This window comes from Triturus cristatus, chromosome 8 (genome assembly GCF_964204655.1).
Source record: "Triturus cristatus chromosome 8, aTriCri1.1, whole genome shotgun sequence".
In the NCBI taxonomy this organism is placed as follows: Eukaryota; Metazoa; Chordata; class Amphibia; order Caudata; family Salamandridae; genus Triturus; species Triturus cristatus.
Genome location: NC_140591.1, coordinates 35,844,152 through 35,916,240, shown reverse-complemented (window position 1 = coordinate 35,916,240; position 72,089 = coordinate 35,844,152). Strand labels below are relative to the sequence as shown.

General features: G+C 47.6%; 1 protein-coding gene across 1 annotated transcript; it reads right to left on the bottom strand.

Moving 5' to 3' along the window:
* Positions 1 to 23,668: 23,668 nt before the first annotated feature.
* LOC146799901 (uncharacterized) lies at positions 23,669 to 59,550 on the bottom strand. The gene is made up of 2 exons (XM_085620830.1): positions 59,327 to 59,550; positions 23,669 to 29,977 (listed from the first exon to the last, which is right to left on the bottom strand). Exon 2 carries the CDS (start codon positions 28,771 to 28,773, stop codon positions 27,499 to 27,501), a length of 1,275 nt encoding a protein of 424 aa, XP_085476956.1. The 5' UTR covers positions 28,774 to 29,977; positions 59,327 to 59,550; the 3' UTR covers positions 23,669 to 27,498.
* Between the last annotated feature and the right edge of the window lie 12,539 nt (positions 59,551 to 72,089).

Here is a 72,089-nt window from a genome sequence, read left to right as displayed (position 1 = left end):
CTGAGTCAGCTCATAACCAGGGCCTGGCTGGGGCTGACCCTGCCAGGCTGAATTAATGAACTTCCTCCCCAAGCTGTAGAATGAGAGGCCCAGCCCTGCACGACAAGCAATCCAAGGGCGAAGGCCTCCACTCCAAGAAGAGAAGCTGGGTGGAGCTACAAGTTCATCCATCTGTTAGGAACTGAGCTCCTCAGGGTCCGAGCGACGTAATAGGGGTCCACCTCCCGATATCCCCGGGCTCCAACCAAAAGGTTACAGAGCCCAAAGGCGATCAGGCGAGGGAAAACAGGAAGGGGGGAAGGGACAGCGGGGAATAGAACCTGAAAGACAAATGGCACAAAGGTTATATCGTAGTTACAACGTCTAGCTACTCTCATATAATTCTCACTAGAAAGGTAGTTACCATGTGTAGTGGGAATCCTTCCCCGCGATCACTGAGATACCTCTCTTAGGACCGCAAAAATCTCACTCCAATACCCAGGCGTATTCAATGTCTGACAGCCACCACACTCAGCTTCAGTCACACCCGCAAAGTCATGAGCCTCAGTCTTTCTTCAGACCCGAGGTGAAGTCATCCACTCCCTAAGCGCTCATTCTGCTCCGATGTACTGACTGTTGGCTTCCACGGTTACTATACTGCCGCCTGAGTATACCAAATAGATAGCGCTCCTTCACACCCGTGAGGATCAACACGCTACTAGTCTTGCTTCCCCAAAAGTACCACTGCTGCTCGATGGTTAATCCTCACCACCCATACAGCAGGTGGGTTGCAAGGCTTCCCCTACTCCTTAGTCCCCCTGCTCAGCCGAGCAAGGCTTGGTCGGGATACTCCTCCTCCGAACCCGGAGGGGGTCTGTGTGGGGTGAGTAGCACCCTCGAAAATAGTACAAGTCTGGTGCACCTCCTATGGTGCCCTCCCAAGGGATATCCGCTCCTCGCGGACCTAACGGTTCTGCACTCTCGCTTCCCCTCTGGGTTACGAGCGCGTGAGTACGGGGAAAGGAGCCAGGGACTCGCTTCCTACCTGCTCCTGAACGAATCACGGCAGACGCTGGATGTTGTCCTTCCGCCGTGCGCGGCTTCCGTCTGCTCGGTGCCTTAAACTCCAGGTGCTCTCTGAGGATAATGCGCAGCTCCGCTCGTCTGCGGCGAACACGGAAGTTTCCTCTGGAAAGTAGAATAACGCACACCTTCGGCTGCGGGGGACGTCATTATATGGGCGTCCACTTCCGGGTCCTCGAGGCTGCTGGGAAATGTAGTCTAAACGCTAGGTAGGCGCGTCGGCCTACGAATCCTGACAGAAGGCCCTCCTCCCAAGCGCCTCCTAGCACCCGGCTTCCCCGGATACCGGTTATAGAATCTCCGCACCGCGAGCGGCGCATGCACCGCCTCCGCGGGTTCCCAGGAGTCGTCCTCCGCCGTGTACCCCTTCCACGCGATCAAGAACCATAACTTGCCCCTGCGATACTTCCCGTCAAGGATGCTCTTGACTTCGTACTCCAAACCCTGCTCACTCCAAACAGGCGGCGGGGCTCTCCTCCTGGCCGACACCGCCGGTTTCAGCAGGCTACAATGAAAAACGGGGTGGATCCTGAGAGATCCTGGAAGCCGGAGTCGATAAGCCACCGGATTGACTTGCCTGACCACCTCATAAGGCCCGATGTATCGTGGGTGGAAAACGCTGCGCAGCTTGAACCTGATGTTCCTGGTGGACAGCCATACCCTGTCGCCCACCGCATACTGGGGACCATCAATCCTGTTCTTATCAGCCCACCTCTTGTAGGACCGCTTGGCTGCCTGTAAAGCGCGTTGCACCTTCCGATGCAGCCGTCTGAGGGCGCGGACATGCTCTTTCACCGAAGGATGATCGGTCACTTCTGTTGGTATGGCAACCGGGAGCGTCTTGGCGTGGAACCCGAAATTTGCCATAAACGGGGACATCCCCGTCGAACTGTGTAAGGCGTTGTTATATGACAGCTCCGCCAACCAAAGCCAGGATACCCAAGAGCCCTGTGCTTCCGACACATAGCACCTTAGGAACTGTTTCAGAGTTTGATTCAAGCGCTCTGTCTGCCCGTCGGTCTGTGGGTGAAAGCTGGTTGATGTGGCCGACTCCACTTGCAGCGCCTTACACCAAGTCTTCCAGAAACTGGCTATAAACTGAGGGCCTCGGTCCGACACGATCACCGATGGTAGTCCGTGGAATCGCACCACATGATTCAACAACAGTTGCGCGGTCTGACCCGCCGTGGGGAGGTTTTTGCATGGGACGAAATGGCCCATTTTGGTCAAACTGTCCACCACCACTAGGATAGCCGCACACCCCTGATCCAGGGGGAGACCGGTGACAAAATCCAAACTGATATTCCTCCAGGGCTGTTTGGGGGTGGGCAGTGGGAGCAATTTCCCTTTCTTTCGGCCTCTCTCTCCTTTGACGCGGGCGCATGTTTCGCATTGCCTGACCCACTTGTGTATGTCTTGGGTCATGTCGTCCCACCAAAAATGCCGCCTCATGGCCTCCACAGTTTTCCTGACTCCAGGATGACCTGCCACGGGCGACACGTGACACCATTGGAACGCCTGGTATTGCAGTTTGGGCTTGGGCAGGAACAGCCTGTTTCTATGAAAGGGGAGCCCCTTCGTCAGGGTTCGCTCTGTGTCTCTCTGAGCCCACTTCTTCCAGTCGCCCACAGAACGGCTGATGCGTACCTCCTCCACAAATTGATCTGCCCTCAACACACAGATGACCTTGGATGGGTTAATGATAGCCACCGGCGCTGGAGTGAGATGGTCCTCCTTCATGGCCTGTCGGGACAGTGCGTCTGCCTTCTTGTTCTCTGAGCCTGGCCTAAGAGTGATGAGGAAGTCATATTCCTCAAAAAAGAGAGTCCACCGCATTTGTCTGGGTGTCAAATGCCTGGCCGTCTTCATGAACTGAAGATTTCTGTGGTCGGAATACACCGTCACTGTATGTTGGGCTCCCCACAAGTAGTGTCGCCACTCCTGGAAAGCCTTTTTTATTGACAGCAGCTCCTTCTCTGCAATGGTATAGTTTACTTCTGCCTTGTCTAGCTTCTTTGAAAGAAAGGCTACCGGGTGCAACCTCCCTGTGACCTTATCACGTTGCGATAATATGGCCCCGATGGCCTCATCCGACGCATCCGCTTCCACTATGAATGGAAGGTCCATCTGCGGGTGTCGGAGGATGGGAGCCGAGGTGAATGCTTTCTTGAGGCGTTCGAAAGCCTGGGTGGCTTCAGAGGTCCACACAAACGGCACTCCCTTGCGAAGCAGGCGAGTAATGGGCACGGCGATCTGGGAGAATTCATGTATGAATCTGCGATAATAGTTCGCGAACCCCAGAAAACTCTGAACATCCCGAACTGTCCCGGGAATGGGCCATTCGCGTATCGCCTTCACCTTTCTCTCCGACATATTCAACCCATTCGGACTTAGAATCACTCCTAGGAACTCCACCGTGTCCACCCCAAACTCGCACTTACTGAGCTTACAGTACAGCTTATTCTCTCTTAGTTTCTCCAAGATCAACCCTACGTGTCTGGTGTGTTCTTCGATCGTGGAGGAATAGATCAAAATGTCATCTATGTAGACGACTACAAAGATGTCCATGTACTCTCGCATGACTTCGTTCAAGAAGAACTGGAATGCCGCCGGGGCATTACAGAGCCCGAACGGCATCACCAGATATTCATAGAGCCCAAAACGGGTCTTGAACGCTGTCTTCCACTCATCCCCTTGTCTGACCCTCACCAAGTGATAGGCCCCTCGTAGGTCTAGTCGAGTGTAGATGACTGCCTTACGCACTTGGTCCAACAGAACGCTGATGAGTGGCAACGGGTACCTATTCCTGATGGTGTTCTTGTTCAGACTCCTGTAATCGCAACATGCTCTCAGCTCGCCATTGGCTTTAGCTATAAAAAACAAGGGAGAGGCTGCAGGGGAGCGGGATGGCCGGATAAATCCCAGTGCCAGGTAGTGGTCTAAGTACTCCCTCAGATGTCGTGTTTCAGGCTCGGACAATGCATATACCCTACACGTGGGGATGACGGCTCCCTCCACCAGGTCAATCCGACAATCGTATGTCCTATGTGGAGGAAGACGTTCCGCCTGTCTCTTATTGAACACGTCTTCGTATCCTGCATACACCACCGGCAACTCCACCTCTTTTTCTGCCGCCGTAGCGACACAAAAGGGGTATGTCAAGGCCAGGGCCAGCGCTTGATGTTTCTGTAGACATCTGTCCACACAACCTGGTGAGAGAAACCGGACCGTCCGGGCTTTCCAATCCACCGTCGGGTTGTGGCAACAGAACCACGGCATTCCTAGAATAACCTCATATTGAGGGGCCTCGATGATATTTAATTCTATGGCCTCTATATGCTGATCGGGCCCATCTCTTAGGGACATCTTCAGGCTTTCGGTATGTAGTGTAATGCGACCAGATTTCAACGGCTCTCCATCTACGGCCAGTACTTCCTCCGGGGAGTCCCTGCGGACTACCCCTATCGATAAAGACCGTACCAACCCCTGATCTATGAAGTTGCCAGTGGCCCCCGAGTCCAACATTACCAGTACCTGATGCACCTGCTGCCCGACTTCTAGCCCGGCCTGTAACACTATGTGGGCTTCAGTGCGGGTGGACCGAGTCGTGGTCAACGACGGTATTCTCCACTCCGTATCCCCCGAGGGTCCCCCCAGGCTCTTCTCCAAACCGCTGCTTTCGTTACTTAAGGTAGACGCCGCTGCCCTCTTTCCTCTGTACAACGGATGGGTGGTTTTGGGTTTCGCCGGACATTCGCGCACGAAATGCCCGCGTTTCCCGCAATACATACAAAGGCCTAGGGTGCGGCGGCTTTCCCTTTCGGTTTTGGACAAAGGGGCTCTCACTGCCCCTACCTCCATCGGTTCGCTGTCAGAGGCCACCGGAGCCGTGTCTCTCCGTGCGGATCTGTAAGTGGACCCTATCCCTCTGTGTCTATCTCCCATCCTTTCCGCCATGCGCCCATCCAGTCGCAATACCAGATTCATCATGGCGGTGCACGTGGTAGGCTGGGGGTCAATCTGGGCCACTAGGTCCTTGAGATCCTCGCTCAATCCCTGGTAGAACAAGGACATCCGCTTGTCTTCGGGCAAGGACGTCTCTGCCACCAACCGGTTAAAGGAGGTGAGGTAGGTAACCAGGTCGCTCTTCCCTTGCCTCAAGGAGAGCAATTCTCTGTCGGTACTGAATGTGGTGGTTCGTCTGTCGAACACCGCTTCAAAAGCCGCTCTGAACGCGTCCCAGTCGGACAGAACCATATCATTGTTTCTGACCAACGGGACCGCCCAAGAGGCCGCGTCTCCTACTAGATAGGATATCGCGAACGCTACCCGTGAGTGATTGGTGGGAAAAGAGGAGGGCTTGCACGAGAAATATAGCATAATCTGAGTCAAGAAGATTTGTATCTTTTGGGGATCTCCGGAGTACCGTTCCGGACTGGCTAAAGGAATGGGCGGTGGCACCGTCACCTGAATCTGCGGGCTGCCCCCTAGGGAGGCATCGAAGGGGTTACGCGTCGATCTATCTATCCTGTCCCTCAGGGCTGCCATCTCGGCTCGCGATGCCACTAGTTCCTGCTGGACCAAGGCTAGCGCTTGTACTACTTCATCTAAGGTGGCCATGTCGTACACCTCGGACCAGGAGGAGCACGATTCGTGGGTGCGTTATTCTGTTAGGAACTGAGCTCCTCAGGGTCCGAGCGACGTAATAGGGGTCCACCTCCCGATATCCCCGGGCTCCAACCAAAAGGTTACAGAGCCCAAAGGCGATCAGGCGAGGGAAAACAGGAAGGGGGGAAGGGACAGCGGGGAATAGAACCTGGAAGACAAATGGCACAAAGGTTATATCGTAGTTACAACGTCTAGCTACTCTCATATAATTCTCACTAGAAAGGTAGTTACCATGTGTAGTGGGAATCCTTCCCCGCGATCACTGAGATACCTCTCTCAGGACCGCAAAAATCTCACTCCAATACCCAGGCGTATTCAATGTCTGACAGCCACCACACTCAGCTTCAGTCACACCCGCAAAGTCATGAGCCTCAGTCTTTCTTCAGACCCGAGGTGAAGTCATCCACTCCCTAAGCGCTCATTCTGCTCCGATGTACTGACTGTTGGCTTCCACGGTTACTATACCGCCGCCTGAGTATACCAAATAGATAGCGCTCCTTCACACCCGTGAGGATCAACACGCTACTAGTCTTGCTTCCCCAAAAGTACCACTGCTGCTCGATGGTTAATCCTCACCACCCATACAGCAGGTGGGTTGCAAGGCTTCCCCTACTCCTTAGTCCCCCTGCTCAGCCGAGCAAGGCTTGGTCGGGATACTCCTCCTCCGAACCCGGAGGGGGTCTGTGTGGGGTGAGTAGCACCCTCGAAAATAGTACAAGTCTGGTGCACCTCCTATGGTGCCCTCCCAAGGGATATCCGCTCCTCGCGGACCTAACGGTTCTGCACTCTCGCTTCCCCTCTGGGTTACGAGCGCGTGAGTACGGGGAAAGGAGCCAGGGACTCGCTTCCTACCTGCTCCTGAACGAATCACGGCAGACGCTGGATGTTGTCCTTCCGCCGTGCGCGGCTTCCGTCTGCTCGGTGCCTTAAACTCCAGGTGCTCTCTGAGGATAATGCGCAGCTCCGCTCGTCTGCGGCGAACACGGAAGTTTCCTCTGGAAAGTAGAATAACGCACACCTTCGGCTGCGGGGGACGTCGTTATATGGGCGTCCACTTCCGGGTCCTCGAGGCTGCTGGGAAATGTAGTCTAAACGCTAGGTAGGCGCGTCGGCCTACGAATCCTGACACCATCAGCAGCTGACACTTGGTGCCAGGCACCAAGCGATCTGGAGGGAAGGCAGCGAGGTGGGAAGGGGCCCTCAGAGACGATGTGGCATAAGACCCCTGGACAATGCCATTTTGAACAAACCCAGAGGCCTAGCCCGGAAGGAGGGAGGGAGCACGGGCAGAGAAGTGATGTGTCGCTGTGTGATAGGGCAAACAGAGACTTTCTGCCAGCTCCCTCCCCATTCTTTAAAAAGAGTTTGCACAGGAAGAGTAGCTCTCTCTGGGATGTGGTCTGCTGAGGAAGACAGGTGCTGGAGCCTGGCGCCATCGGCAGCTGGAACGAAGAACCTCCAGACTGGGCCAGGACCCTGCCTGGCACCACAGGTGAAGACCAGGACCAGTGAGCAGAAGAGCCTGAGCCTCTGCGCAGGGAGAAGAGAGGCCCAGGAGGAGAGCCAGGTGAAAGGCTCATGCAGGGAGCCAGTGAAGACAGCTTCCTGCTGAATCCCCCCTCTGTGATACCAGGACGGCGAAGGAAAGTGCTCCCAGTGGCTGGGGAGCACCACCAGGAGCAAGAAGAGGCCAGAATGGAGCCCATTGGGCGCCTGGGGGCTGAGATACGCCCCCCCAGAAGGTAGACGAACTTTGACCTCAGCCAGGACCAACGATGAAGCGTGTGGTGCTCTGCAGCCGGTCCAAGATGAGCCCCCGGGGATAATCTGGGGAGCGCCGTTGCACTCCCAATGTAACTTCCCCAAAAGGGGTGCCAGGAGCCCACCCTGGCCCCTGTCGAAAGAAGCCGGGGAGTACCATCGCGCTCCCCGTGAAGATCTTGGGGGCCCGGGACCCCAACTCCAGGCTCCGGTGGGGTCAGTGAGGAGGAGGGGGGCGTGCTGTCACGCATCCCCCCTAGCGGCCAGAAGAAAAGCCGGGGAGCGCCGTCACGCTCCCCGTGAAGGTGCTCGGGGGTACCAGGAGCCTACCCTGGTCTCCGAAGGAAGAAGCGGAAGCCCGGTAGCGCCTTCGGGCTCCCCGTGAAGAAGTCTGGGGCCCGGGATCCCCAACTCCGGGCCCGGTGGCAGCAGTGTGACGAGGGAGTGCCATCGCACTCCCCTGTGGCGAGTCGGGCTGAAGCCGGGGAGCGCCGTCGCTCATCCCCAGAAGACCTCCTGGAGGGGGCCTGGGACCCTCAACCCTGGGCCCCAGCACTCCCCCGTGAAAGGCTGGGGGAGTGCCGTCGCACTCGCCCGAAGACCCGCCACCAAGGAGCCGCCTCTGGGTCTGCCCATAGGAGCGGGCAGACCAGAAGCGAACGGATGGCTCCCGCTGCCGCACCCGACGGTGGAGGCTGGGCAGGGAGCCCGCCGGAGCTGCCGGGGTTGGGCTCCCTGAGCTGCCATGAACTCCCCAACAGGACCGGAAAGGCGAGGTGCCCGGGTTTGACCGGGCCCCCAAGAGACAAGAGGAGCAGCCGGGGGTGGACTCCCCGAGCTGCCAACACTCACCTGGGCAAGTACGGGGTCCATGTGGAACCGGGCCCCCAATGCTGAGTCCATGCGGCGCAAGGCCGCCATCCCCTGCAGCACGGCTCTCCCTGGCACAGCGGGAGAGCCGCTCATAAAAGATGCAAGGGCATGAAGAGGAGTGCCCCATAACGCTTTGCAGTGCCGAAACCCGCCTGCTTGAAAACCTGCCGGTATTTCGGCTTGTGGTGACCCCAGGAGGACGGAGTCATCGTCCAGTGAGTGCCAAGGTGCAGGGGGAGCTGCAGGAGCAACGCAGTCTCCCCCAGCACGAAGATGAAAAGTTCCCTCTCTAAGTCTCTGGGGAATTCATAGGAATAACCCCCCAAGGGCTCAGCCAGCAGTTATCAACATCATGGAGCTGGAACTTGTGTTCTGCAGCTGGGGTTGTGTTAAGGACTGCACCAAGTGATGAAGGGCGGAGTTGGGGATGTCTGTAGAAGGGCGTGCCCTGGAGGTGAAGAGGTGTAATTGCACCAAAAATGCATTTACTAACGGTATTTCTTTTAGAGGGACTGAAAGTCACATGTGTTATGTGAGGTACCTGTGTAAGGTGACGCCATAAGCAAAGTAGGGTTATGTTGCCAGACATTTCTGCTAGGGTGACTGGCTGTATATGCTTAATCCTGTGATTCAATTGTGATGCCTTTTAGGGGCTTTAATTGCAATGCATTACAACTGTTATAAGCTATGAAAAGTACCTCATTTAAAGGTATGCCCAAACATGTATTCTTGCTACTGCGTTAGGGGAGGGACAACCAAGACTGTTAGCCACAAGATGTAGTGGTGCATACTGTATGGTTAGTATGAAGTGCTCAGTCACGGTTATGTGTCCTCAGGGCATGTGTACCTATTTTTAATGCTTGTTGAGATGATGGGGTGGGTCGCCACTGGGATGGTGCCAGTTGGCAAGGCCCTCGCTCCAGGTTGTATCAACCCACTGCATTAGGGGGCAAGATGATGTGCATACATGGGAGTGGTGGTACTAAACCCCACCCCGTCTGCGGGAGGGGTGGAGATGTTATGCAACGTCACAAAGTAATTCCAACAGCTTATGTATATTTGTAAATTGGTGCATAGTATTAAGTAGTGTGTGTGTGTGTTTAATAAATGTACTCTTACTTTAATAAAGCAAAGTACAGACTGGACAGCCAATTATTGAGTGTTATTTCTGCGCAGCTGTATTGGCGATTACTAGCCCACACCACCTCCCTTGAGTAAGCCTCAGACTGCTCTGCAATGCTACCCTCTGAGAGTCAGGCGTGTAGTGTAGTTCTTATTTCCCTAAATAGGTTCTGTGCTTTTGGATAACATACACTATAGGTTTGGCGTAGGACTGAGTCTGTATGCCCCTATCGCGTATGCTAACCTTGTTTATTTTGTACCAGCTAGCTCACAGGGCCACTAGAAACGTCTTGGAGGCAAGAAGGGAATAGTTTCTGGCAACCACCTAACATGACAACCCTGATCCCTCAGAATCGTGGAAACACTAGATAACGTTTCGCTCAGCTAATCGTGCCTGCTCAGGTTCTCAGAGTTACACAGAAATAACAGACGGGCGTTTCAATAAGGATTTATCGAACAGTCGTTTTTCTCGTGTAAGAGATATGAGCTGTGACAATCGTAAGACAGTATGCGAGATACAAAATGCACAGTGTAACAAGCATAAACAAATAGTATTGCTCTAGCATTGTTCAATACTTATGAATACATTCGTATACATAAAACATATTGATAAAAGTACGAGTACTCATGGAATGCGTCCCTAACTAGATTTACCCAAAGGTACCTAACTTAAGTGTAGGACAAGGTGAGAAGTAGATGCGGTATTCTCATAGGATGGTATGCTATAGTTTGTTATGCCAAGAATTCCTCTAGGTGCTAGTCAGCTCCATACCTGAGAATGAGAAAGTTGTGGAATCTCTTTCCTGGTCTCGAATTCTAACACCCGGCGAAGGAAGTTAGAACACTGCGAGCTGGAGTCTCTGCATGCAGCATGACAGCGTCTCTGGTCAGTGCATAAGGCCGGGAATCACAGGCTCCTCTGGAATAGAGGTCTCCTCTAGTTTGCATGGGCAAAGGGTGGTATATTTATACCGAGAAGGTGCTATGATTGGCATTGACGTTATGTCGGACAGAGGAAGACGTCAGGAATGGACCCTGGGGAATAGCGGTTCATGCATAATAAACAAGTTCTTGGAGAAATCAATAATCCCCGAGTCGAAGGGTCTATTTCTTGGAACTCGTTGTTACGTAGGGGTTTGGCGAATGTAGGTGAAAGACCATGCCTGTATTTGGAGTGCATGACTCATGCCTAAATAAGGACTGGGAAATATATGCCTAAATAAGGGCAACGTGAATTGTGCCTATATAAGGGCATGTTTTAGTGAAGCCTATATTAGGGCACCTATACGGGATACAACAGGCACTGCACTAGGGTGTTTGGTTCCCAATGAAGGACAATTGTGACATGTTATTTGTGCAGGCCTCACAGGTACTGCCTCGTTTTCCAACAGTGGTTATAATGAAATTCGCAAAATCACTGAATCCTGAGAAATGTACAGTTATACACACTATCTATAGGAACTATACACTATACACTACTATAGGAACACTGAACATAAATAGACATAAAACTTTTAGAAAACATTTTGTTGCTGAACGTCAACAGTGGTTATAATGAAATTCGCAAAATCACTGAATCCTGAGAAATGTACAGTTATACACACTATCTATAGGAACTATACACTACTATAGGAACACTGAACATAAATAGACATAAAACTTTTAGAAAACATTTTGTTGCTGAACGTCAAGCACATCTGCTTTTTGCTATACGCAGAAAACAGAGATGCTTCTGAGAAATCTGATTAAATAACGCTCAGAGACTCTAATACACTGCACATTTTTGTTGAAACTCTTATTTCCCAAGACTATGAGCATTGGTTAGAAAATATTACAGATAGTAATTTAACAGAAACGATTCAGTACGGTATTTTAGATTTGGTTGTATTCAGAATGGTAGTTTCAATTTGACTGTATGTGATTTTAATGAAAAGCTTTAAGGCTTCAATATACATATATATGCAGGCCTTGAAAAATCAAACATTTAACCAGACCTGCAGGTCTAGTAGCTTGAATAATCTACTCGACCTAACTGTAATGTAACTGGCCCATAAACTGGTCTGATTAGGTCATCGTAGGCAAACATTTTATTTTGCAGAGCAACCTTTTTCTTCATTATCACGTATGAGAGCACTTTCCAATATGAGCCCAGCATTCCGGCTAAAAAAGAAAAACTATTGTGTTTGATTTAATTAACTAAACATTTGCTCCATGCGTAATAAGAATCTAGCCCACATATAGCACATACGTGACCCTTGACTTACCTCTTAGTTCCCCAATAACATTGCAATCCGGGCAGGGGCAGGAATGTTTTTCAGTTAATCTTTAAAAGCTGACTTTTAATAAATACATTATTTAAAAAAGGGGTAATACACTGTCATTTACAGACAGCACATTTTCCATTGAAATGGCCAAAAACATTCCCATAAGCATGCAGTTTTGCTTATAAAACTACATAGTGTATTAACAATGATCTTTGGAAATTGGGTTTAAGCAAGCATATTTATCATTTGCACATCACCAAGTAAAGTGTTCAGATTTTTTTTTATCCGATGAAACTTTTTTTTCATCACACAGAATCACAAAGCAAGGGATTTCATAACTACTGAAATGTATTTTGGAATGTTTGTACAATTCACTTTTTAAGTTATTTAAATGTGTGTTAGAATGAAACATGACATCCTACAGCCTTTCACCTCGGCGGGTCTTGGGCTCAAAAATTCCACGGACCTGATAATTCTCGCCTCGGTGCCATTCCAATCATGGAATCCCACTCTGCAACTCGGGGCAATAGCTTGCTTAATCTCCACAACGGCCCCCACAACGCTAAGGATGCCTGGCCTCCACCTTGGGGGTGCCCAGGAGTGGACGCCTCACAGGGAAAGCCAGGATGAGTTCCACAGCGGTATTCGTACAAGCGCCTTGAGACCCTTGTGGGTGAGCAGTGCGCTATACAAGTATCAATTTACTGTAAAGCAGGTTAATCAGAGAGTTCACTTTACTAAATCCTCGAACTTTGTAGTTGGAGAAAGAAAAGTAATTGCAGGTGTAAACTGACTATTGACCTCTGTCTCTGAACACAGAATAAACTTGACAAGATAAAAACAAAATTAAAAGGCACCTTTAACACTCCTTAACTTTGTGAGTGAACTGAACACCTGTTTGTCAGCTAGCCAGAAGGGGTGAGTAAGCCCTAAATATAGCTAATCCTGATAAAATCTGACTCGCCATAGCAAGTAGATTTGTCGAGGCCTGATGTGCTTCTAGGTAAAGCCTTATTATTCATACATGCTAACTGTGCAACAACAAATGAAAATGTGTGATATTAATATTCCTTGTGAAAAAGATTGTTTTGAAAGTGTGCCTTGGCAGAAAACTAGATTTGATCGATTATGCGCATTGGCAAATTAAAAAGCGTATTGCTCATCTGAGAGTGAATGACTTTCAAAGACCTGATTTCCTATTGATTTCGGTGCCCTGTTGCATAATGATACCTATTTTTTAAACATTCAACATGGGTTACAGTTATCGACAGAGAAGCAGTGCCAAAAAAAAGTGGCATTACAGTTTTGGAGTAACTATCTGTGAGCACTTGACTTTCGTCAACCTACAAGCAAAGAATCTGTTTACAACCGATAGTTGATGGGTCAACAAAATCACCAAATACTAATCAACTAGCAGTGCCAAAACCTGCTCTTGCCAGAGAGAGGCCACATGACATCTCTTCTTAATTGGATTGTATCGACAGCAAGGATGTGGTCTGTCTGCTCCAGCAAAATCAGAAAATTATGTGCTTTCTCTGCTCCATTCAAATCAAGAATTGTTATCTAATACAGCAGCTCCTGTACTATTTGCTCCACTGTGTTTTCACAAACCATCATCAAAAACTAAACTGTGTTCAGCCTTTGAATTCAGTGGAAAGCTAACGTCCACATCACCAACGGAAATAAACACAGGTGACCGGCTTGCATCCTTATGCACGATGAAAGTAACTGTACCGTTTTTTTTTTTTAAATAGAAAGAGTCTTAAATAAGACTGGTTATACTTTTTAGCCTTCTTTATATTTTTCTTTACTTTTTTGCATCCAGTCGCAATAATCAGAAATATGATATTGCACAATATAGTGAATGTTTTTTTAATGCATCTTTCTTATCAAATGGCGCATGTTGTAAGAGTCTTCCAACGCAGAGACCTCTTTTTTATTTCAGCTTCAAGATGTGCTATTGAACATGCAACAAGTTATGAATTGCTATGTAATCAAATGCACATTTCTGGCATGTGATTTTATTCTGCAAATGTGGAATAAATGTATCCAATAAGCAAAATCAATCAAAAACATATTAAGTGACAATTTAGTGACTATTCAGCTTAGACATTATTCCAGGAATGTCATAAAACGTATGCCTCTTTCTCTCCACAATTCTATTTTTTTAGCTATTTTATTCATTTGCTTTTAGGCTTCTTTCTTTTAGTTTTAGGTCCTTAAACACATACAGGACAGGTTCAATTTTATCTAGTACCCATGTTATTTAGCCTCTATAGTTGGTTTACCTTTGTCCCAGAATCCATTCTAGGTGATGGAGGTCGCCATCTTAGACCAAGGAGGCAGCCATCTTAGACCATGGAGGCAGCCATCTTTAACATTTTTCCTTAAATTATGCAGAATCATCAATATATCTGTCTTTGATGAGATGGCATCAGTTCCTATCTCTCAGCGAACTTTGAAAGTGTAAAGTCATTAGGATACAGACATCAACAAAATCCCTACTGCAACATCAGTCTGAAACAGATGCCATTTCAAGGTCAAATAAGAACCAATACAGACATAGCCAAAATAGTGCAGTCTGAATTGACGTCCTCTCACCTTATGAGTCCATAAGTAAATGTCCGGGATGCACATCTTTATGATCATAATCTATGACAGACATTCCTCAACTTATGTCAGAAATTCCAACTTCTGATAACATTTAGAATATATACTTGACCTCTTAGTTAGAAGTGAACTTCACCACGGTTGCAGATGCAGATCCAGATGAGTACAGCAACAGAGTCCATCTTGACCAAATAAGCCTCCAGCAAGACTCCGAGGCTCTGCGAAGCATTCCATTCTACCTTTACAAACTGGTACAGGGATTGCATGGTCTTGTAGACAGAATCTCCTGGCGCTTGGCCTTGTGCTCGAAATAGCTGAGTAGCTATTCCAAACAAACAACTGTTGTCCAGGTATGCGCACCACTCTTATTATTTATTCATTTGCTAGAACTAATGTAGCGTTTAGACATAGCCCAGTGAGGGTGTAAGTGCTATACATTGGGATGTTATGATTTTTCAGTTTTCACATTATATCGAGATTTCAACCCCCTTGTACACAGCCAATCTGCCGACAACCCGGGGGTCCGGCGGCACGTTTATATATATACCTTTCTGAGTGTCAGTGATGTGTATTACATAGCAGTCCCGGGCCACGGGATGAGGGTGTGTCCATTAGGCCCATTCGGACCATGTGCCATCAGCTATCACCAAACATAGGGCAAAAAAAAAAAACCCCAAGCACAGCAGCCCACTAGAGGTCACATGAGTCCCGATCACTCTGGGCAGGCGAACATAGCACCCTGCGACATATGTCCCCACTCGTCTCTTCTCCACCACGGCCAAGCCGCAATGAGCACCTGCTAGTCGGATGCCATACCAGTCAGCACTGCGCTCTCCGGTACCTGACTTTCCCCTTCAGCGGAGCTAGTCTGCGCCGACAGATATGCTCTAAACGGATCCCATATGTCTTTAGCCCTGCTCTTCAATGGTTGCGTTTCGGCATAGATCGCGTTCTGGTCCTGGGAGTACAGAACATCCTCCAACCACTCCTTGAATTTTGGTGCTCGACCCCTACCCCACCTACATGCAACACGCGGTTTCGCAAGCAACAGTACAATGCTAACAAATTTACGGTGCTCCTTAGGTACCGACGCTGTATGGCCCAGCAGCATCACGAGTGGGTCCAGTTCAACCACAGCCCCCACCATAGCCGTAAGCGCAGTATGGACTTGCAACCAGTAGGCAGCCACCCCTGGACACATCCAAGCCAGATGTAGAAAATCAGCCCCCTCCGAGTGGCACCTTTCACATCGGTCAGTATCCGACAACCGAAATCGAAGCTTCCCAACAGGAGTGTAGTACCAACGCTGCAGAAACTTATAATGGATCATACGCAATCTGCAGCAGGAGGAGATCTGGGAAGTGAGCTCACAACAATACGCCCACTGTGCCTCCGTGATGTCCCTACCCAACTCAACCATCCAACATCGAAGCGCTTTACAGCCTGCATTCCCACCACACTCTTGAATACTGCGGTATAGCTGAGAGACCAAATGCCTACCATCCGTAGAAGCAAGCAGAACCTGCAACGGATTCACCACCTCAGGTTCCTCCGGATAATGCGGTATCACCAGTCTCATCCCTTGCCGCAACCGGAGATAGTAAAAGACCTCCAGCGGATTAGGCTGATATCCCTCGAAAAATTGCTCTTTCGTCTTGAACTGACCATTCACGAAGAGATCTCCCCATTGTCGGATCTTTATCTTAGCACATAACCCGCGGAACCCTCCTTCCTGCAACAGAGAGAGGCTCGGATGATAAACCAGCGGCAACGTCGGAGCATATAGCAGACTATATGTCATCCTGCGCAGTATTCGCTGCCAGGCATCAATCGTGCACGTCACGGTGGTGAGCGGCGTTTCAATCGCAGTGACGGGACCATGTATGATACCCTGCAGTGGCAGAGGCCGAGCTATCCAGTCCTCTACCGCCAGCTGCGGCATGCAGGGCGTAGGGGTAAACCAATGATAAGCAAAGTGTGCCTGCGCGCTCAGGTAATACGCTTGGAAGTCGGGAACGTCAAATCCCCCCTTACTGTACGACTGGGTGATAGTCGACCAAGCCAGTCTGGGCTGTTTGCCAGCCCAAAACAGTCGCAATAACTCAGAGCGCAAGCCAGCTCAAATGGGGCTCCCAGGAATTGCCTGTGTTCATCACTCAACCAACATAATGCTACATCGTCTAGGAAGTCCCCAAACTGGACATCAACACCGTCACGGGCGGCATATAACCCCTCATAATGCTCAGTGAATTGCCTTAAAATCCCCTTTGTGTCTTGATGTATAACTCCGCTCGATGCACGGATCTCTAATATGTGCGAAGTGCCCCGTGAACGCCTAGTGATTCCCGCCAATGCCCGACCAGGTCTCTCCCCCTCACAATATCGACGGGCCTGCCAATATTTCCCCCTGAAGTTGGCCTCTCTGTCCGCCTCTCGCTCGTATTGCGACAGCTTTTCCCTAAACTCCTTGTGGAGAGGGCCCATCGACTCTCGGGCCATGCCAGTCTCCAGCTCCTTAAGTTCGGACTCCAGCTTGGCGAGCGTACCGCGTACGGCCCTTAATACCCCAAAGCTTTTGGAGATGTAATAACCCCTCACCGTTACCTTAAACGCCTCCCAGATGGTCTCTACACTTTCTACCGACCCTTTGATGCGCGGAAAAAATTCCGCTATCTCCTCCCCCAATTCTGTCTGGAATAGGGGATCCAATAGTGCCGTGGGTTGCAAACGCCACGGTGCTGCTGCCCTACCGTACCCCGGGATAGCTACCTGAGCCAGCACCGGACAATGGTCCGAATAGGACCGCGGCAAGTGCATCACTCTGCCTAAATCCACCGCTAATCCACGGGACAGTAAGCAATAGTCACGCCTAGCCCAAGTGTTGGCATACGCTGTGTAATGTGTCCCCTCACGGACCCCAGCATGCACGAACCTCCAACTATCTATGAGGTCGCCTTCCTGCATTATGCCCACCACCACATCTCTCACACTTTTGTTATATTGGGGGCTACCATCCGATCTATCTAGTCCAGGTGTCAATGTAATATTAAAATCTCCACCCCATATGATATGCATGGATCCCGTATTCAGTATCTCACCCCACAACTTGGTGTAAAACGCAGGCGAGTCCACATTTGGCCCATAACAGTTTACAATCGTGACCGTATCAGTACCCAGTCTACCCCATAACAATACAAATCTACCCTCATCATCCGTACATTCACCCAACCGCACAAACGGCACCGTTTTTTTTATCAAAATCGCCGTACCTCTGGCGTACCCAGAATATGAGGAGAAACTACGCACGGCCGCCCATCTACTCGCAAATGTATAAGTATCCCGGGGACTAAGATGCGTTTCCTGCAGCAGAGCGACCTGCGCCTGATGCTGTTCCTAATAGGCCACCACCCTCCGACACTTCCTCGCATCATTCAACACACGGACGTTCCAGGACAGGACCGTTAGTCTGGAATTACGACCTTGTTCAGTCATCTTCAGTCAACCACACATAATCCAGATCGCCACCCTGCCTCAACCACATCTCCCGCCCAAGGGAACAGCCAAACCGCACATAACCCCTGCAACATCCAGCCAATGCGACCACAGGAACCCCCGCGGTGTCAGCGCTGTGCATTCCTAGCCTTTTCCTATACCGTAGCCAACCACCACCATACCACGTCGTTACACTCATCTCATTTTGGCGAACTCCAATCAGACAAACAAGTACTACAACCCTTGTACCCCCCCTCCCACTGAAGCAATCCCCAACCTGCCAGCAACGTACCCTCCCAATCCCTCCCACACACACCCCGATAACTAGGACTAAGACACCCCACAACTCCAAAACCGTATGCTAGGGTAATTCCCATCGGGAAACTTATCTAGGTGGCACCACTAATACCCCCCCGTGACAGCCCGCCCGAACCACACAACGTGCAGCCCAGCCCGGCAACCAGGAGGGGCGTACGGCGCTATAATCAGAGGCATCTGGGGCATACCATCAGCGGCTAATGATATCAATAAACCTGTTATATCAATAAGTTCCTGCATCGCAGACGGAGATGGACCCGATACCATAGGGACGCCGGTATCAACCGTCTATCATAATACCCCTTCATCCCCCACATCAAACATACCAATACAAAGACCCTTACACTGTCCTTCAACAATAAATCCCAATCTGAGCTCTTGGGCAACGCTCTACGCTCAGCAGTAAGTCTGTAGGCAGATACAGTACTGTCCACTCACGGTTCACCATCTTCCAGCATCTCTTGACTAGGGGCCATGTCATCCTCCGCTCCAGCCCCCAACCTCCGAGTCCGTTTATGCTGCTTGAGAAAATCCTCCACCTGCTGTGGATTTGTGAAGAATTTCTGTCTCCCTTGGTACGTGACCCGCAGGCGCGCCGGGTAGAGCAATGCGTAGTCTATTTGCAGGTTTCGCAATTTTGTCTTGACTGCAAGGAATTTCCTACATTCCTCTTGGACCAGTGGAGTGAAGTCCGGATACAGCGTGAAGGAATTACCCTCATACGACAACGACCTCGAACTTCTTGCCGCTCTTAAGGCCGCGTCACGATCGCGGTAATTTAGCATCCGGGCTATAATCGGCCTAGGCGTCGCTCCCGGCTTCGGTCTGGGGCCCAGGGCCCGATGCGCCCGCTCCACTATAAAGTGTGTAGAGAAAACTTCTGAGCCAATCGCCGCCACCAGCATCTTCTTGACGTACTCCTCCATTTTGCCCACATTTGTCGTTTCTGGAATACCTACGATGCGTACGTTGTTCCGTCTGCTTCTCGCTTCTAAATCCTCATTTTTAGCTGCGATGACACGTAGGAGATTGTCCATTCTGGATAACGGCGACGAGTGTTGTGTCACCGTATCCTCGGAGTCCGATATGCGCTGTTCCGCCTCTTTCAAGCGCTCCTCGTGCGCGTCCAGCTTGTGCACCACCGCATCCATACACGACGAGATCCTTTCCACTTTGTCCGCGATTGTCGCAAACCCTTGGCGCACCTCGCGTAGTACATCCTGTAAATTCGTCGCCGTATCCACAGCTCCCCCCCCGACGCCTCAGCCGTCTCATCCGGGTGGCGCGCCGTCTCTCCTGGCGCTGTCGTTTTCTTACTAGCCGCAAACGTGAGTTTGGGCTGCCTAGTGTCCGTCCTGCCCATCGCTGTCCTCGGGCGAAGGTCTCCGGTACCACCAGCACAATCACAGCGACACTCCCACTTCCGCTTCTTCTAGAGCGTTTAACTCGCCAGTCTGCGAACCCAAGTGATAAATTCGTATAGTCTTTATAGTGCATGTCCCTCTATGCAGGCAATCGTATCCGCACCCAGTTTAAAAGTGGATCGCACGCACAACTGCACCAGCTCTACATCAATACCTCAGGCCACGTGCTTTTTATCTTCTCTCAACCACGCAAGCGGGGCGCACCAGCCATTATCTTCAGTCCTGGGGGGACAGTACGCTGTAACCGGTGGTGCCAGTCGTGGCTCCTTCCGCCCCTCAGCCGAGCATCATCGCACCATGCCACCTGCACGCCAGATATTGCCTATTCTGTGTCAGGAACTCGTCACGCTGCTCCTCTCGCAATATCAGGGGGGGGGGAGGGATCGACACCCCTTGCCTCTGTCCCCGGTTCCAAAATATTCTTGCCCGAGGTCCCCTACCAAGCGCCAGCCGACGCCAGACCAATCCCGGGCCGCAGGAGGTGCTCAGGCCCCGCAGCCACTCCAGGGGACGGGGGGGGGGGGGAGGCACCGCTGCTCGCTCTCACCCAGCAATCTGTCGCTCCGATCTGCACCTCTCACCCAGCCAGGTCACTGCGAACCCGGGTGGGCCTCCCAGACCGTCTCCGTTGTCTGCAGCCTTCCACCGCGTTCTCAGCCACGGCCTCGCCTACCAGCCCGATCCGGGGCCGCGGCCCAGCGTCTTCCGTCGTTGCGTCCGCCGCAACTTTCGACTCCTCTCTCGTCGGTACCACAGTGGCTAGAGCCCTCTACGGCCGTCTGCCCACTCCTGACATCTTTCTGGACCTTCGCTTGCGATGACGGCACCCAGGTGTGCCCGTTGAGGATAAATAACCGGATTTATGCCGCCGGACAGCGGGAGCCCTACAGGAAGGCGTCCATTCGCTGGTGCGCCACCTAGCGTCCCCATTTAAAATAACTATTTAAAAAAATATGTTGGAATCCATATTACGTTTCTAGTAAATCAATAATGAACGATTGTTTGGATTACCACTGCTCCCTGCTAGTAACCTAAAAGCATTGATAGCCCCTCATTAATATATTGGGTGGTGTTCTGCAGGGTTAAAATAACAGGTTTTTCACATTCAGCGCTGGCACATTGAACTAAGTTCACTCATGTCAGCTGTTGGTGTGATAACAAAGCTTGTAGAGCTGAGCCAGAGACTCCGTTTATGCAACTTTCTGTGCTTGTTTCGTTGGCGTTTATGGGTCTGTCCACTTTCCTACTGCTCACCAGTGCTAAGTGCTTGTCATTCCTCCAATTGGCAAATTTTATTTCTTTGTAAATCACTAGTAAAGTGGTACTATCTGTACTCAGAACCTGTAAATTAAATGCTACTAGTGGCTTGTAGCACTGATTGTGCCACCCAATTAAGTAGCCTTTTTTAATGTGTCTCAGGCTTGCCATTGAAGCCTGTGTGTGCAGGTTTTAACTGCCATTTCGACCTGGCAGAGTAAACCTTTTGCAGTTAGCTAGTCACTAAAAGGTGAACTAGACCCAGAACGCACAACTATGTACCCTAGGAAGCTCCTGGAGAAAGTGTTGATAATTGTTTTGTACAGTCTATTCAAAACAGGCTGATGTTAAGCTTTTATTGCAGTTACAAATGTTGTTCTCCGCTTGTAGATGGAAGTTGCTGAGATATCATTATTGGAAATTGAAGAGCAGCATATTTGTTGATATAACCCAATGCATTTAAAGTGTAACACCCTTCGTCAGGGTTAACTATGAATCATGCAAAAAGTTTGAAGTGAACATCATAAAGGTCAGGTAAAAAGCAGTATAAAGTAAAAACATCAGTAAATGCAACAGTATATGGAAGGAAAATAAAAAAGACATGAGTCCGTACAGAAGAACATGCAAAGTATCACACCTCGTGACTATAAACTGTATCAAGATGCCGCCAGGGACCATCTAGAGTCTAGAGTGCACATGTAAAACGTCACCAGTGAACCATGTAATAGCCCTCGGGTTGAGTCACTTACACTTTACATACAAGTGTTCAAATGCTGATCTGGGTGTGAATTATACGCATGAAGATAAGTGTGTCAAAATCAAATAGCTGATTGTTGTGCCTACAGATGACTGGTGCTCAGTGAAAGTACATTACCCAGCATGTACCTCAGTGAAGCCGAGTGCGTGGCAGTGATGATACTTACTAACACCAATACTAGATTCAAAACATCCTTCCCGGTTAAACGAAGGGCAATATTTGAGTTTAAAGCACCAAACCTGAAACAAGGAGCTAGTGGCTTTAAAGATTTTGTGACACATACAGTGCTGTAAACATGCAGCCCTTCAAGTGAGTGTGAAAATCAACACCTGTAAAAACGACACGCTTATAGTACGGGACACCCAGATCCACGTGAATGTGAGGAAGCTGCTTGGAGCGACAGTCCAGCTTGCAGGTCGGTAATCACTGACAACCAAACTAAGTCAATCCTCAGTCATGACTGGTTTACACAAAGCTGCCTCCAAATTGAATACAGAGTAAAAGTGCAGCGTGTTACCTGGAGAAGGGAACCGCGGGTTTAACCTCGTTCATCAATGCGCCGCTGAAGAGTACAGAAACACTGTGTAAACGCAATAATGATTTTAAGGGTCAGGAAGTGGGTGCCGTGGAGTACATGATGAAGAAGGTAGGAAAAAGACCCAGCTCAAGCTGTTAAAAGGTTTGATGTGTTAGGCAGCATAAAACAAAGGAGCATAAATACATCTATGCTTTTAAACACGAATAAGTGGGAACATGCTATGAACAAATGTACAATAGTCGTTTTGTTGGACATATGAAGGTGGCTTGTCGACAATAGTACTTTTAAATATGTATATGATGATCCTATAATCATGCAAATAAGGGAATACAATGGTTGTACAATACTACATCAATGACATCATTAAATTGGGACCATATTACAAAGCATTGCAGTAATTACATCAGTGGACAAAAAAGAGGGCGGTATGCTTGCTGCTGGACACAAATGAAACACTAGCGATGAGTACCACAGTCCTGTAAGAGAAAACTGCAACACAAAAGAAACCAGTATAAGCTAATATGTGAAATTCGTATCGGAAGACTTCAAATGAAAAACTGCAAAACACTACAGAAAACGCTCCATCTCTAGTTAGTCATTATTGCCGTTAGGTAAAAACTGTCAAAGTGTTTTATACAAAATGTTTCCCTTTGAGACAAAGCTATTTGTATGTTAATTTCAGGGGTCACCATGATGGTTTCCAAACATGTAAAGTGCAACTGTGCAGTATTGCGATTCTTGTCCAACCAATGTGCAGCCAAACTGGAGTATTTTAATTCCTGGTCATGTTTTTATGTTCCGTGAAATGCACTTTTATTTTCCTCTCTGCTTTCCCCACGTACAATAAACCGCATGGGCATTTGATAGCGTATATTACAATCTGTGCCTTGCAATCCTATGTGTGTTTCAGTTTCATCTGTTGTCCTATTTTAGGATGTGATACAGCATTTCCCACTATTATATTGCTGCAATAAATGGAGTTCTGACATTTTTAATTCCTTTGTGAGTTGTAGTGCTGGCTTGCTTAGTATCTCTTTCCGATTTTGGGTACGCGAGTGTGCAAAAATGGGCTGGTGATGAAAAAGACCTCTAATACTGGTTCAGATTGGATTGCCACAATTTATTTCATGAGCATAGGCAGGACTCGCTCCAGAACTGCACACTACAATTGCTTCAACTGTTTTCAGTTGGATTCTTGTGTTAAATTACGTGATTGCATTATAACAATCATTCAAAAATAAACCTTTTGCCAGGCCCAAAACTTCCTTTTTGATACGTAAAGTTCAACCCTAGGGTAGGCCTTAAGCAGCCCACAAGGTATTTACAGAGTTGCACATGTACTTTTAAGTTTTACATGTCCTGGCAGTGAAATACTCTTAAATGTGTTTCTTATTACAGTGAGGCCAACAACTCCAATAAGATAACAGCGGGTTACCTTATCATTTAATAAGTGATAACTTTTGATTAGAAGCAGATAGGAAAGTCACATTTGGTGTTGAAAGAATTGCAATTCAAAACCCTCTTTTTTGTAAACATATGTTTATTGGCATTTATAATAAACAACAAGCAAAGGTGAAGATAGTTCGAAATAAATGCATCATCAAACAGGGCATGACAGTTCTACAACATTCAAGAAGAATACAAGCAATGGTCAACCAAACAAGGCCCCATACACAAATCATGCAAAGACCCATCAATTATAACTGCCTAATCCAGACCTCCATTTAAAGCAAGGCAAAGTGCGGTAAAAGGATAAGAGGGAAGTGTGAAAACTGATAAGCGAAGAACTAAAAAGAAAAAGGGGTTGGGGCAACCAAATCAATTCAGGGATCGCGCAGATCAGCTTGTTCAGGGAAAACTAAAGCGCAAAGAAAAGAAAGGGGGAAAAAAGGTGGTCGGGCAGCCACCCCTTGGCCAACAGGAGAGGTCCTCAGCGGCAGGAGCAACAAACAGACATCGGGGGTGAATGAGTGGGCGCTCAGCCAACCCGATCCACGACTCAGGCAGGCCAAGTCAGTCTAGTAGCCCAGCTGTCGGCCATATTCAGTGTGTGCTCACTTCCCCAGCAGAGTCTCTCGAGGAGTCAGCCCCATCCCCCTCTGTCAGTCCACCCTGTCCTCCGACTCTCCCATCTGGGTGCTCCCAGGTGTCCAATAATTAAAAACCCCCTCTAATGGAAAAGTCAGATTTTAAATTACAATTCTGAAAATGCCACTTTTAGAAAGTTGGCATTTTCTTTTCCTTATAATTTGGTGCCTGCAGCCTGTTCCTGGGTCACATGACTAGGTGTTGTTGCCAGCTTGCCTTTGTTATTCCTCCCAGGCAGTATCAGAATAGATGTTCTGGGAGTTGGCAGGATGGCCCATCCTGGCTTAATGGCGGGCGGGGGGGGGGGGGGAGGTGGAGGAGATGGCACACTTGTACTAAAAATGCACTGGCCCAGCCAGACAATCTGGGGGCAGGAGAAGGAGGAAAGAAATTCCAGACATCTCTGGGGGGAAACTCTAGAAGCTTCTCCTACTTCAATGTGGGCACCAGGTATAAATATTGGACCCTCAGACACAACTCTTCAATACACTCCTGGACCTTTGCATACTACAGAAGAAGGACGCCCTGCTGCTTGAGGCTTACCCTGTTTGATGAGAAGGAAGACTGGACTTGGTTCCTGCAGCCCAGGCTCAATGACTCAGAGGGTCAGTTGACTGATCCTCTGTTCTGAACTACAGGGACACAACAAGCTCCAGAGGCCTCTCTGCAAGTGCCCATCTGACCTGTAGCACCGGACCTGCCTGAGCCCTGCTGGCCTCTGCTGGAGTGAGTTCCTGATATCCAAGTTGTGCCTCCACAGGTCCTGTCCATTGGCTGGCATCACTGAGGGCTCCTTCTGGCCCAACTGAAAGTCCCATCAAATCTTCTGCAATGGCCCGCAAAACCTTGCTGCACAACTACAAGCTTCATCGAAACTGACACAGTACACAATGTGTCGCCACATAGCTGCCAGCCTCATTGGAATGGACGTCGAATGGTGCGAAGCCTTGCCCCACAGCTCATCAGAACTGACACGAAGCGCTTTAAAACTCCACAGAGCCTTGGGCACAGTTTCATTAGAACCAACACCAGATGACACAAAGTCTCGCAAAGCAATGCCGTGCAGATCGCGCACCAAGATTGTTCGATAAGGTACAATCCACAGTGGGCCAAACTTGTTCCTGTGTCCGACCTGCGCTCCATTGCGGTTGGCCAGAACTTGTGACTTTGTTCCTGTCCAGCATGGCCAGATACCCTCAGTTGGCACTTGGAGCCTTTTGGCACTACATTTATCTAAAACTTTAAAACGTCAAATCTCCATTTCCAGTGATTAGGAATTTGCCATTTTAGTATCAAATAATGTATTAAATGTCACTATATTTTGCTAAATTAGTGTTGATTTTTCTTCTGTTGTGGTTTTACTTCATTACTGTAGGTGGGCTGCATAAATACTTTACACACTGCCTCCAACTTGCGCCCAACTATTTTTGCGCCAAGCTATCAGTGGGTTAAGCATTGGTTAATTTAGTAGATTTTTGTGTTTCACACTGCCAAGGATTGTGACTATTGCTTGCGTAGGGTTACACCCCCCCTCAACCAACAATTCAATTTCTCACACATTTACCACCTGCTTTGAGCTGGTTGTAAAACCTCTGGACCATTTTTATGAGCAGTGGTTGCTTCTCTGGTGTATTGGAAATGTTTAGGGGGCACAGCTTCTTTCACTTCAGCTGGAGGACAGAATTATGAGAGCAGAAAGGGGCCAGGTGCAGATGCATCCTGCAGCCTCGACAGTTCCTCTGAGGTCTGGTGCTTTTGGGCCCAGAGTTTGAGGGTGCAATAACCAAGGGCCTGAAGACACCACAGTACATGTAGTTGCCTGGAGCTAAACCCCTTGTGGAGATGCAATGCCAGGCAAAACACGAGGACCTTAAGGTGTGTATAATGTCAATTTGAAATAGTGGACAGATTAGTGGCAGCCTATGTGTATAGCTCATCTTATATTAAGTACAGTTGTCCTTGGTTGTTAATCATTTAGATTTTCTGAAGAATTCAGCACTTCGCAGAGATCATTCAAAGTCTTAGAGGTACTACCTCAAACAGACACTGCCACTGTAACCCTGCAGGGGAGAAATGGTCTTTACTGACCGTGCATCTCTAGACAAAGCAAAGTATGCACATCATACGGTCACCAAGGACCAGGTGAGGTCAGTGCAGGCATCCTGAAAACCATGCTTTGGATAAGCAGTGAACAGTATTCTCACCCAAGGAGTAAGTATCAGAGAAGCAGTAGGCATTTCTAGAACAGATTCTAAATCAGTAACAACCTCATCCATAGAATATGCGTCTTCACTGGTGATTGACTTCAAAGGTTCCTCTTTGCAGTCTGGCATGACATAACATGTTAAGTACATGGCTCATGAGCTACATCTCCAAACTCTCAGGTGGGCTGTAAGTTCTGTTTTTAGTACTAGTGTGGGCAAATATAACAGCTTTCCAGAAGTCATAAGAGAACTGTTACAGGTCTCCCATCTAGGTGTGTATAAGCAGGGTAGCACTGAATAGGAATAACTAAATAGCTTGTTGTTTTATTCCTTATTTGCCAACTTCTTGTGGCATAGCCATGAATCATTTCATGATTTTCCCCTCTCCAAAACAGCATACACTGGGATCTGTACAAAGATGGTCTGTTTTTGTAGTTTCTTGACAACTAATACGTCTAGGAGTGTTGAGAAACCAAAAAAAAGAATCCCACATTTATTGCATCTGAAATATTTTTTTTGCATTTTTGATTTACTGATGGCAATTTATTTTTGATGACAAACTGCAACTCACTCCATATATGTTTCATGTGTATGTGCTTTCCCCTGTGTGTACTCGCTGATGCCCAGTAAGGTTAAAAAACTCACAGAAGCTCTTCCCACATCCACTGCAAAAGTATGTTTGTTTCCTTTGTGTGTTTGATAATGGACCCAGGGGATAATTAATCAGAGACATCCTTACTATATTACTACCGGTGAGGCTTTGCAGATCAGAGGGAGGAATGACTGAAACTTACCCTACATGTTTTACTCTCCCTTCACCCCGCGTGCTTATGTCTGCTAATGGCATTTGAGTTGTGATGAGGGCGAAAAATATTTTGACATTCAATGCAGGTTTATGTTTTCTCTCCTGCATGCTTTCACTTGTGCACCTTAAGCCGCACTGAGACAACAAAAAGCTCCTTTCACATTTACTGCGAGGGCACAGTTTTATTCCTATATGGTCACTGTTGGAACTTTAATTTTGATGAGTCGATAAAGATTTTGCCCAATTCACTGTAAGTTATGGTTCATCTATAGTTTGCATTTGCTGAAGGGTATTTAGCTTCACTGATTCAATAAAGCTCTCCCCATGTTCACTGCTGGTGTATGGTTTTCTCCTGTGTTTTCTCTTATTGATCTTTAGATGCGCTGGTTGACTAAAGCTCTTTCCACGTTCACCCCTTCTGTGTGGTTTTTCTTTTGTATGTATTCGTTGATGGATCTTTAGGGCTCCTGATTGCATAAAGTTCTTTCCACATTCATTACAAGTGTATGGTTTTTCTGCTGTATGTGTTCGCTGATGGGTCTTTAGGTTTCCTGAGTGATGAAAGCTCTTTCCACATTTACTGCATCTGTATGGTCTTTCCCCTGTGTGTGTTCGCCAATGTAGCTTTAGATTGGATGCCTGATTAAAATTCCTGCCACATTCACTGCAACTGTACAGTTTTTCACCGGTGTGCATTCGTTGGTGGTATTTTAAGGCTGTTGATTGATGAAAGCTCTTACCACATTCACTGCAGCTGTAGGGTTTTTCTCCTGAGTGTGTTCGTTGGTGGATATTTAAGTTTGATGCAGAAGCAAAGCTCTTTCCACATTCACTACATGCATATGGTTTTTCCCCTGTGTGTGTTCGCCAATGTAGTTTTAGATTAGATGCCTTATTAAAGTTCCTGCCACATTCACTGCAACTGTGCAGTTTTTCACCCGTGTGCATTTGCTGGTGGTATTTTAAGAGTGTTGATAGATTAAAGCTCTTACCACATTCACTGCAGCTGTATGGTTTGTCTCCTGAGTGTGTTCGTTTGTGGAAATTTAAGTTTGATAAGGAAGCAAAGCTCTTTCCACATTCACCGCATGCGTATGGTTTTTCTCCTGTATGTGTTCGCTGATGGGTCTTTAAGGTTGCTGATCGAGTAAAGCACTTTCCACATTCACTGCATGTGTATGGTTTTTCACCTGTATGTGTTCGTTGATGTAACTTTAGGCTAAATGAGTCATTAAAGCTCCTGGCACATTCGGTACAACTATATGGTTTTTCACCAGTGTGTATTCTTTTGTGGTATTTTAGGGTAATGGACTGGTAAAAGCTCTTTCCACATTCAGTGCAGGTGTATGGTTTTTCTCCTGTATGTATTAATTGATGGGTCTTTAGGTGTGATGAGTACATAAATCTCTTTCCACATTCAGTGCAGGTGTGTGGTTTTTCTCCTGTATGTATTAGTTGATGGGTCTTTAGGTGCGATGAGTAAATAAAGCTCTTTCCACATTCACTGCAACTGTATGGTTTCTCATCCATGTGTGTTCGTTGGTGGGATTTTAATGTTGATTAGTGAGCAAAGCTCTTATTGCATTCACTGCGTGTATGTCGTTTTTCTGTTGTGTGTGTGTGTGTGTGTTCACTGGCAGCTCTTCAAGCCTGATGAATGAGTAAATCTCTGTCCACATTCACTGCATTTAAATGGTGTTGCTCTGTGTTTGTTCGCTGATGGCTTTTAAGAGTTACTGACTCAGTAAAGCTCTTTCCACACTCACTGCACGGCTATAGGTTGTGTGCTGCATGAATTGTCTGATGTCACTTTAGGTGTGTAATCTCATTAACCCTATTTCTGTATTCACTATATGTGTCTGGAGTTTCCCGGTTGTGTTTACGCTCATAGATCTTTAGGTTTGCTGAGAAAATAAAGTTCTTTCCAAATTCACTGCATGTGTATGGCTTGTCTCATATGTGTGTTCGCTGAAAGGTTTTTAGCTTAACTAAATGAATAAAACTCTCTCGTATAGTTTTTGGCTATTTAGATTTAATGAGTTACTAAAACATTTCCATTTGAATGACTTTTTTCTGTGTGTTTGATAATGGCTCTATAGGGGTGATGAGTGGGTAAAGCTCATTCATCACTCACTGCATGTGTTTGCTTTATCTCCTGTATGAGTCTTTTAATCACCCTGTTGAACCGATTACTCATTAGAATTCTTTTTACATTCATTAGAACCGGAAGTTTTTTGATCGTGTGGTTTGCTGATAAAAGTGCAGCATTGATGAGTGATATAAACCCTTCTTCCAAGCACTACACATGTAAGGTTGTTCTTCTCTGTTTGCAAGTAGACTCGTAGTTGTGATGGTTGATGAACACTCTTGCCACATTCACGTTTCCTTAAAAGGTCTTCTGTTTTTCAGTGGTTTCCATGGAAGAGCCAAAATAGCAACTACGATAGACTAACAACACAGCATGGTTATCAGGCAATGGGTGTTATTTTGTTGTGGCAGTGTTAATGTTGTAACTTTATTTTATTCAGATCTTATGGAGGTTCTCAGCCTCTTGACACCACTGGATTGTTCTTGATGTTTCTTCATGTAAGAGATTATCTGCCTCCTACTATATTGTCCTGCTTCTTATTGCTGTTTGCCATCAGTTCCTGTTCTTCGTGAATACAGGAATAATTTCCAGAACCAGGATATTTTCTTCATGATTTTCCCTCTTATGTATTCATAAATCTGGTTTCTGTGGGTGTAAAGAAATTAGTAATCACTAAATGCATGGGTTAAGCCATAACTACAAATCTTTTAGTACATGTACAGTGTGTCTCTGATGTCTCTGCCACTGTTAATTACACAGGCCCACAATTCAGTTTTGCTCACTCTGCCACTTGAGAAAGGAACCATCCTTATGCAAATCAGCCTTCTTTTGCCCCAAAAGGAACATTACTTTCTGAACTGACAGGCCAGCTTTCCTCTCAACAGGAACAAAGCAACCCCAGAAAAGTTTTTACCTTGTTGGACCTTGTCAGCGAGGTGCAGCTCGAGTCTTATAGCAGCGCAAGCCAATTATTAAATAAGTTTCTACTTCAACACACGTATATGTTAGCAAAGAATAAGCAGTAAAGAAAATGTGTACAATAAATTAAATTACAAAAAGGGTGTCTGAACAATAGAATCCTTCTCAAGACAAAAGGCAAAAGTTTGAGACTAAATGAGAATTAGTTGGTATAATTTCACGGTTTACAATATCGGTACATTCATCATTTAAGAAATTGAACAGATATTGCCCGTTTCGTCCCAAGGCACTGTTAGGAAGACCGACACATTTTAGTGTGTTACTAACTGATGCTACTATGATCACGCACATACAAAATGGATGCACAGAGTTTGAACATATATTTGATATTGGTGAGTTTATTAGCTTCAAGGTAGCTCACAAATGGTTTGGGATTCAGGGTGGGCAGTGCTTGGCATGCCCACAACTGGTCCCCGGATGCTTGTTTTCGGTCCAGGGAGGACCTGGCTTGGCAGTTCGGGCTGGACTGTTCCCATGAGGCACAGGGCCAAGACTGATTTGCATATGGATGGGCCTGACCTGGGGTGGCAAAGTGAGCTAAGGAACGATTATGGATTCAACCCAGATCTGTGACTGGGGGTAAGTATCTGAAAAGTTTCAGCGCTCCATCTATCATCTCCTTGAGTTTGCTTTGTTCGTCCTAAGTTGGCAGGGTATGCCCAGACGTGGGCCCCTTGGTCACTTTGCCACTGGATTTCAGCTAGCCTGGCTGATAAGGGGTGTTACCCCGAAACCGGTCCCAGGATGCTTGTTTCCGGTACAGGGAAGACGTGGCTTGGCAGTTCGGGCTGGACTCTTTCCATGAGGCACTTGGTCAAGACTGATTTGCAGATGGCTGAGTCTGAACTGGGGTGGCGAAGTGAGCTAAAGAACGATGATGGATTCAACCCAGATCTGTGACTGGGGTGAGTATCTGAAAACATTTAGCGCTCAGTCCATCATCTCCTTGTGTTTGCTTTGTTCACCCTAAGTTGGCAGGGTATGCCCAGACGTGGGTCCTTTGCTCACTTTGCAACAGGATTCAAGCTAGCCTGGCTGATATGGGGTGTTACCCCAAAACTGGTCCCAAGATGCTTGTTTCCGGTCCAGGGAGAACCTGGCTTGGCAGTTTGTGCTGGACTGTTCCTATGAGGCACAGGGTCAAGACTGATTTCCATATGGCTGGGTCTGAACTGGGGTAGCGAAGTGAGCTAAAGAAAGATGATGGATTCAACCCAGATCTTTGACGGGAGGGGAGTGTCTGAAAAGTTTCAGCGCTCCATCCATCATCTCTTTGTGTTTGCTTTGGGCAGTGCTTGGTGTCAATTGCTATTGCGCTACTGATAGAAACAGTAATCTGAATCAGGGGTTAGATGGATGGTTGGATGTTTTAATAGGCACTATGTGCGGGGCTTGATTAAAATACCTAGAAAGGGAAAGAAAAAACTCAAACTTGGTGAACAGAACCAAGAACAGCCATAGCCTGGTGAGAACCCTCTTATCCACAGGTCAAAGATGCCGCTCATTAGAGAGTCCCTGAAAAGATTCACATGTAGCATACAAAAATGGGTGCTAAACTAAATTAGGACCGTGAAAGAGGACGCAAAAGGTGGCATAATGAGCTGTATTTCTCAGATATGTTGCATTCAAAAACATGACAGAATTTGATTATGTAACTGTCAGTCTTGCTGCAGAGTACCCTAGTAGATGTTTTGTGTAAATGATTGGGAAATATTGCACTTTTCAAATATGTATTAACGCGCAACAGATGCCTTGCAGAGCCAGGAGATTGCCTTAATTTAAAAACTGAAACATATTTATATTTTAAAACAAAATCTGTACATTCACTGACAAAGCACCAGAAAGAAGGAGCATAGAGCTCCCCACACAAAACTTTGAATACCTAAACCCGCCACTGCTTACGGTTAACGCCACATGTGATGAATCAAACCTCTTAACTTTGTAATTCTTACTGTTGTCTATTGCTTTTCTGAATATTTCCTACAGTTTAACTGAAACCTGAACAAAATTAGCTGTGCTTTAAGAGAACCAATTGCGGAGTACACAACACCTGCTTTCTGGTTCATTCAGTATGTTTAAAATCCCTAACATAATAAAACATATATTGAATTATGGCATTTACTGGATGTAATATTTTACACAATTGTTTAACTAAAAATTGTGTTTAACATGGAACATCTTATTTACTTTGGAAGTGTGATTACTACCAGTGAGTGAGTAAAGCAGGCATGGCTATAGGGCATTCCCTGCTGCAGACTCTAACACAGCCCTCATCAGAAATTCTGGTCTTTCAGTATCCCCACACCCAAATTCAGTAATCATGAAATCTGACCTGGGAATGGAGAATTAACACATGGATCGGGATATATTTGGCCCTTTTCCGCGGTCCCCACTAGTTCTGATGACAAATTCACTAACATTTTTCAGCTACTTAGAAAATACCTAAAATGTCTTTAGGAGGGTTGGTGGGGCACCATGCTCAGTGAAGGCCAACACTATGTAGGGCTAGACCCGATAAAGCATAGCATGCTATTGATGGTGCTTCAGGGGTGAGGTGGAAGATGGATTGTGTTACTGTTTACACCCCCTAACCCTGTCCCTGCAGCTGTTTTCCCTGGGGCAAATCTGTGGTTTATATGGGTCGTTTGTATCCAGGCACGAAATGATTAGGTCCAGAGACAACATGCTATTTATAATTACCCACGGTGGCGTCTCTCCACAGTTAATGCTCCCTGAAAATTAATAAGTATACAAAACAGTGATGGATGGAATGCATGAATTAACCTTTGCCACTGGTAATCACTCGGGCCACATACCAATCCATTGTTATAATGTGTGCCTAATACTCTCCTGGTTTAACCCAAATGGCTTAGTAGGGAGGCAGATTATAGGAGAAAATAGCTTACTAGCTAATACCAGGGGAACTAACTGCAATCACTAGGATTACTAGTCAAAGAATCCACCATACATGGGGCAGAAAATGAGCTTGGTCTCCCCCTTCCTCCTTAAAATGACCTAGACCATAAAGATGCTATGAGGACGCCACTTCACTGGAGGAATCCTTGTTCCAGACCCCAAGAACACCTAGCTGCTCCAGTATACATGGGTCTGATGCCACCCCTCCATGCACGGCGATAGGAAGGCAGAGGACTGTCAGCATTTGGTGGAAAAGATTACACCAGACAAATTTAAGAAAATGACTATCCCCATATCATACTGGATCTTCCTGGGGGCATGATGTGTTTTAAACCACCCTTATAAACTCTTAGAAAATAGCATACATTATATTATATTATTTTTTGGGGATGATTCCTAATCTAAGGTGATTTTGAGAATGGCGATTGAGAGGTAACAGGCTACGTTTTGTTTGATGACTGATTTATACAGACAATATTGCCCTTCTCTGTTTCTTGCTGAGTGAATAGCATTATGTTAACAATATAATGTCACTGCTGAGATAACAGTTGTTTATTTGGGCTACTTAATTGGCCAAAAACATTGGGGCATATTTGACCAGTGAATGAATTAGGAGTTCCGCCAATTAAGGTTTAGACATAAAATTACAATTTTAACAATAATGACCACAAACTAGTCCTCAAGCAGAACTCCTAACTCAACCCAGGCTCTAAGCATATCTCCTAACTCACAAAAGAACCTAACAATAACTGACCAATCAATAAAAAGAAACATTTGTGGATGCTGAAAATATCTAGCTCCCAATAAATGTGGCTGTTTTATGGAGAAAATTGGACACATCATATTCTTGAGTTTTTGTAAAACATAAAAACATAATCTGTCATATTGTTTACAAAAGCTATAGGAGCCCTAATGAATTTCTCTAGGAAATTAGGAAAGCGCCCCATCGATCATCTGCTGACCATATACAGAGTTAAATGTATTCCTGTAGCTATGTACGGCGCACGCATCTGGGGTTTCGCGAACACATCATCCCTACAACTGGTCGAGAATAGGTTCTTAAAATATCTTTTAGCAGTCCCGAATAGAACAGCTACGTACATCTGCCATGCTGAGTTGGTTCTACCATTTTTATCCGACCTAATTAAAATCGAGCCAGGTCTTCTCTGGCACAAGGTTTGGACTAGTACTGCGACCAGGTTCAACCGGGACGTGATTAATGATTGTCAGAAGCTATAACGGGTTCTTTGTATATCATGGCTTGCGTTCGTTAAAATTTTTATGAACGATCTAGGCCATCCCGAGTATTATGCCAACCCTGATATCTTGTCCCGTGTCACTAGGAAGGAACTAAAATTACTATGTCTAGACCACCGGGAGATGATAAAACTGTCCACCAATGTTATGAAATCGTCTGTCAGAGAACACCAACACAACTGGTGCCACAACCTTACTTACTCAGAACATCAGGTAATTATGATAGGATGCTGTTGACGTGTTTACGCCTAGGCAACTTCCATAACAGGGTTACGTTCCCTAAAATAAATGACTGGTCACGTACCCTATGCCCATGCGATGATATATCAGCTCAGTCTACAATCCATATTATCTTTTTTTGTAAGTTTAATACCCTTATCAGGAAAAGATGGATCTTTTATTAGGCTACAACTTCTCGATGAAGAGATGCCTTCTGATCACAAAGCCAAATTCTTGAAAGGGTTGGTCAGATTCAGAATGAGCATGCAGGGTAATGTATTATTGTAATTGCATATGAATTTATCATACGTTTTGATTGTCCCTGCATCTTGTTACAGCTCTTTTAAATTGTTTTTAATCTGTTTCTATTGGATTGTTGAATTTATATTCATGTACGGTCGTAATTTTATCCTCGTTTTATGTATCGTGCTTTAATGATTTAATATTTTTCTTAAATCGAATAAAGCGTAAATTGATTGAAAAACATAATCAACTAAGGGCAGGTACTCAAGGTTAAGAGAAGGTTGATATTGCAGTTATAAATAGGTACAGAAATTCCATCAGTGAACTAACTCAGCCAAGTCCTGCTCTTATGTTAATCAGCTGTCCCATTGCTAAAGTGGAAATACGAAATTAACCTGGTAACTCTCTGCTATCAGGTAAATGAACGTGGCAACCAAAAGGAACCTCATAACCAGAGAAGCATTGCATATTTTTTTAAAAATCAAAGAATAATTTAGATAACCTGGTTACCCTCACTCGTGTAAATTACTTAAAAATAAATCAGTCAGTCAGATCACTTTATTCGATGCTTAAATTATTAAGATCATAAAAGTACAAGGTACACAATATAAAACACACATTAAAAAGTACAGCTTTCATAATACAAATGGTGACAATAATGTGATAAAAACATTGGATTTAAGAGCAAGATGAAAATGCATAATTCATAAGACAAAGTTACCCAGCCGCCTAGTCTTCCATGAAAGAAGTAAATATGAGGCCACAGAAAAGCATACTAATTCATCAGGTAATGATTGTAAAAAATACAGAGCTGGGCAGAGCATTGGGTAGAATCATGTTTACGCACAAGCGGCCAGATTAATCTATTGCGGTGAGCCTTATAAAATTTACAATAGGTTTGATTGAAAGGAAGAGCTATCGCACGGGCAGGGCGGAAGGTCAGCAATAGAGTAGATGCCAGCTGGATAAAAAAAAACATACAAGGTATAAAGTTCAGACAGAACCTTACTAGAATAAGTTGATGACATGAATTGATCACATAAAATAAATATTCCGGGGCGCCTTCCTGTTCAATTGGACTCTCTAGATATAATTTTACAGACGCTTTCGAGCAGTTCAATTTGAATCGCTCCAATGCCCTTTGGTAAAAAATGATGATTTGATTTCTTTTTTAGACACTGTAGCGCAGGTTGGAGGAGATGTAAATAGGTGACCTAAACCGAGAGAGGTGAGGCTATTTTTAATGTATAATAACCACAGAATCCATTGAGTGTGTTCCAAGATAAGGCAGTTTTCTATTAGCCTCTGTGTAAGGTTTACTGAAGCTCTTCTCCAGATCGAGTGCCATAACAGTATGGGGGTCAACCTAATTATGTCATCGATATAAGGGACATCCAGCTCGGCATGGCATATAAAGTTAGCCCAGCTAGCTGGAAGGCCAATGAGTCTTTTCCAAAATAAATTTTCAATAGTCTGGAGGGAATGGGCATTAATGTATCCCCATATCCCTGCCCCATAGGTTGCCACTGTTATTGATTTGGCAGAGTAAACCTTTTTGATCATCTCAAGGGGCTTTGCACCCAGTTTCTTTGTAAAGGAATAAGTGCTATTATACTTTTTTCCAATGCTAGGCCCCTAGTTGTGATCATGTTGGTCCAAGATAGTTGTCTCTCAAAGGTTATTCCAAGGTACAAGAAGGTGTCTGTATGAGCTAATTCACGTCCTTCTATGTAAAAGTGTGAAACTCTCCTCTCTCTACGCCCAGTTATTAAAACAAGAGACTTCGCCTCATTTGTTTTTAGATCTAAACTACTCATGACTTAGGATAGATTAGATTGCTTGACCTGCAGGGAATATCGGCAGCCACTGCATAAAGAAGGGGATAGGTCGGGTAGATTGCTGGCGTGGTCACTTGCTCACTTTGCCACTGGATTCAAGCTAGCCTGTCTGATGAGGGCTGTTAGCCCCCAACCAGTCCCAGGATGCGGTTTACGGTCCAGGGAAGACATGGCTTGGCAGTTCGGGCTGGACTGTTCCCATGAGGCACAGGGTCAACAATGACTTGCATATAGCTGTGTCTGAACTTGGATGGCGAAGTGAGCTAAAAAACGATGATGGATTTCACCCAGATCTGTGACTGGGGGCGAGTGTCTGAAAAGTTTCAGCGCTCCGTGCATCATCTCCTAGTGTTTGCCCTAAGTTGGCAGGGTATGCCCAGACGTGGGTCCCTTGCTCACTTTGCCACTGGATCCAAGCTAGCTTGGCTGATGAGCGCTGTTAGCTCGAAACCGGTCCTGGGATGCTTGTTTCCGGTCCAGGGAAGACATGGCTTGGCAGTTCGGCCTGGACTGTTCCCATGAGGCACAGGGTCAAGACTTCAGCTGCCGCGCCTGCAAGTTCACCTGCATCCGGACCTGCCCCGCACCAGCACCCGCCAAGCCGAACACCAGCAGCAACCACCTCAAGTGCATCCTACTCAACACCCGCTCCGTCCACAGACACGCCATCGAGCTCTGGAACCTCCTCGACACCACAGCTCCTGACGTAGCCTTCCTCACGGAAACCTGGATGAACGACTCCTCAGCGCCCGCCATCGCCATCCCAGAGGGCTACAAGATCACCCGAAAAGACCGCGGCAACCAGACGGGAGGAGGGATCGCCATCATCTACAGGGACACCATCCGCATCACAACCAACACCGACGACACCCTCAAAACCGCCGAACACATGCACTTCCAGATCCACACCGATCCCAAGACCACCCTCAGAGGCACCCTCATCTACCGACCCCCGGGACCACGCACACAATTCAGCGAAGACATCGCCGACTTCATCAGCCCGCACGCCCTCCCCTCCGCTGACTACATCCTCCTGTGGGACATCAACTTCCACCTGGAGAACAACAACGACCGCAACACCACCACCCTGCTCGACAACCTCGCCAACCTCGGACTCAAGCAGCTGGTGACCACCCCCACCCACGTCTCCGGACACACACTCGACGCTGTCTTCTCCTCCAGCAAGGACATCGGCTTCAGCCACGCCACCGGACTCCACTGGACGGACCACAGCTGCGTCCACTTCACCTTCAGAAGATCCACGATCCACCACCACCAGCAACAGGCTGCCCGAAGAAACTAGAACAAGATCACAGCAGACCAGCTCGCCGCTTCCCTGAGCCAGCACCCTCCCGCCAGCTCAGCGAACCCCAGCCAGGCCGCCGACAACCTCACGAAGTGGATCAGCGACTGCGCAGACGACCTCGCCCCATTGAGGACCCCGCCTAGCAGACCCGGCAGCAAGAAGGCCCCATGGTTCACCGACGAACTCAAGAGCTCCAAGAAGAACTGCCGAGCCCTCGAGAAAGCCTGGAGAAGGGAGCCAACACCGGACAACATGACCACCCTCAAGCTCGCCACCCAGAAGCACCATCAACTGATCCACGCCACCAAGAAAACAGCATTCAAGGACCGGCTGGACAACAACGCGCACAACTGCAAGGAACTCTTCAACATCGTGAAAGAGCTCTCCAACCCCAACGCCGGAAACAACGACATCACCCCGTCACAAGACCTCTGCAACTCCCTCGCCTCCTACTTCCACAACAAGATCGCTGACATACACAACAGCTTCAGCCCACAAACAACGCTCCCCACGACCGCACCAACACCCCCCACCACCACCCTCAGCGCCTGGACCCAGATCAACACAGAAGACACCATCTGCACGATGAACTCTATCCACTCCGGATCTCCGACCGACCCCTGCCCCCACCACGTCTTCAACAAGGCCGACGCTGTCATCGCACCCCACCTGCGGGACATCATCAACACCTCCTTCGACACCGCCACCTTCCCTGAGAGCTGGAAGCACGCCGAACTCAGCGCTCTACTAAAGAAACCAACAGCGGACCCCACCGAACTCAAGAATTACCGCCCCATCTCGCTCCTCCCGTTTCCAGCCAAAGTCATCGAGAAGACCGTCAACAAGCAGCTGGCCGCCTTCCTCGAGACGAATGGATCCCTCGACCCCTCACAGTCCGGCTTCCGAGCCAACCACAGCACCGAGACCGCCCTCATCGCTGCCACCGATGACATCCGAGCCCTGCTGGACAACGGTGAAACAGCGGCCCTCATCCTCCTAGACCTCTCCGCAGCGTTCAACACTGTTTGCCACCGCACCCTAGTGCAGAGCCTCAGCAACATCGGAATCCAGGAGAAGGCACTGGAGTGGATCATCTCCTTCCTCGCTGGAAGGACACAGAGAGTCCGCCTACCACCGTTCAGATCTGCAGCCACGGAAGTCATCTGCGGCGTCCCCCAGGGCTCCTCGCTCAGCCCCACCCTCTTCAACGTCTACATGAGCCCCCTTGCGGCCATCGCACGCCAACACAACCTCAACATCATCTCCTACGCCGACGACACCCAGCTGATCCTCTCCCTGACCAACGACCCCGCCGCCGCCAGAACCAACCTCCACGAAGGGATGAAAGACGTAGCCGAGTGGATGACGACCAGCCGCCTGAAACTGAACTCAGACAAGACGGAAGTCCTCATCCTGGGCTCCTCGCCCTCCGCCTGGGACGACTCCTGGTGGCCCCCCGCCCTGGGCACCGCACCGAAACCGACGGACCACGCACGCAACCTGGGCTTCATCCTGGACTCCTCCCTCTCCATGACCAGACAAGTCAACGCCGTCTCCGCGTCCTGTTTCAACATCCTGCGCATGCTACGGAAGATCTTCCGGTGGATCCCCACCGAGACCAGGAAGACGGTCACCCAGGCACTCGTCACCAGTCGACTGGACTACGGCAACGCCCTCTACACTGGAACCACCGCCAAGCTCCAGAAGAGACTCCAGCGGATCCAGAACGCCTCAGCCAGACTCATCCTCGACACCCCCGACGCAGCCACATCTCCGGACATCTGAGACCCCTGCACTGGCTCCCCGTCAACAAGAGAATCACCTTCCGTCTCCTCACCCACGCACACAAAGCCCTACACGACCAAGGCCCGAGCTACCTCAACAACCGTCTCAACTTCTACGCTCCCAAACGCCACCTTCGATCGACCAACCACGCGCTCGCCGCCGTCCCCCGCATCCGAAGAGCAACAACTGGAGGAAGATCCTTCTCCTACCAGGCCGCCAAGACCTGGAACACCCTCCCGACCGACCTTCGTCTGACCCAAGACCACCTCTCCTTCAGGAAGAAGCTCAAGACCTGGCTGTTCGAGCAGTAGCAGCACCCCACCCCCCCCCCCCAAGCGCCTTGAGACCCTCCGGGTGAGTAGTGCGCTGTATAAATGCCTTGATTGATTGATTGATTGATTGCATATATCTGTGACTGAACTGGGGTGGCGAAGTGAGCTAAAAAACTATGATGGATTCCACCCAGATCGGTCCGGGGGGTGAGTGTCTGAAAAGTTTCAGCGCTCCGTCCATCATCTCCTTGTGTTGGCGTGGTTATTAAAGCGTGACCGCCCGCCCCCACCGATTCTTACATTAGGCCGCCCCGGGGGAGGTTCAGTGAATATACAGATTGGTGTAAATGAAGTTTTCTCTAGCCATCTGGTGGACACATACTGCGGGATTACAGGCGAGGATGCTACGGACGGGTGTGACTTCCTTCGGGGGGTTCCACTAACGTGGCTCTCAGTTGACCAACAGGAGGAGTTGGAGGCGGAGCTGCAACTGGGGGACCTTTGGGTAGCCTTGAGTGGAATGGCCAGATGTAAAGCACCTGGCCCAGATGGTCTTCCAGTTGAATTTTATCAGGCGAATGCCGATGTGATTCTTCCACGCCTATTTGAGACGTTGCGGGAGGCTAAACGGGTTGGAGTCCTACCCTGCTCTATGCGTGAGTCACAAATTGTTATGCTCCCGAAACCCGACAGGGACCCCGAAGATCCCTCTCCATATAGGCCTTTGTCTATGTTGGGGGTGGACGCTAAACTACTGGCCAAGGTTCTGGCTCTCAGACTGCGAAGGATGGTGAACTCCTTTGTGCATGAGGACCAATGTGGGTTCATGCTTCGGAGGGGGACACATATGAACTTGCGTAGACTGTCACATGTTCTCCACTCGGGAGCGGATACTGGTATCAGTGCAGCAGTAATCGCCCTAGATATTGAAAAAGTTTTTAATACCCTTTGGTGGGATTACCTTTTGGAGGTACTGCAGAGAACGGGGTTTGGAAGGGAGTACATAGTGGGTCAAGCTGCTGTATCATAGGCCGAGGGTCAGAGTGTGGACCAGGAGACATGTGTCAGAAACTATTGAAATTGGCAGGGGCACACGGCAGGGGTGCCCATTTTCCCCGTTGCTATTCACCCTGGCCATGGAGCCTTTGGCGAGAAGATTGCGTAGGGATATGGCACCATGGGGTATAGAGGTAGACGGTCGTACTCATGTGGTCTCTCTGTATTCTGACAATGCTCTCCTCTATCTGCGAGAGCCGGAGGGGGCGATCCCTGCGGCTCGGGAGATGCTGGACTCCTTTGGGATTTCTTCGGGCATCCGTATTAACTGCCAGAAAATCATCTTGTTCCCACTTGCTGCACTGGTGGGGGGCACAGTTCAAGAGCTTCCTGTGGTCGGCATGGACTGGAAGTGTGATTGCTTCCGATATCTCGGAATGCAGATTGTCCATCATCTGAGGCCCAGTATGATTTGAACATGGGGAGGGTCCTTGATGGTCTGTGGGCATCGATAGTGTTCTGGAACATATAGAAGAACTAATAGGTAGTAGTGGTCCCTATAAGGGAGAGAACCGCACATCAATATGAAATACGTATATGTAACTAACAAAAATAAGTGTGAGCAAATTTGTCACTATAGTTAGACCGGGGTGCTAGAGTAGCTTAATACACCTACTACCTAGAGGTGCTATTGGCACATAAGGAACTAAAATGCTTGGAAATACATTAGAGAAAAAAGCTGTTACAGCACACCCAATATTATGTGTAACAATACAAATACAGTACTGAACAAATAATAAGCAAGGTCTGAATTCAAATACAATCCTAGGCAAGTATTGACAAGGACAATCTAATAAAACATCAAGTAAATGGTCCAAAGACGTCATCAGGTGATAATTCATTCACTTTTTATTATTTTTTTCAAAGATTCCCAGCACACAATTTTGCCGACGCGCGTTTCATCTATACTTAGACTTTTTCAAGGTGATATGGGAATAGGAGTCTGGTGTAATCCGGTATGGGCGATTCCAAGGCCAATGTCCGTTTCGCATTCCAAAGCACAAAATCATGTATTATACCGGGTAGTCAGATTAACAATACCGAGTTCTGCGAGAAACGCTGATAAATGTCAAGTTCCCAGTTTGGCGTACTGGCTGCTATGATTACGACCCTTATATAGTATCTGGTATATCACAGTCAAATCCAATTCCCTTATGTGGACCATACACATCATCCATTTAGTTCCACGACATCGTAATAGCCAATGATAAACGTAGGAGGCAAAGCCCTGGTATGTTTGTAACCCTTCTGAATGACAGTTTCCACACACAAGGACGCGTGTGTCTGCTAACCGTGTAACCACATTGGCTATTACGACAGCGTGTCTGCTAATCGTGTAACCAATTGGCAATTCCTGCAGTATGCCAAAATATTAAGTACCGTGCGTCAGATGTGGACAATATTTCCCGATGAACCAGGTGAGTCCAGCATGCTGGTTACATTGCTGGACCCAGGTTCTAGTTGGGGGCTCATCTCCCGAATCTACATAACACTAAAGGCAGACAGGGGGTCGAACTTAGACAAGATCAGGGCGAGGTGGGACGATGACTTGCCAGTCCCATTGGCAGATGGTGAGTGGAGGAGAGCACTGGCACAAGTGGCAGAAGCCACTAGCAACGCATGGTTCAAATTAATTTAGTTCTATTATCTACACTGCACATACCTTACCCCCCCCCAACGGCGAGCACAGTTCACACCTGGGTGGTCTTCCCCATGCCCACGATGTGGTACAGATCCCGCCGCATTTCTACATATGGCCTGGAATTGTCCACGTCTGCAGTTGTACTGGTACCGGGAGGTGTTATCTCTTGGCCCGGCTACAGTGGTGCGTATTGATACATCTATAAAGCACTGTGTTCCGGGAGTGCTTCCGACGCCGCAGAAAGGGATTAGGATGCGCTATACGTTTGCACTCCTAGGACTGGTACTAGCGAAATGGAGGATAGCAATCCACTGGATACATTTCGGACCACCTGAGTGGAAGAAATGGAGAGATGACATGCAGGAGAGGGGAGTAGCTGAGGAATGTCGTCTCAAAGCAGTACGGACAGATGAGAATGCGGAAGGTGATCTCCATGAATGGGGGCAAATGTTGACTGAAGTGTCCACAACAGAATATGAGGGTGAGACTGCGAGTACGCATAGCACGTCGAGCACTGGGTCCGCTTTAATGCCTCCCGACATAACACTACCACACGCATCCTCTCGCACCATGAATTCATGACTCTTGAATAAGATAGGAGTGTACTGCTAGCTCTTTACCTAGGTCAGATGTATTGTGTCACCTGCCTGTCGCTGCCACAGGGGAGGAGGGAGGGATGGGGTAGGGATTGGATTCAAGAATAGACTCTGTATTCCCAGTTGTGATTATTGTTATTATTATATTATTTGGGATGTTGGTTTAACTGTTTGGAGATAGAAAGAACAAAGAAAAACAACTGTATTGCTGATATAAGTGAGAGTAACTCGTCCTCACAAATAATGAGCCTGTATATATTCACAGGATATTTTGTTAACAATGCTAGAGGTATTTTGATTGTAACCCCCGAAAACGTACATGTGCGTCCTTATCCTGGATGTAATGGAAGCAGTGTTTAATAAAAATAAGTTAAAAAAAAAAAAAGATTTAAACTACTCATATAGCTTACATAAATCCCCAATAGTAGTTGTAAGGCTCGACCAGTACGGGCAATCAGAACAGCATCGTCTGCATATAGCAGAATTGGGGTGTGCACATTCTTGATCGTTGGGACATCTGGTGTGGAATTCAACAGGGGTGCTTCCACCCCATTCGTGTAGATGAAAGAAAGGAATGGGGCAAGGACGCACCCCTGGAGGACTCCTCTCATAATTGGGAACGACCCAGAGCACTCACCCTGGTTTCCATAGCGCACGGTTGCCACTGCTGAAGAACAAGCTGTCTAATAAAAGTTATCATCAAATCGTCAATACCCATTTCTGGCATTATTTTCCAGAGATGCTGGTGGGCTATGCAGTCGAATGCTGCTGAGAGATCCATAAATGCCAGGTATAGTTCCTCCTGCTTTACTTTAGTATACTTGGCCATTAATAGGGTTAGGTTGAGGCGTTGGTCCTGGGTGCCACTCCCCTTTTTGAACCTGTATTGTTACCGGATCAGGATGTTATTGTCAGTGACCCATTCCTCTAGTCTGTTGAGTAAAACATGACCCATGAATTTGGCGGTGCTAACTAGCAGAGAGATTGGCTGGTAGTTTTTAGGCTGGGATTTGTCTCCTTTTTTCTGAATTGGAACTATATTAGACCTCTTCCGCGAGTCGGGTGGGCCCACTGTGGCAATTACATTAAAAACATTAGTGAGCACCGGCCCCCATAGATCAGGGTGCTCCATAAAAAAAATCTACTGGTGTGCCATCCGGGCCAGGGGCTCTATAAGTAGAGGACTGTGAGAGGGTCAGTCTTATTTCCTGTAGGTTAAAACATAGGGACAATTTAGATGGGGAGCTAATCAGCTGACTAGCTAACTTGCCCTCTATATGAGGTTTAAAAATAGAGGAAAAATGTGCGATCCTGGAATCCTCGTCCACATGACACTCGGTTCTCTGAGCTTCAAAAGATTTAAGAAATGGGGCATTGATGACTCCAAAAATCCCTGGAGTTTTTTTAAAGAGCCGCTTGATGGAGTTTCTCCCAAGCATCTTCCTTGAGAGTATTGGTTCCCCGCTTCCTAGCCTCTGAGTAATGAAGCCGCAGGGTCTGGACTAGTGCTGCATCCCGAGGAGTAGATCTAAGAGTCTGGTGTAGATTTGATAGGGCCTTCGTGCAGGACTGGTCAAATTGTTTAGGGCCTGAGATATTAGAGGTTTTTCTTTCACTATTTAGTGACTATTTTGCCTCTGATAAGATTCTGTCAAAGTCTGTTATTACGGGTATTGGATCAGGGTTCGCTGCCAGACATATCATAATGTCTACGAATCTATTACCAACCACTCATGTGATAGTTTTCACTTTATCATTTCCCATTTTAGAATTATCCCATTTTTCCTTGCTATCAATGCGTTAACATCTCTTGGCTGCTCCAGAACAGTTCCTCCCCATACCAAGTCACCAATTATAGCGTGGTAGTCTCTGAATCCATATGGCATGATTGCAGTATTAGAGATAGATTTTCTCAGGGGCGAAGAGATCACTAGATACTCTAGGGTTGAACCCTGGCTGGACAATCAAAATGTATGTTGTAGAGAGCCTGAACTAGGGTCAGTAGGGTTCATAAATTCCAGGTCGTTAATAAAAAAGAATCTATTCAGGGCATCGCCATAGGCATCGTGCACAAAGTGGGAGGTTGGATCTCCCAAGTCATTAAACATACCGCATACTGTTTTATTTTAAAAAGTACAGCAGTGTGCGTTAAAGTCACCCACCCATAGGATTTTTGGAAGCTGCTTAAGGCTCTTAAAGACAGTATTAACATCTCTTTCCAACATATCAACGACCTCTTTCATATTCACATTGAAATTATTATTATAGTAGTTGATTAAAAGAATGGTGTCACCACTTGGTCCTATTAGGTTACGAAGATGATAATAAGGAGAATCATTAAAAATTGATAAGACTGCTAGTTTTAAAGTGTTTTTTAACAGAGTTTAAATCCCTTCCCTGGCGCGTCCAGAAACAGAAGGATGGGCTGGAGTATAAAAGGAACGAGAACCATCTAAATTGGTTGGTTCCGTTTCCCATGTTTCCTGAAGGCAAAACATGTTTATTGACAATTGCTAACCAATCTAAGTTGGACACTTTGGACCTTAGTTCAGCAATATTCCAAGAGACTAGTTTAACATGATCTCTGGGGATGAGTGTGTGATTGGGGATTACCACGGGAGGTTTAGGGGAGTTGGGCCCTAGGTTCCTAGAACTTCGGGGTGATTAGTAGTGGCCCCATTCCCCCGTCATTAACCACCACAGGGCCAGCCCAAACCACCTGAACCAGGGGCATTCAATACTTATTCCAAACAAAAGGTTCAGAGTGTACAATTCAAAAACAGATATCCAAAAGCACTAAAAACATACATTTTGTGTGTATAACAAAATACAAATTGAAATACAAATGAACAAAAAAGAAGGAAAAGGAAAAGAAAAGAGACCCTAATAGAAAAACATACAAAATGTATTCAATAAAACAGCTCAGTGTTGTAGGCTGGTACATATAACATAAAAACATATACATAACCAGACAAGTGGCAGACAAAGAGATGATTACATAACAAAGGAGTTTACAAAATTTACATAAAACTCCAGTAGACAGAAGATGTGTCCAATAGTTGCGGCCACAATAGCGTCGACGGCGTTTCGACCTTTTGGTGTTAATCCATGGTCATCTTCAGGACATAAAATATACTGAGAATCCCGAGTGGGCAATTTATATCTCAGACAAATTAGATATCGCTGTAAGTTCACTTCAGCAACCGGCACTTCAAAGGCCAACTAAAATAATGGCGATTTCAAGAGGTCACTTCAACAACCGCAGCTTCAAAAGCCAGTAAAAATAATGACAATTTCAAGGGGTCACAGAACAATCAAATCTTCCTCAGCTTTTCCCCTTACTGAATCAAAGTGGGACTCAAACACCGCACGGCAAATCAAGTAACAGGTAGCAGCAGTTTCAGCCATTCCCCCGTCAATCACACCCATCCAAATCAGTTAAGGCACTAAAGCGGTTATTAATGGGGAGGTGAATAAAAGGGAGGACTATGGAGAGGTTTCTTAGTTTTTGCTATATGGGATCAAAGAAGTTTGGGTCCTATTAAAGAATCTATCAGGTTTATAGAAGAAGCAAAGTGGCAGCCCAAACAACTGTGTTTGCTGTGTAGCTGTATCGGGTAAGCACCCAAACAGTTGCTGGACCAGACGGTGCGAATTAAAATGGACAACCACACAGTCCCCCTGAAAAGATTTCCTGGAGTTCCCTACCCAAGCCACCCTTTTTGCCATTAGGATACAAGGGAGTAACTTCCCTCGACCACCCCCACCCGTGTTTGCTGATCCAGTGATATGCCTTGGTAATAAGCTGATCCGTGGTTTCTGTCTGAGTGTCCACTAGTTTAGGAACATTTGCCAGAACTATGACATAGGGACAGGCAGCGAGGGGGAAGGTCCAATTTTAAATCACAAGGTATGTTGGCTTCATTTGTCACGTGGAAGTTGTAGTCTCTAGAGTGTGCCACAGTCAATGGAAAGGATGGTAAAGATGGGCCAGGTGCCCTCTGTGGTTGCAGAGAATGACGGGAGGAATGATGGGGGGGATGGGTGACTTGCAAGTTTGAAGGCTGGGAATGATTTCTGACTTCACTGGCAATCATACCTCCTGATTGAGGACCTCTTACCCTGAGGGCCTCACTATCAGGTCTCATACTATCCTGTGTGGTTGGAGAACGCTGAGGTATTACGGTAAACTCAGAGGGCAATCAATCAATCAGGGGGAATTGTAAGAGCGCTACTCACCCGTGAGGGTCTCAAGGTGCTGGGGGGGGGGGGGTCGGGGTCCGCAGATCTGTTAGTCTAAGAGCCAGGTCTTGAGGGCATTCCTGAAGGTGTTCAGGGAGGGGGAGCGTGTGATATCTGCCGGTAGTTCGTTCCAGGTTTTGGCTGCAATGTGAGAGAAGGATCTTCCGCCTGCTCTGGCTCTGTGGATGCGCGAGGTTTTGGCTAGTGCGAAGTGGGAGATCGGAGGTTCCTTTTGGGTACGTGGAAGTTGATTCTGTTGTTGAGGTATTTGGGTCCGTTGTTGTGTAGGCATTTGTAGGCGTGAGTGGGGATATTGAAGGTGACTTTTTTTCTCCACGGGGAGCTAATGGAGTCTTTGTAGGTGTTGGCTGATATGTTTGTGCTGGGGGATGCCAAGGACGAGTCTGGCGGCGGTGTTCTATATTGTCTGGAGTTTGCGGAGTATGGACTTGTTTGAGACGGCGTAGAGCGCATTCCCATAGTCCAGTCTGCTGGTGATGAGTGCGTGGGTGACTGTCTTCCTTGACTCAGGGGGTAACCATTTGAAGGTCTTGAGGAGGATGCAGAGGATATTGAAACAGCGGGATGTGACGGCGTTGACCTGTCGGTTCATGGTGAGTGATAAGCCGAGTTCGATGCCGAGGTTTTTGGCGTGGTCTGAAGGGGTAGGTGGACTTCCGAGGGCGGTCGGCCACCAGGTGCTGTCCCAAGCTGAGGGTGTGGTTCCAAGGATGAGGACTTCTGTCTTCTAGGCGTTGAGCTTCAAGCATGTGTTGGTCATCCAGGCTGCAATGTCTTGCATTCCTTTATGGAAGTGGAGTTTGGCGGTGTGGGGTCTTTGGTGAGGGAGAGGATGAGCTGGGTGTCGTTGGCGTAGGATACGATGTTGAGGCCATGTTGTTGTTCGATGGCTGCGAGAGGGGCCATGTTGATCTTGAAGAGGGTCGGGCTCAGTGATGACCCCTGTGGGACTCCACAGGTGAGTTTCGTGGGATCAGAAAGTAAGTCTGATCCTTTGGCTTCTTCCGGTGAGGAACGATCGGATCCACTCCAGCGCTGTTCGTTGTATGCCAGCGTCGTGTAGTCTGGTGACTAGTGTGCGGTGAGAGACGGTGCCGAAAGCCGCTGATAGGACGAGTAGGATGAGGGCTGCGGAGTGGCCTTGGTCCAGTAGGGTGCGGATGTCATCTGTGGCGGTGAGCAGGGAGGTCTCTGTGCTGTGGTTGCTTCGGAATCCGGATTGGGATGGGTCGAGGACGATGTTCTCTTTGATGAATCGAGTCAGTTCCCTTTTGACTGTTTTCTCTGCAACTTTGGCTGCGAAGGGGAGGAGCGAGATGGGTCGTTAGTTCTTGAGGTCGGTGGAGTTAGCTGTGGGTTTCTTAAGCAGGGGCCTGACTTCTGCGCGCTTCCAGTCGTCTGGGAAGGTGCTTGTTTTGGAGGGCAGTGTTGATGGTGCGCTGTAGTTCGGGTGCGATGGCGGCTGCGACTCTGTGGTAGATGCAAGGGGGCAGGGGGCAGTGGGGGCCCCCCCGAGTGGATGCCTTTCATGGTCGAGGCGGTGTCTTCGGTCGTGATCGGAGTCCAAGTGGAGATGGTGGGCTGGCTGGTGTCTCTGGAGGGCAGGCGGCTGGCTGTGACATTTGGAGGGTGGATGCCGAAGTTGTCGTAGAGGTTTTTGACCTTGAGGTCGAAGTAGATTCCGAGCTTGTCGCAGAGGTCTTGGGGTGGGGTGATGTCTGTGGCTTCACTGTGTGGGTTAGTGAATTCCTGAATAACGGTGAAGAGCTCCTTGGAGTTGGTGGGGTTGGCGGAGTTGGCGAGGATTTTGTTGTAGATGAAATTCCTCTTGGTGGTTCTGATTTGCTTGTGGTAGTCCGTCATGGCGTCCTTCTGGTGGAGTAGTTTTCGGTTGTCTTGGTGTTTCTCCAGTTCTTCTCCAGGCGTCTGTAGGTGCGCCTGGCTTCTTGGAGATCAGTGGTGAACCAGGTTGGCACCGCTGGAACTTGTTATGGTTAGATTTAAGGACTCCAAAACTGCCTCAATTCTACATAGCTTGTTTGAATAGGCATGTGAAAGACTGTTCCATTTTTTATAGCAGTGTGTCCATTGAAGGTATGGAGGCTGTTGCGACCTCTTGTGGAGCAACGAAAGTTGGCTTTGTAGCTGATCTGACACCCCCTTTTTTCCTTTTTGGAGGCGGTTCAACATGGGCAGTCGGAGAGTGAACTCTAGCATTAGCTTGACATTTCGAGTGAGTTACAGTCTGCTTGGGTGATAAAGGATAAGAGGAAATAGGCAGATCTTCTGTATGTGTAGTTGGCGGCCCAATATTAGTACAGGCAGTTGGCCAATCAGGCACTACTAGGTCGTCCACTGATATTTTGCTCTCCACAGTCTTAATCTCCTTATTCAGAGCGTCAGAGGCTCTTATAAGGAAGGCATCTAGAGTGTTAGTTGGCTCACCTCTGTTGGTGGTGGATTTCCTTTTACCCATCTGTGTCTGTAGGGCCAAATTCAAATCCAGATCTTAATTACAGGCTTTAAGATGGAATAAGTTAGAGGGAGGGCCCAGACCAGCCTCTTCCGGGCTCCTCCGGGCGTGGACGGGCCCGCTCTTGGCCTGGGCGCGCCCACCCCGCCTTCAGGAGCCCTGTGCGCGCTTTAGCGCCTCCTGGGGCGGCGTCAGCGCTTCTGCGATGGAAGGTGGGGGCTGGAGTTCTGCTCCCCCGGTCACCAGAAGCCTCGGTAAGTGTTTCACGCGCTGCGAGAGCCCTGAGCGTGCTTTAGCGCCTCCTGGCACCCCTTCGGCAGCATCACAGCAGCGATGGAAGGTGGTGGCTGGAGTCCTGCTTCCCCGGTCACCAGATGCCTCGGTAAGTGTTTCAAATCAATAAAACCCCAACTTAACCAAGTACACTCTATTAAAGTGTCAAATATGGCACCCATCCAAAACAAAAGCCAAAACTTCAAGTTCAGGTTCGACTGCCACTAGCATTAGCAATGTCTTTTCTAAGACCCTATCAATGTACACCATTCTTGCAATAACCTACCCATTTCACCATACTGATAGAGATGCCAAAATGTGTATCCTTCCCACCTACTCAATCCCTTCTACAAATTATCGCCGCCGCTAACTTTCTCCCTATGCTGATGGTGCCTCTCCAGGAAACCTGTGTTCAAGACTGTGCTCCCTCAATCTGAGGGGCTAAACAATCCTAAAGAAGTCAAGACTTGACCTTAGTTGTAGTAGAAATAGTAGTGCTTTTCACTATTTCTTTTCATCACGAGCAAATCACTAGGACTCACCCTAGCATATGTACAGTGTGTAATGTGAGGGCTCCGTTCCGCAGGATATCAGAGCACTTTGCATGTTAGGTAAAGGTGTAGTTGTACATATCATACATGGTGTACTGGGTGATGCTTCTTCAGACATAAATAAAGGAACTTGTACAGTTATAGGAGGCAATACATTGTGTACTGAATGATGTTCCATCTGACAGTAAAGACATTTCTTAGCATACAAAAGGATAGACTGAGTCAGATAAAAGATGTGTTCAGTTTGCATTCTTTTCAGGACCTATATATACACCACATGAATTATTGATTTGAGGATGCTATGCATTCTGTTGGACTCAGAAGCAGTGAGTTTCCATAATGAATGTAAATGAAGGACACTGGGTCTATAGCTTGCTTAAAGAAATCTTTGAGATAAACAGTTGAGCCTAGAAGAGTACTATTTGCTAGTGAACAGAGCTGGCTAATCGTTGAGATCGATGTTACAAAAAGGTTACTTCCCTTTGGTAACGCTCTTCCTGGTTAATATTCTAACTGCATCTGACAGACACTTCTAATCACAGATTCCGCACCTTGTGAATAGATCACCAAAGCACTACCTCCACATAGTGGTGGGTCTGTGGAATGACTCAGAGCAGGATATCCTACAGGTCAGATTGGGCAAAATGATCTTCCCGCAGGACATGGTTATCCAGGCAGTAGTGCTTCGTGGACAGTCTTCCACGTAGCAGTCTGGCAGATGAGACTGCGTGTCAGTCCAGTGGTAGAAGTCTGCACTCAGTTGTAATGAGCTTCTTCATGGCCAGCCCACCTGACAGATAGATTGAGCAAAAGAACGATGGGTTGGGATGCTACCAGAGTGATTGCCGGTGGTTAGACAAACTGCAAGCATTCCTCCCATCTCCTCTTGTGCGTTTTAAGTCCTGAGTTCACCTGCTGGATGACATTAGAACGCTAGCAGTGCAAAGTGCACAGTTCAAACTGCAAACCTAGCAGATTGGGTTCTTTTGCAAGGAACAAGGCAACAGACTTATGTTTGAACATGGATTGTGGGATGAAATGGGAGCGGCAGGCCACCACTTGAAGACATATGGTCAGATTTGGCTGTTTCATCCTCATGGCCGGGTGGTGTATCTCAGTCAGTTGAAGTCTCTGAGACAATTAGCACTTCCATCTTTGGCAATGAAGAAAGCTTCAATTCCTGATGCCAATGGCAGATTGCTTAGCGACAAAATGGTACTTGGTCTTGAAAAGTGTTAATGCAACTCACATGGCAACTACTGAGACAGAACAAGAGGATTCCTTTACAGTATGGGTCACTGCTGGCTTCTCTCCGTGATAGGTGTAGTGCCCCTCCTTGTGACACCTATTGCAAGTAATTGCACTGGGCTTAAAGGAACTTCCTGGGACGCTTTATGCCTTTGTACCCGACTAAAACCCTATTTCCATTTATGTCAGTTTTCTCTTGGACCCCTGGAAATTGCTGTGTCCTTTACCCTTGGGTTTGGAATCTATTGAGAGTTCCTGTCTGTCTTTATCAGTTACTTAGACCCATGCTACTTCCACCTAAAAGGGGTAGAGCACTCTCCCATAAGTTGCTTTATCACCATCAACTGGTTATGGAAATGAGAATCTTTGGCAACCATCTCGCTCATCCACACATTCCAATCAAGCAGTACATATCAAAGTTTCAAACACAACACCGTCCACTTTCTTAGATACTGTTTGTAATTAATTTGATTAGATTTACGCATTAGCCCAATGAGTGGCACTTCTTTTATGGGCAAGTGACTTGTTCAAGTATCTGCCCTAGACACATCAATCAAAGCCTGAACTCTACAAGTGATCGCAAAACTCACAAACCATTCCAAAAAATCCTGGCCTTCTACATACATGTGTACACGCTCCTTTAGAAGCTTGGAAGGTACTCCTACAGAGGTGGACTCAGAATCACCATTCCCAAATGTAGAGGTCCCTGTTGCCATCCAGAGATTTTTATTCTCTAAGGCTATCCTGTCTCTCTCCAATTCATGTTTTCCTTCCCTTCTTCTTTCTCTTCTGGCCCGTTTACCCCGTCTCTCCAATCTCATTTCCTCTTATTCCTGTTGGGCTAATCTCAATGCCTCCCTCGCAAACTCCCCGTCCTTCTCCTCTCCCTCAGTCTTAGCTTTCTGAAGCACCAGCAGCAACTTTAGAGTCTCAGTCAGAACTCCTGCAGTTGGAGACAGTGATATCTTTGAAGTTGAGGGGGGAAAGGGTTCCATCTCAATGAGTTCCCAATACAAGGACAATAAATGCGAGATCCCGTTCTGAAGACACCAGACTCCTGCACAACTGAAGGCAATATCTGGGTCTTTGCAGGTATGTTAGAGGGCATGTACTGATTGGGGTAGAATGACTCATGTTTTTTAGCCTGAAGTTTTTTCAAAATCTTCTGTAGGGAAGTTTTATTCCAAGTCATAGGAATACCATAGATCGTGTTTAAGACAGATCCCTTAATTCCGTTATTCACCAACAGTGGGAAGAATCAGATTATCCTCTGATCACATTATGAGGTCAAGTTTTTACATATATGTTAATACCTAGAAGACTTACAACCACACACACCTGGACACTACCTAGAGCTCAACCAATGTTGTTGTGGCAGTTTAAACTACTGTCAACGTAATCACAAAAACCTTTCCTGTAGTAATCCATGATAGGGGAAGCAGGTTAAAAAAACACCTAGGCTCCATTCTGAACCATCAGCACGAATGTGCACAGGTGCCTGGGGATTATGCCGACAGTCATATATAGAATGGTAATAACTGGTTCTTGCAGATTGGTAATTTGAAGACCAAGCACCTCCTAAATCCTCAAGAATTGATTGATATTTTGTATTTTAATGTTAATACAAGTCTATACATTTTGCCTGTCAGACATGATTTACCTTAGCAATATGACACATACTACCCCGATACTGAATTGTTTTACCACTGTACCACCAAAAGGTGAAGAAAGTTTTTTTTTTTTTTAAATGAACGTGCTAGGAAGGAAAGATCGGCCCTTCGAAATAGTACAAATAGTATGCCGGGATTGGTCCAATACAGAAAGAGTTTCTATCAGCGCTTGGACGCTTAACTCCTTTAATATTAAGGTATTACAGGTTCACAGACTTCTTCTTTTTCTCTGGAACCTGCTTCACTTTGTTCTCACCTTTTACACCGGTCCTGACGAAGCGCTACGGGATCCCTTAGGGACCAACAGCAAGCGCAAAACATGTTGACCCCATTTTAGTAGGACTTCATTCACCACAGCACCCATCCTGAGAGCAGCGGTCAGTCATACATCTGCCCTCCATATTCTTTCCAAAGAGGAGCTCCAGGATTCTTTTTAATTTGCCATATGGATCCGTGAATAAAAAATTTGGTTCTGGTTTCCATATAGTAATTTTAACCAACTCACTCACCTTCCCTTTTTATAGGCCCACACACTGCGACGTCTCCTTAAAAGATCTCCGACAACGAGCCCTCTTGCGGGGCCCGTGAGGGACTGCAGCGCCACCCCCACGAGAAACAACGCCCTGTGATGAAGCATGACACTCGCAAGGGTGTGTGAGGGCACTATATTCTAAAGGAGGAATTCCCCCCACACTTACTCCGACCCAACCTCGCAACAAGCTCACAAACCAACTTTTTGGTCTCATCTCTATTCTCTGAGGAACAGCTACCCTCCTAGTATATATACTGTATTCTGTGGGAGCACGGGTACTGGACCTCCCCCCTTTCTCCAACTACGCTCCCGGTCCCCCACTCTCCTTGTAGAACGATGCAGTCACACACCCAGTGGATAAGTGTGGCTCAATGATTAGAGCTGCAGACCCTGATGCAGAAGTCTAGCCCGGGACCAGGGTTCAATTCCCCGCCTCAGCGGGTCTTGGGCTCAAAAATTCCACGGACCTGATAATTCTCGCCTCGGTGCCTATTCCAATCATGGAGTACCACTCTGCAACTCTGGGCAATAGCTTGCTTAATCTCCACAACGGCCCCCACAACGCTAAGGATGCCTGGCCTCCACCTTGGGGGTGCCCAGGAGTGGACGCCTCATAGGGAAATCCAGGATGGGTTCCACAGCAGTATTCGTACAAGCGCCTTGAGACCCTTGCGGGTGAGTAGTGTGCTATACAAGTATCAATTTACATTTACACCCACAGGTCCAGATAAAAGGGCGAAAGTTGGCGATAAGAGTTTCTGTCATGAGAGAAAGATATGTACGCCACAAGTGCCATATTTTGAAAAGTTGCGCCAGTGACGAGATGCATCAAAATAAACGAGGGAAAGCGAAAGCGCGCCTTGCGCGCGTTCTGCTGAAAGGCCCCGAGTCGTACGCGAGCGTGCACATCGGCTGTCCGGGCGCAAGCTCAAAGACATGCCGTGAGCACATCCATGATATTAAAAAAATTAAACCGTTTTACTAATCACATTGGTCGCTAAGGGTTTATGATCAAACGCACAATATTCCAACCAAGATGAAAATGTCTAAAAACAACCTACCGAAGTTGAATAGGTGTTGCTTTACAAGCGCTCTCATACCAGATTCGCAGATGCAAGACAAACAAGCGAAAGCGCGTCGCTCACCGGGGCTTGAGGACATCCCAAACAGAGCACGCGTGTGCTTTAAGAAAGTGAAACGATGACAGAAGGGGGACAGGAGATCTGCACATCGCCTGTCTGTACGCGTGCACATCTCCTCAGTAAAAGAGACGCCGTACACGTGCACATCGCGTGTCTGTACGTGTGCACATCTCCTGTCTCCCTTCCGAAGCCAAGTCGACAACAATAGATCTCGCCAAGGCGAGCAGCGCAAACGCTGCGTCGTTAGGCGAGACCTAAAAAGGGAGGGACTCTGAAACATAAGTAATGGAAGCTGTTGTGCAAACCAAGTTTTAATATGTTTCTTGATAAACAAAAATTGGTAAAGAGTCGAAAAGATGTGGCCAGGAGATTCCAATTCTTTGCAGCAATAAAAAATAGCTGTCAAATACAGCGACAGATCCATTGAACTGTCACAAGCGAGAGATTGGATGAACAGACAGATCTCTTGGGTTGGTAAAGTTTAAGTCATTTGCTAAGGTATTCAGAGTCAGTGCAATGGAAAGCCTTGTGTGGAAAGCACAGAATTTTGAAAAGAGAACAACTGTTCATAGTCAGCCAATAAAGGGCCTTCAAATATTGATAAATATGACAGTTAGTAATTTGAGAATGAGTCTTGCTGCTAAGTTTTGAATCAATTGGAGTTTGTGAATTGGGTAGTCTGCCATGCCACAGTAACGGATGTTGCAGTAGTCTAGATGTCATGTTAATGGTCCGTAGTTAACAGATTTCCAAATTGAAACAGGTACCCAGATAAAGGTTTTCTGCAGCATGTTAAGGATAGAGAAGAGGCTTACTGTAGCTTTATTAACTTGAGTGGTCAGGGAAGGATTTACATCAAGTACGACTCTGCGTTTTCTAGCCAAGAACATGGGGCGGGGGGAATCACCAAAAATCAGCAGGACACTAGGTAGGGGACCAGCTGGAAGATTGTTTACCTAACAGCAGGACCTCTGTCTTGTCATCAATTACTTTCAAGCAACTGGTTTTGATTCATGGCACAATGAAAGACATACAAGATTGAAAGCTGGCTTAGATGACAGAAGAGTTGTCAGCAGAGGACACTATAATTTGGTGTCCTCTGTGTAGGAGATTATTTAAAAACCAAAGATTCTAACTAAATCAAAAAGGAGACAAGTAAATATTGAAAAATGTAGGGTAATAAACATGATATAGGCATTTCTGAAGAACGAAAAGGTGGGAATGAGATAGCTTGATATTTGGAAGACAAGAAGGAATTCAGGCAGTTTAAAGCTGCTAGATAAATGCAGAGTTAATCATGTCAGAGGCTAATAAAATGAGATACTCTAAGGCTGCGGAAAGGTCAAGCAGGATGTTGGCACCGGGGGCACCCTGGTCAAAAATGATGCAAAGGTCAGCTCTGCCGGCAAGAAGTTCAGCGACTGTGGTGTGTTTTGCCTGGAATCCAAACTGGAATGTCACTGAGATAATTGTATTCAAGATAATTCCTAAACTGTTAGGTAAATGCGGTCTACAAATTTAGAGCTCATAGGGAGGAGCAATATAGGCCAAGAAATGGAAAGATCAAAAATATCGTCAAGAGGTGTTTTCCAGGTGAAGGACTAGAGCTTACCTCCAAGGTTTAATTAGTTATGTCAATGGAGAATCATAAGAAAACACAGTGTGATTACAGTAACTATTAAAAAATAGTGAAACTGTTTGGTTGCAAACATATGCACTCAATCAATAACATGGGACGTTTCAAAGAGGGTCATTTTGACTATTTCTATAAACAAGCGTAAGTTTTAACTCTCCCACTTCTTGCAAAAGTATCCAATGTTTAGAGTCTCTGCAGCCAATCTATGATTTCCTCTGCAGCCCTCAAAGACCAGTCTGTTGCTGAATTAAAGCATTTTCGTGCTGTCAGACGTCATTAAAGTGGGCCACATTCAAAAGCAGTATGAGCATGAAAGCCTGCTTGAATACTGCAGCTTGTTGTTGCTGGAGGCTGTGTTGTAAGTGTAGTACGCTGATTTCCAAGATGTGATTGCATTTGTCCTGTTTCGTTTTTCCTCAATGGTTTAGGAATCTCAGCAAGTAATGGCTTCTTAGCTAGTCCCTCCCTTCCCTCCAAATCCTTGTTTCTGAGGCCCAAACTAAATACTTTGCCCAGTGTGTTCTAGGCTCTACCCTCCTTATTACTACCCTTACTCACCTCAATCCCCTACTCCCTTTTCTACACAGCTTCTCCTCTCAGGCACCTAGGTAAAGGGTGAAGAGAGTAAGAGTGTCTTTCATAGACCTTCTTAGAGCCTGGAAAGGGTCAGGGACAGAACCCCGTGCATTTTGACCCCATACGTTCCTCTTTTCATGAACCCTGGCATAGCTCATTGGTCTGTAAATTAGATGCATCACACAGAATCACTGATTTATGCAGTTTCTTGGTTTTCTTTACATCACAGGTGGACAGACTGTGCCTGGTGGCCTCTGGCTCTCTTCTCCCTTTGGCACCTCCTTCGTAAGATGGAATGTGATGTACAGTGCAATAACAATACTTTCGACAACCCTGCAAAAGTTCCATTACTTCCAGTTCTACTGCAACGTAACGTGGTTCAAGGTGCAACGTGGAAATAAGAGAAACTAGTGAAATATCACGTCGTACCCACTACGATCGAGATGAGAATCTAATGAAGAGAAAAGAGGCGAGGTGGGAAGAGAGTACGGGTCGAGTGGGGGACAGGAAAGGTTAGCAATAAGTGAGGAGAGGCTGAACAGGTGAGGTAAGAAAGGTGGAGAGGGGAGAGGCTGCACAGGAGAGGGGAGGAGAGGCTGCACAGGAGAGGTGGGAAGAGGAGAGGGTGCATCTGAGAGGTGGGAGGGGACAGGGTGCACCTGAGAGGTGGGAGGGGACAGGGTGCACAGGAGAGGGGGGGCGTCTGCACAAGAGAGGTGGGGGGGAGTCTGCACAGGAGAGGTGGGAGAGGGGGAGACTGCACAGGAGAGGTGGGAGAGGGGGAGTCTGCACAGGAGAGGTGGGGGGAGTCTGCACAGGAGAGGTGGGAGGGGGGGAGTCTGCACAGGAGAGGTAGGAAGGGGGAGAGGAGGGGAGTGGAAAGGTTAGCAATACGTGAGGAGAGGCTGAACAGGAGAGGGAAGAAAGGGAAGAGGCTGCACAGGAGAGGTGGGGAGGCGACGCTGCACAGGAGAGGGTGCTCCTGGGAGGGGACAGGGTGCACAGGAGAGGTGGGAGGGGGAGAGTCTGCACAGGAGAGTAAGAAGGGGGAGAGGTGGGAAGGGGAGAGGCTGCACAGGAGAGGTAAGAAGGGGGAGAGGTGGGAAGGGGAGAGGCTGCACAGGAGAGGTAAGAAGGGGGAGAGGTGGGAAGGGGAGAGGCTGCACAGGAGAGGTAAGAAGGGGGAGAGGTGGGAAGGGGAGAATCTGCACAGGAGAGGTAAAAAGGGGGAGAGGTGGGAAGGGGAGAGACTGCACAGGAGAGGTGGGAAAGGGAGAGGAGGAGAGGGTGCACCGGAGAGGTGGGAGGGGACAGGTTGCACAGGAGAGGCAGGAAGAGGAGGGGCTGCACAGGAGAGGCAGGAAGGGGAGAGGCTGCACAGGACAGGTGGGTAGCGGAGAGGAGGAGAGGTGAGAGGTGAAGTGGGCAGCAGGCGGTGAGAGGCCACAGCTTGAAGTGGGGGAGTGGAGAGTTAAGGTTGTCCAGAAGCAGGGAGGGGAGAGGTGGACAGGAAGACTCCTACCTGCGCAGACGCCTGCTCAGAGCCCTCTCTCCCTCGGCCTTGGACGGTGAAGGTGACAATCCGAGGCCTGGGGGTGATGTCTTGGGTCAGAGGGTGAAGGTCACCGCACAGACAGAGGATCCTTCCACCCCTACAGCTGCTGGAGGAAGATGCCGGCAGAGACTGCATTCACTGTTGGTGCTGTCTCTGCCCTCGCTGACCCGGAAGAGGAAATTACATCACTGCCGGTGTTGTGCAATATCTGGTATCCTCATCGTGTCGTGTATACCCTGCTTATAGCCCGGGCAGGTTCAGACAGAAGCCGTTGATCGCTGCTCGGGCTGAGTTTTCACGATTGAACTGGATGCCAAACTCGGCTCTGCCCAGAAATCACCTGATACTTTTGCACGAGGAGAGTCGGACAGAAAGCGCAATAAATACAGAGAATGAATCGTAATGGAAATGGCAATTAAGTTAATAAACGTGAAAGCAAAGAAACTATTGCTGAAGCATATTGAATCATAACGAAATAACATGAGGGGAAGAAAATAGAAACGGCAGGTGTTCAAATAAGGGGAACATTGATATCAAAACGATTAAAGGGTGAAGGGGAAAAAAAGGCAATGAAAAAAGTAAAGTTTTAAAATGGGGAAATAACGGGTTTTGATTTTTATATGATGAATATGTTACAAGGTGTTTATGACAAACATATAACTGCATGTTTGGTTAGACTCATACAGCATACTTGCCATTTTACCAGTCTGCTTTATATTTTTGTGTCCGTGCTAATTATACAAGCATTTGCAACGCAATCGGTCAGAGCTATTGGCATTGTAAATGACAATGTTTTTAGATCTCGCTGAGCCAGCGCGCATGCGCTGCTAGCGAGACATTTTGTAAGGAAGTTTTCAAAGTGCTACCGCTGGCATAGAGCTACAGTGCACGCCTCTCAAAGCAGCCATATGGCTTTACGTCGCTCTCCCTCATAGCCTCCTCTCCGCCCCCTTCCCTGCTGCTATTTCACACCACTTTTCTTATGCACAGAACTCCCGCTTCTCCCCCCCTCCCCCAGATCGCGGCCGCTCGCGCAGCCAATGCTTGTTTATTTCTGTTATGTGTTGGTCATGTGCGGACACAATTGAGGAAATTTATGCATGCAAAGCAAATGCCTTCATCTCCCACTGTTGTGTGCGCTATAACGATGTCTCAAACAAATCATTTGAAAATTGGTGCCAATGGAAGAATAGCTCCTAGCAGAGGAGACGGTATTCACTTTTCACTTCCAGTCTTTGGTCCCAGCCTGGTTTATTTAATCTGGGTTAACTGTGCTTTCCAGCTGTTATAGCAGCCAATTCCCGAAGGACGTCAGTCCAGTCCCAAGGTGTCTCATTTGCTGAGTAATCCCTCTCTGCCTGTATCTATTCTCTTTTATATTCTGAAGCATGGTGAAGGTTAGTAGCTTGAGTGAATTGGACCCTGTGTTTTTTCCACTGTAATACACAGTTATACGCCTCGAGCCAGTCAGCATGGGCCAAGCAGTGATTTAATTTTCACAGCATTTGCATTTTGTGGCCATCTAACGGATAGTCAGCAAATATAGATGGAAAAAATATGGAAGTCCACTCGGAATTTTAAGAACTCTGATGGAAATAAACAAAATACATCCAAACACCGAGCACCAATAAATAATTTAACCATGTGCAGAGAATCCAAGATGTACGTTGTGAAGTACGAATAGCTTATTTAGTCCCGTTTACTTTTTCCTTTGCATTCTGCAACTTGTTTCTGCATTTCTATCTTTAAACGCAGTACTACAAGTACCAGGATGCCAAGCTAACCTCACTAGATTCATGCCTCTCAGATAGCGCGTGACCCTTGAGAAGTTTTAAATGCGTGAGTGCAAACCCATTTTATTTTATGTTGTGAACGAAGCTTCGGATTTTCTCCGTAAATCAGCTAAACTAATGCATTTTACGCGTGTCTGTGTAGTACAGATAACTGCGGTCAGGGAAAAAAGTGTTAGGACATAGCGTTTTTTTGCTAGCTTTACTTTTAACCATGCTGCATAGCCATGCAGCTTAATGCACATGGCTGAAACACATTGACAAAGCCAAAGTCTCACATACGCCCACCCCCCCACACAACCACACACACCCAAAACTACAACACAACCACACACACAACCACACACACAATCACATAGACAACCACACACACATAACTACAAACACACAACCAGAATCACACACAACCAGAAGCACACACACAACCACCCCCCCACTCACACACCCACACACATCCCCACACCCCCCACACCCTCCCACACCCCCCCCCCAATCCCCCCAACACACCCCCACATACCCACACACAACCACACACCCCCACGCCACACACAACACCACACACAACCACACACACAACAATAACCACACACAGCCAAACCACACACACAAAACCACAACTACACACACTCACACTCACAACCACACACACAACCACACACACAACCACACACATGCCCACAACCACACACACAACCACAACACACAACCACACCACACAACCACACACACAACCACACACACAACCACACACACACACACAACCACACACACACACAAACACACACAACCACACACAAACACACAACACCACACACACACATAACCACACACACCCACAAACACACAACCACACACACACAACCACACACACACAACCACACACAACCACAACCACACACACACCAATACCCACACACACAACCACAACTACTCACACAACTACACACACACACACAACCACACACACAACCACGCACACACAACCACTCACAACCACACACAGAACCACACACACAACCACACACACACAACCACAAACACACACAACCACACACACACGACCACAAACACACACAACACCACACACACACACAACCACACACACACATAACCACACAAACACACAACCACAAACACACACACAAAACCACACACCACAGCCACACACACACAACCACACACACACACCAATACACACACCCACACACACAACCACACACACAACCACAACTACTCACACAACCACAACTACACACACAACCACAACACACAACCACACACACACACACAACCACACACACACAACCACACACACAACCACACGCAACCACACCCACAACCACTCCCACACACAACCACAAGCACACACAACCACACACAACTACAACTACACACACAACTACTCACACAACCACACACACAACCACACACAACCACAAGCACACACAAGCACACACACACAAGCACACACACAACCACACATAAAACCACACACATACAACCCACACACAACCACACACACACAACCAGAATCACACACACAACCACACACAACCACACACACAAACGACCACACACACACAACCACACACACACACAACCACACACAAACAACCACACACACACAACCACACACACACCCACAACCACAAGCACACACAACCACAAGCACACACACACAACTACACACACACAAAAATAGACACACAACCACAAGCACACACAACCACAACCACACACACACAACAGTTGCATAACTAAATACTTATAAGGTCCCAAAGGCGAGACCTATTGACTATGCCAATGCTTGTTTGCTTATTTTTTAGGTCGATCCTGTGCAGCGCATGCGCTACTCTGTGGCATGATCTATTGGAGTATGGAATTGAAGCCCCCCCCCCCCACTCTATGCCCATATTTGCCATTGGCTTGTGTCATTGTCCTTTGTAAATGCTGGCTTCTGATTCATTAATAGGCTTGTTAGTCCCTCCTTAGTACCGCCCTGTCTCCATTTGTAGCCTCCCATGAGCACTGGCCCTTTCAATTCAGTTGTTAAACGGTACGTCTTTTTTAGTCTGTTAGCACTATTTTCTTTAATGAGTTTCTCCTGCAGGCACAGCATGCTTTCCTGCAACATTCAGTGCGCCATGCGTGCTTTCACTTTCCGAGCAGCCCGGGATAATGGTGGCCTCTTCTTTGAATAGGACTCGTATTTACAAGAGTTTCAGCTATTGGCATTGTAAATGACAAATGCCTTTTATTTATGTGTTAATTAGCATAAATGAGAGGCATTGTCATTTACAATGACAATAGCTTAAACTCTTGCAAATGCGACACCTATTGCATTGCAAATGCTTGTCATACATGACTCATGGTGCACAATGGTGGCACACATTCTGATTCGCACATTGCAGGTTTTTGTATGCAGATACTGGTGCATGCTCTTGTCTCAGGCTGCACAGCACACATTCTGGGACTAGTTCCCTTACTGCCTTTGTTAGTACACGGATCGTGGTGCAAGCTGGTGGCTCATGGCATACCTTCTGGTGCTGGCTTCCTACGTGGCAGGTTTTTTACAGGAATTCTGGTTCACGCTCATGTCACTCGCTGCACAGCACACTCTAATGCTGGTTTTACACATAGCAGGGCAGGTTTTCCTACACAAATCCTGGTGCACGCTTTTGTCGCATGCTGCACAGCACACTCTAATGCTACTTTTCCGCATGTCTGGTTTTCATTCACAGATTTGGTGCACGCTTGTGTCTTATGCTGCACAGTACTCTCTAATGCTGGTTTTTCACAGCGGTATTTTTCATGCCCTTATCCTGGTGCACGCTCTTGTCTCACGTGGCACTGCACACATTTTGATGCTGGTTTTCATAGACGGATCCTGGTGCGCGCTTGTGTCTTACGCTTCACAGCACATTCTAATGCTGGTTTCCCACATGGCTGGCTTTCGCGCACAGATCCTGGTGCACGCTCGTGTCTTACTTTGCACAGCACACACTAATGCTGGTTTTCCACAGGGCTGGTTTTAATGCACAGGTCCTGGTGAAAGCTCATGTCTCGTGCTGCACAGCAAACTCTAATGGTAGTTTCCCACACGGCTAGTTTTCACGCACGGATCCTGGTGCACGCTCATGCCTCACGCTGCAAAGCAAACTGTAAATGCTAGTTTCCCACAGGGCTAGTTTTCATGCACGGATTCTGGTGCACGCTCATGCCTCACGCTGCCAAGCACCCACTAATTATAGTTTTCATACATGGACCCAGGTGCACGCTCGTATCTCACGCAGCACACCACACTGCAATGATGGTTTTCCATAATGCTGCTTTTAATAAAATATAATTTGTTTGGCACAGGGTCAGACTGATTTGCATATGGCCATGTCTGAACTGGGGTGGCAGAGTGGGCTAAAGAACGGTGATGGATCAAACACAGATCTGTTGACTGGGTGTGAGTGTTTGATTGGTTCTGATGCTCCGTCCATCACCACCCCTTTTGTGCCGCTTTGTTCGCCATAAGTTGGCAGGGTATGCTCAGACGTGAGTCCCTTGCTCACTTTGCCACTGGATTCAAGCAAGCCTGGCTGAAGACGGCTGAAATGCCAGAAACCGGTCCTAGGAAGCTTGTTTCCGGTCCAGGGAAGGCATGGCTTGGCAGTTCGGGCTGGACTGTTCCCATGAGGCACAGGGTCAGACTGATTTGCAGATGGCCATGTCTGAACTGGGGTGGCAGAGTGGGCTAAAGAACGGTGATGGATCAAACCCAGATCTGTTGACTGGGTGTGAGTGTTTGATTGGTTCTGATGCTCCGTCCATCACCACCCCCTTTTGTACCGCTTTGTTCGCCATAAGTTGGCAGGGTATGCTCAGACGTGAGTCCCTTGCTCACTTTGCCACTGGATTCAAGCAAGCCTGGCTGAAGACGGCTGAAATGCCAGAAACCGGTCCTAGGAAGCTTGTTTCCGGTCCAGGGAAGGCATGGCTTGGCAGTTCGGGCTGGACTGTTCTCATGAGGCACAGGGTCAGACTGATTTGCATATGGCCATGTCTGAACTGGGGTGGCAGAGTGGGCTAAAGAACGGTGATGGATCAAACCCAGATCTGTTGACTGGGTGTGAGTGTTTGATTGGTTCTGATGCTCCGTACATCACCACCCCCTTTTGTACCGCTTTGTTCGCCATAAGTTGGCAGGGTATGCTCAGACGTGAGTCCCTTGCTCACTTTGCCACTGGATTCAAGCAAGCCTGGCTGAAGACGGCTGAAATGCCAGAAACCGGTCCTAGGAAGCTTGTTTCCGGTCCAGGGAAGGCATGGCTTGGCAGTTCAGGCTGGACTGTTCCCATGAGGCACAGGGTCAGACTGATTTGCATATGGCCATGTCTGAACTGGGGTGGCAGAGTGGGCTAAAGAACGGTGATGGATCAAACCCAGATCTGTTCACTGGGTGTGAGTGTTTGATTGGTTCTGATGCTCCGTCCATCACCACCCCCTTTTGTACCGCTTTGTTCGCCATAAGTTGGCAGGGTATGCTCAGATGTGAGTCCCTTGCTCACTTTGCCACTGGATTCAAGCAAGCCTGGCTGAAGACGGCTGAAATGCCAGAAACCGGTCCTAGGAAGCTTGTTTCCGGTCCAGGGAAGGCATGGCTTGGCAGTTCGGGCTGGACTGTTCCCATGAGGCACAGGGTCAGACTGATTTGCATATGGCCATGTCTGAACTGGGGTGGCAGAGTGGGCTAAAGAACGGTGATGGATCAAACCCAGATCTGTTGACTGGGTGTGAGTGTTTGATTGGTTCTGATGCTCCGTCCATCACCACCCCCTTTTGTACCGCTTTGTTCGCCATAAGTTGGCAGAGTATGCTCAGACGTGAGTCCCTTGCTCACTTTGCCACTGGATTCAAGCAAGCCTGGCTGAAGACGGCTGAAATGCCAGAAACCTGTCCTAGGAAGCTTGTTTCCGGTCCAGCGAAGGCATGGCTTGGCAGTTCGGGCTGGACTGTTCCCATGAGGCACAGGGTCAGACTGATTTGCATATGGCCATGTCTGAACTGGGGTGGCAGAGTGGGCTAAAGAACGGTGATGGATCAAACCCAGATCTGTTGACTGGGTGTGAGTGTTTGATTGGTTCTGATGCTCCGTCCATCACCACCCCCTTTTGTACCGCTTTGTTCGCCATAAGTTGGCAGCGTATGCTCAGACGTGAGTCCCTTGCTCTCTTTGCCACTGGATTCAAGCAAGCCTGGCTGAAGACGGCTGAAATGCCAGAAACCTGTCCTAGGAAGCTTGTTTCCGGTCCAGGGAAGGCATGGCTTGGCACTTCGGGCTGAACTGTTCCCATGAGGCACAGGGTCAGACTGATTGGCATATGGCCATGTCTGAACTGGGGTGGCAGAGTGGGCTAAAGAACGGTGATGGATCAAACCCAGATCTGTTGACTGGGTGTGAGTGTTTGATTGGTTCTGATGCTCCGTCCATCACCACCCCCTTATGTACCGCTTTGTTCGCCATAAGTTGGCAGGGTATGCTCAGACGTGAGTCCCTTGCTCACTTTGCCACTGGATTCAAGCAAGCCTGGCTGAAGACGGCTGAAATGCCAGAAAACGGTCCTAGGAAGCTTGTTTCCGGTCCAGGGAAGGCATGGCTTGGCAGTTCAGGCTGGACTGTTCCCATGAGGCACAGGGTCAGACTGATTTGCATATGGCCATGTCTGAACTGGGGTGGCAGAGTGGGCTAAAGAACGGTGATGGATCAAACCCAGATCTGTTCACTGGGTGTGAGTGTTTGATTGGTTCTGATGCTCCGTCCATCACCACCCCCTTTTGTACCGCTTTGTTCGCCATAAGTTGGCAGGGTATGCTCAGATGTGAGTCCCTTGCTCACTTTGCCACTGGATTCAAGCAAGCCTGGCTGAAGACGGCTGAAATGCCAGAAACCGGTCCTAGGAAGCTTGTTTCCGGTCCAGGGAAGGCATGGCTTGGCAGTTCGGGCTGGACTGTTCCCATGAGGCACAGGGTCAGACTGATTTGCATATGGCCATGTCTGAACTGGGGTGGCAGAGTGGGCTAAAGAACGGTGATGGATCAAACCCAGATCTGTTGACTGGGTGTGAGTGTTTGATTGGTTCTGATACTCCGTCCATCACCACCCCCTTTTGTACCGCTTTGTTCGCCATAAGTTGGCAGGGTATGCTCGGACGTGAGTCCCTTGCTCACTTTGCCACTGGATTCAAGCAAGCCTGTCTGAAGACAGCTGAAATGCCAGAAACCGGACCTAGGAAGCTTGTTTCCGGTCCAGAAAAGGCATGGCTTAGCAGTTCGGGCTAGGCTGTTCCCATGAGGCACAGGGTCAGACTGATTTGCATATGGCCATGTCTGAACTGGGGTGGCAGAGAGGGCTAAAGAACGGTGATGGATCATACCCAGATCTGTTGACTGGGTGTGAGTGTTTGATTGGTTCTGATGCTCCGTCCATCACCACCCCCTTTTGTACCGCATTGTTCGCCATAAGTTGGCAGGGTTTGCTCAGACGTGAGTCCCTTGCTCACTTTGCCACTGGATTCAAGCAAGCCTGGCTGAAGACGGCTGAAATGCCAGAAACCGGTCCTAGGAAGCTTGTTTACGGTCCAGGGAAGGCATGGCTTGGCAGTTCGGGCTGGACTGTTCCAATGAGGCACAGGGTCAGACTGATTTGCATATGGCCATGTCTGGACAGGGGTGGCAGAGTGGGCTAAAGAACGGTGATGGATCAAACCCAGATCTGTTGACTGGGTGTGAGTGTTTGATTGGTTCTGATACTCCGTCCATCACCACCCCCTTTTGTACCGCTTTGTTCGCCATAAGTTGGCAGGGTATGCTCAGACGTGAGTCCCTTGCTCACTTTGCCACTGGATTCAAGCAAGCCTGGCTGAAGACGGCTGAAATGCCAGAAACCGGTCCTAGGAAGCTTGTTTCTGGTCCAGGGAAGGCATGGCTTGGCAGTTTGGGCTGGACTGTTCCCATGAGGCACAGGGTCAGACTGATTTGCATATGGCCTTGTCTGAACTGGGGTGGCAGAGAGGGCTAAAGAACGGTGATGGATCAAACCCAGATCTGTTGACTGGGTGTGAGTGTTTGATTGGTTCTGATGCTCCGTCCATCACCACCCCCTTTTGTACCGCTTTGTTCGCCATAAGTTGGCAGGGTATGCTCAGACGTGAGTCCCTTGCTCACTTTGCCACTGGATTCAAGCAAGCCTGGCTGAAGACGGCTGAAATGCCAGAAACCGGTCCTAGGAAGCTTTCTTCCGGTCCAGGGAAGGCATGGCTTGGCAGTTCGGGCTGGACTGTTCCCATGAGGCACAGGGTCAGACTGATTTACATATGGCCATGTCTGAACTGGGGTGGCAGAGAGGGCTAAAGAACGGTGATGGATCAAACCCAGATCTGTTGACTGGGTGTGAGTGTTTGATTGGTTCTGATGCTCCGTCCACCACCACCCCCTTTTGTACCAATATAATTTGTTAGACCTGGCACCATTGGCGTGGGTCTCCCTTCCATTTTTCGCTGTTATCTCCTCTGTTTTTGCTGGTATTAGATGCTCTGGGCGCGGTGCCACTGCCATTCAGTGCCACAGCGCGAATGCTCCCTGTGTAAATATGACATGTAAATTGGTATATCCATGATTGGCTTAATTGGTTTACCTGTTAGTCCCTAGTAGCATGGCCTGTGTGTGCCCAGGGCTGGTAAGCCAAATGCTGCTGGTGGGCCTGCAGCGCTGGTTTGCGCCACCCACAGAAGCAGCTTGTAAAGTGTTTCAGACCTGCCACTGCAGAGTCTGTGTGTAGTCCAGAACTGCAATCTTGGCTGTGAAGTGCACCCACTTCCCAGCCCCTGAACCTTCCCTTGGCATCATGTAAGTCACCCCTATGGTAGGGTGCATCGTATGTGTAAGGTAGGACATGCTTTGGTGTGTGTAGCATGTCCTGGTAGTGAATTACACCCAATTTCGTTTTTCACTACTGTAAGGCTACCTGTTCTCCATAGGCCAGAATGGGCAGTTTGACTACTACCTTCTATTTGAAAATACCACTTTTAGAAAGTAGGTATTTTCTTGCCTAAGCCTTCCAGTGTGCTCTGCTGTTATGTGTATTGGCTGTCTGGTTTTGGAGGGACAGGGCAGGCTGAGTCAGACCTGGGTTGAATAGAGAGATCTGCATTGTAGTATGGGGAGGGGTAGCTCCTTGACCTAAATAGGGCTGTGCCTGGCAAGGTGAATGCTGGCTCCACCTCCTACTGTGCATCTGATGTCAGACCCCCTCTTTCTGAAAGGAAGGATGCAGCCTGGTAAACAAAGTGCTCCAGGGCTGGGCAGAACTGGTTCTGGCTGGGTTCAGTGACTTGTAGCTTTTGAGAACAAAGACTTTTGGGGTATAAATATCTGTGCCCAAACCCCTACAATTTGTATTGCTCCTGGACAACAAGAGGAATGTCTGTCCGTGTAACTGAAGGAATCTGCAGGAGGTGACTGTTCTTGTGCTTGTGTGCTGTCTCTTAGATTGGCCTGCAGTAGTTGCCATTGGACTTGGAAGAAGAGGGAAAAGGACTTTGAAGGAACTTTTATTTATCTTGCTACAGCAATCACCCAAGGCCTAGAAGAGAGCTAGCCTCCTGTTGAAATCTCAGGCACATCAGACTTCACCACCAGCCTCCTGTTTCCTCCCAGCGAGGATTTCTATCTGCAGGTGAGGCTCCTCTGAGTTCCAGGGCCTCTAGTTCTACTACAGAGAAGAGAGTGCTGAAATCACAGAAAATCATCGCGCAGCTGCCGCTGAGTGCTCGGTAAACCCAAAGATCATCGCATCCCATGTTTGCAGGCTGCCAAGTGCTCGCTAAACCCAAAGATCATCGCATCGCACGTTTGCGGGCTGCCAAGTGTTCGCTAACCAAAGATCATCGCATCGAGATCATCGCATCACGACATCGCAGCGTGGACGCCGGGCATCCGCCATTTTCATCGCATTGCATCAGGATCGCCACTCCCTCGCGGAGCACCATTTCTTCGCATCGCAACCTGGTTTCACATGCACCAGGATCGTCGCATCGTCTCCTCCCTCGCGGCAAGGAGTCATCGCATCAATGGCCTAGCTTGCAGAAATTTGTCGCATCGTCTCTGCACGCATCAACAGATCGGCACTCATCCTCCCTAGCGGCAAGGATTCAACGCATCGCCGGCCTCGCGTGCAGAAAATGTTCGCTACAGCTCCTCTGCGACATTTTGGTATTTTGCTTCAAAATCCGGGTACTTTGTAAGTAAAAGGGTCGCAGAGACCACTGCTTTGAACTGAACTCCTCTTTGCACACTTTGAACTATTTTTTAATCGTTTCAAGAGTAATCCTATTTTATAGAATTGTGGCTTTTTACCGTTATTGGTCTTGTTTTAAGTCTATATATAAAGATACTTATTTTTTATAACTACTTGTGTGGTGTCCCTTTGTAATGTTCTTCACTGTGTTACTGTGTATGGTCATAAATGCTTCACACACTGCCTCTGAGATAAGCCTAACTGCTCGTGCTACGTTACCACAGGGTTGAGCAGGGGTTATCAAAGGGTGTAGCCCTCTTACTCTGACTTAGGAAGAAGGTTCCCTACTCGGACAGTGGCCAGCCATTGCCAACTAGAGACCCCGATTTCTAACATAATTAGTATGGAGATACCAAATATTATGGCTCATGCATTGCTGTATTATCTCGTATCCCCTATGTTTCATTCCACAAGACTTTACAATGGTTTTTTTTAATAGAAATATGATGGCCTATATCAGCTATAATATTTGGTATCCCCTGTGTTGCTCGAGTTAAAACTCACCAGGAATCAATTTGGTATGGTCTTATGTTGGATGGGTGAGCACAGTATTACTATGCCGAAAAGCTCCCTTCCTGTTGCTTTCCATCCTTTTTTACTATGGGGATACCAATATTTTGGCCCACGCATTGATGTAACATCTCGTATCCCCTATCCCCTATCTTTCATGGGTTACCCTTTAGCCATTGACCAGTTGAAATTGCCTTTTGTTTGAAAGCAGACTACAGTATCTTTTCACATTTTGTGCATCATTCCACAAGATGTTTCATCCAGTACCCTTAGGGGATAGCAAATATATTAGCCTATACGGCCTATAATATTTGGTATCCCCAGTGTTTCTCGGGTTAGAAGTTACCAGGGTTCAATTTGACATCGCCTTACGTTGGATGGAGGAGCACAAAATTTCTATACCAAATAGCATCCTTCCTTTTGCTTTCCAACATCATTTACTATGGGGATATGAAATATTATGGCTCATGCATTGCTGTAATATCTCGTATCCCCTATGTTTCATGGGTTATCCTTTAGCCAGTGACCAGTTGAAATTGCCTTATATTTGAAAGCAGACTACAGTATCTTTTCACATTTTGTACATCATTCCACAAGATTTTGCATCTGGTACCCTTAGGGGATACCAAATATAATAGCCTACACGGCCTATAATATTTGGTATCCCCAATGTTTCTCATGTTAGAAGTTACCAGAGTTCAATTTGACATCGCCTTATGTTGGATGGGGAGCACAGTATTTCTATACCAAATACCACCCTTCCTTTTCCTTTTCAACATCATTCGCTATGGGGATACCAAATATTATGCCTCATGCATTGCTGTAATATCTTGTATCCCCTATGTTCCATGGATTACCCTTTAGCCAGTGACCAGTTGAAATTGCCTTATATTTGAAAGCAAACTACAGTATCTTTTCACATTTTGTACATCATTACACAAGATTTTGCATCTGGTACCCTAAGGGGATACCAAATATAATATCCTACACGGCCTATAATATTTGGTATCCCCAATTTTTCTTGTGTTAGAAGTTACCAGAGTTCAATTTGACATCGCCTTATGTTGGATGGGGAGCACAGTATTTC

Coding starts and splice junctions, on each gene's coding strand:
- LOC146799901 (XM_085620830.1), bottom strand. CDS start 28,773: ATGGATGAGAAACCATACAGTTGCAGTGAATGTGGAAAGAGCTTTATT.